General features: G+C 35.6%; 8 protein-coding genes and 1 non-coding gene across 12 annotated transcripts; 5 read left to right on the forward strand and 4 right to left on the reverse strand.

Moving 5' to 3' along the window:
* Window positions 1-2,987: 2,987 nt before the first annotated feature.
* Window positions 2,988-12,193, forward strand: LOC125218860 (protein ROS1A-like). Its single transcript, XM_048120640.1, has 19 exons — window positions 2,988-3,602; window positions 4,255-5,940; window positions 6,026-6,427; window positions 7,072-7,162; window positions 7,247-8,636; window positions 8,747-8,826; window positions 8,952-9,203; window positions 9,288-9,356; window positions 9,449-9,485; window positions 9,579-9,661; window positions 9,875-9,960; window positions 10,079-10,454; window positions 10,666-10,702; window positions 10,782-10,839; window positions 11,003-11,142; window positions 11,319-11,384; window positions 11,477-11,591; window positions 11,681-11,719; window positions 11,853-12,193. Exons 1-19 carry the CDS (start codon window positions 3,038-3,040, stop codon window positions 11,969-11,971), a joined length of 5,691 nt encoding a protein of 1,896 aa, XP_047976597.1. The 5' UTR covers window positions 2,988-3,037; the 3' UTR covers window positions 11,972-12,193.
* Window positions 11,587-13,903, reverse strand: LOC125218859. 2 transcript variants are annotated; one of them, XR_007176038.1, is made up of 3 exons: window positions 13,639-13,903; window positions 13,345-13,428; window positions 11,587-11,770 (listed from the first exon to the last, which is right to left on the reverse strand). XR_007176038.1 is itself a non-coding variant. In XM_048120639.1 (2 exons), the coding sequence occupies exons 1-2, from the start codon at window positions 13,856-13,858 to the stop codon at window positions 11,658-11,660; spliced, it is 333 nt and encodes a 110-aa protein (XP_047976596.1). In that variant the 5' UTR covers window positions 13,859-13,903; the 3' UTR covers window positions 11,587-11,657. The 2 variants fall into 2 exon arrangements, 1 of the variants encoding a protein (XP_047976596.1); XM_048120639.1 differs by lacking the exon at window positions 13,345-13,428.
* Window positions 13,904-14,958: 1,055 nt separating this feature from the next.
* On the reverse strand, window positions 14,959-15,411 carry LOC125221010. Its single transcript, XM_048123135.1, has one exon. The coding sequence runs from the start codon at window positions 15,409-15,411 to the stop codon at window positions 14,959-14,961; it is 453 nt and encodes a 150-aa protein (XP_047979092.1).
* Window positions 15,412-21,188: 5,777 nt separating this feature from the next.
* Window positions 21,189-30,218, forward strand: LOC125219910 (serine/threonine-protein kinase CTR1-like). Of its 3 annotated transcripts, XM_048122001.1 has the most exons (17): window positions 21,189-21,751; window positions 22,309-22,610; window positions 22,688-22,832; window positions 23,638-23,741; window positions 24,181-24,386; window positions 26,145-26,528; window positions 26,681-26,721; window positions 27,248-27,316; window positions 27,391-27,491; window positions 27,580-27,664; window positions 27,756-27,854; window positions 28,513-28,581; window positions 28,675-28,806; window positions 29,149-29,243; window positions 29,642-29,724; window positions 29,810-29,836; window positions 30,031-30,218. In XM_048122001.1, exons 1-16 carry the CDS (start codon window positions 21,341-21,343, stop codon window positions 29,833-29,835), a joined length of 2,352 nt encoding a protein of 783 aa, XP_047977958.1. In that variant the 5' UTR covers window positions 21,189-21,340; the 3' UTR covers window position 29,836; window positions 30,031-30,218. The 3 variants fall into 3 exon arrangements, 1 of the variants encoding a protein (XP_047977958.1); XR_007176241.1 differs by having other exon boundaries at window positions 21,190-21,751; window positions 26,148-26,528; window positions 29,642-29,836; XR_007176240.1 differs by having other exon boundaries at window positions 21,191-21,751; window positions 29,642-29,836.
* Window positions 30,219-30,786: 568 nt separating this feature from the next.
* LOC125219912 (ribosome production factor 2 homolog) lies at window positions 30,787-33,225 on the reverse strand. Its single transcript, XM_048122002.1, has 6 exons — window positions 33,043-33,225; window positions 32,752-32,955; window positions 32,079-32,324; window positions 31,753-31,995; window positions 31,599-31,664; window positions 30,787-31,118 (listed from the first exon to the last, which is right to left on the reverse strand). The coding sequence occupies exons 1-6, from the start codon at window positions 33,109-33,111 to the stop codon at window positions 30,990-30,992; spliced, it is 957 nt and encodes a 318-aa protein (XP_047977959.1). The 5' UTR covers window positions 33,112-33,225; the 3' UTR covers window positions 30,787-30,989.
* Window positions 33,226-35,444: 2,219 nt separating this feature from the next.
* On the forward strand, window positions 35,445-35,525 carry TRNAL-AAG. The gene has a single exon. It is a non-coding gene; the product is annotated as a tRNA-Leu (tRNA).
* A 3,041-nt stretch (window positions 35,526-38,566) lies between these two features.
* LOC125223520 (PAN domain-containing protein At5g03700) lies at window positions 38,567-40,343 on the forward strand. Its single transcript, XM_048126698.1, has one exon. It carries the CDS (start codon window positions 38,796-38,798, stop codon window positions 40,230-40,232), a length of 1,437 nt encoding a protein of 478 aa, XP_047982655.1. The 5' UTR covers window positions 38,567-38,795; the 3' UTR covers window positions 40,233-40,343.
* A 10,265-nt stretch (window positions 40,344-50,608) lies between these two features.
* On the forward strand, window positions 50,609-53,167 carry LOC125221716 (fructose-bisphosphate aldolase 6, cytosolic-like). Its single transcript, XM_048123929.1, has 3 exons — window positions 50,609-50,766; window positions 51,720-51,947; window positions 52,061-53,167. The coding sequence occupies exons 1-3, from the start codon at window positions 50,739-50,741 to the stop codon at window positions 52,879-52,881; spliced, it is 1,077 nt and encodes a 358-aa protein (XP_047979886.1). The 5' UTR covers window positions 50,609-50,738; the 3' UTR covers window positions 52,882-53,167.
* A 5,324-nt stretch (window positions 53,168-58,491) lies between these two features.
* LOC125220098 (trihelix transcription factor PTL-like) lies at window positions 58,492-60,650 on the reverse strand. The gene is made up of 2 exons (XM_048122233.1): window positions 60,217-60,650; window positions 58,492-59,645 (listed from the first exon to the last, which is right to left on the reverse strand). The coding sequence occupies exons 1-2, from the start codon at window positions 60,519-60,521 to the stop codon at window positions 58,748-58,750; spliced, it is 1,203 nt and encodes a 400-aa protein (XP_047978190.1). The 5' UTR covers window positions 60,522-60,650; the 3' UTR covers window positions 58,492-58,747.
* Window positions 60,651-70,671: the final 10,021 nt, after the last annotated feature.

A 70,671-nucleotide genomic window follows, 5' to 3' on the forward strand; every position in this document is an offset into this window, starting at 1 on the left:
GGACAAACTAAAAAGGAAAGTGTGACATCTTTTGTGGGACGGAGGGAGTAAAAGATACTACATCTGACCCATAAAAATATAGGCATTTGAAATGACACAGGGAATTAATGCTCAATTCGTAAAGTAAGAGAGAGAGGGGGAGAATGGTAATTAAATTAGTGTTAGTGGATAATGGGACTCATATTATTATTAGTGTTTAATGAGTTGTGATGGTGAGCCGTAGTGGTATAAGTTGTGAATAAATTGATGTGTATAGGTAATGAGTTAGGGACAACTTTCCATAAATGAAAATGCTCATATTTTTATAGGACGGATGGAAATGAAGTCAAAATACTAACACGGGATGAGGCTTCTATAGGGAAATTATATCTTGCGCTTTGTGACCAAGGAATTGAAAATCTCTGTCACCCTAATATCATTGATACACTCCAGCCTCGCATCGTCTGCGCGCATTTCGACATCATCATGGCATTAGCGCTGTTATTTTTTGGTTTGATTGGGCTAGAGGAGTGTGACCTTACATGTTTCAAACCCCCCATCACTTTTTTAGTGGGGGCATTCGTAATCGAGCCGCAATCTGCCTGCCCAAAAAAAAAAGAAACAACGACATGCAATAAGACCACAAAAATTGTAACGACCCGCCCTTCTAGGTATAATAAATACGGCGATCGCTACCTAGGCGGACTTAAATGCAACATGGACCATAGGCTAGGGTTTCATCTAAAGGGATTTTACCAAAGTATTTAATGAAAAATTAAGTAAGAGAAGAATAGTGCCTTAGCAATGAAATTCAATGAAAAAGGGGCTATCACAATTAACATTCCAAAATGACAAGGTTTCAAAATAATCCAATCAATATCACGTCTCAATATTCTAACGAAATGAAATAGTTCAAACTCAACCAAATAATAATAAGTTTCATGTTTCAGCGGAAGCAACCAAGAGAAGGGTGAAGCTATGTATGAAGACACAACTACACTCGGAGTTTCAAAATGATCATATTATTCAAAGTACTTGCTCAACACCGCCAACCGCTCGTCGCCGCTCAACCTGCACATCGGAAAACACATGCAGGGCTGATTACTATAAACATATTCAGTGGACTCATGCCTTAACAGTTTTATCAAACATAGTAATTATCATGCCATTTTCAAGTGTCCATCGGGGTTTTATCTTTAGAAATGCCCGAGGCACCAAAATATATCCTTTATCATAATCACGGTCGCGCAACCATTTTACTCATCGACGTTTACCATACCCTCATTCTACATGACTATCTTTAATTAAATAAATTAAAGATTTGAGAAGATTTGGGGAGGGAGTTGGCGTGAATTAGGGGAGAAATAAGGGGGAATTCGAATTCTAGGCTATTTAATTAGCCTATGATTTTATTTGGATATTTTACGGAGTAGAATAAAATATCACGGAGCAGAATAAAATAATAAATCCTCCCAAATAATTATGGAGTAGGCGATTTTTTTGACTAGGATTTAAATTCAAATCCTAATTTAAATAGGATATGGCAAGATCTTCTTAGATATGGTAAGATTATATTTATTCAAATAATATAATAAATAATTCCTTCTTCTCTTAATAAAGGGATTTTTGAAAATCTCCATATAATAAACATGGGGGTCGAAAATTCCATTGACTTTTCTGCCCTCTTTAGTAATATTAATTAAAGCTGATTATTAATTATAACTATATTAATTTAAGTTGATTATAATTATTAATTTAAGGTGGTTATAATAAAAAAAAAGTGTGAGTAATTTTTTGTTGAAACCAATATATAATTTTATTTAAAGTTTTGGGACAAGCAACAACTTCAAATTAAGCCCGTCTCTAAGAACATGTGATTATATTGTAAAGATTCAATAAGTTTATCTCTAGTAAAAAAAAGGTATATACATATCTTTTGTTAGCATTATCTTAGAATATGTGTATAATATTTTTAACTTAATCTTAGTTAAATTAAATTAGAAATCAAATTTGTTATTAATTAGTATGTTATTTAATCAATAAAAATATGATATAAAAAACTTTTGATATATAATTTTGAGCTTGATTTGAAATATTTATTTTAATAAAAAATTAATTTTTATTTTGTAGATATTTAATTTAAATTTTTAATATTTTTCCTGATTGTTACAAAATGATTAATATTTAATTTATAATTATTTATCCTCATTAGGAGTCACATTTCTTTTGATGCGAATTTATTGTATATTGCTTTATGAAATATATGACGTGGGACATGTTACCATTTAGTTTCTCTTTGGGGACTTCAAGTTCCACACGTCAGAGCACTTTTTCCAGTTAGGATACTTAGTACAGAGGTATGCCAATATTTTCATGTTTGACTATAATAAATAAAATATTAATTATATAATTTTAATATAGATGAGTTATCTATCTTATCGCGCTGCATGCATGGCTTGACTCCATGCTTGTGCGTCTGATGTTAGATCGAAGCATCACTTACAAATTGATTACCGAGAAAAAAAAGATTTATCGGTTTCAGAGGTTTTCGCTTTCTAACACCTGAATAAAAAGCTTTGATCTCTCTCTCTACGAATTTGCCGTGCTCTCAGTTTCTCTTTTGCAGTTCGGTGTCTCGACAATTGGTTTGCAAGAACTTCACCAGAAATCGAATTTTAGGTAAATCCTACGCGATGACTTTCCAATTCAAAGAAAGAATTGCTAAGAATAGTATTTTCGAATTAACAGCAGATTATCCCCTTCCTAGAATTTATTCCTTGAAAATAATTTAATTTGCCTTAATCTTGCTAAAATTATAGCCTTAATCATGTTTATGTAACTTATCAATTTATCAAGTTAAGCTATTGTTATCTATATTACACAAATCTAGATAATTTCTTTTCAATCAAACAACAATGAAAAAAATTTATCTACGCAAGTCCACCTTTCTTATCTTGGTTTAGATATTTTTTTATATCTCATCTTTCTTATCAAACGGGTCCTAATTTGTAGCTGAAGGAGCGGAGATAGGAATTTAGCACAGTCCTGGTGTAGTGGGATGTCAGTTAGACGAAAAAATACAGTTTCAGAACAGAGCGAGATCAAGATCGGTTCTTCATGGATTCCGGAAACCTCGGCTAAAGCCACTTCGACGAACAAGGGAGAAAATCAGACGGCTCGAGCAAGTCTATCCGGATCAGAAGAATTTGTGCAACAGACACAATGCCAAAGGGAACCTGCATGTTATGCTTCAATGAGTGTAAATAATGCAAGTAGAGTCGCTGTTGCCATGGCCACCAATTCCCGTGTTTATGAGGAGAATCTGATTGGTTTTGAGAGTTGGGTGGCCAGAGAGGCTGCCAATTCCCACATGTTTGGAAAAGGTTCGATGAATGGCCCAGACCAGTGGTCAAATGTCTCATTTAGGAGTCTCTTGAATGTAATTGGATCAACAGGAGAAACGGGGAATGCCCTCACGCAAAGTAATTTTGCCACGAGCAGCAGTCCACAAGTTGAGGGAAGACAGTTTACTACAAGCTCTGGAAGTACCTCCCTGCAAGATCAACACACCATGCTTGGAGCAAATTTTGATGCTCAAGGGAGAATACTAAACACTGACACTGGTAAGTTCACTATTTGATTAACACAGAAAAATGCATGTCTACATGTTTTCTTTAACAATGACATTGACTTGTATCTGTTCTGCTATCTACAAGTGAAGAACCTTGATTTGGGTAACTTGCTCAAGAGCTGCCATAACTCAGTTCCCAACACATTAAATAGAACTTGAAGCTTCCCATTTGAAAAGTTGTAGAAGCCCAGTGTATAAAATATGATAAGAAAATGTCACTTTACAATCAAGCAAAAAAGTAGTGCAAGGATTTACTAGGTTCAATATTCACTTGACACTAGACAGCAATAATGTTTGCATTAATGCATCATGTAAACTGTGTGACAGTCAAACTGGGGGAAGCTTTCCTTGGTATAGAAAACCAATGTGTCACACAGCAAAAGAGAAGTAGGTGAAGGCACGCATCTTGAAGATGCTCTCTATAACTATACTCCATTGTCCCAAGTTAGATGTCACATTTTTCTTTTTAGTTTGTCGAACAAAAGATGTCACATTTTTAGTTTAGTTCAATTACCTTTTTCCTCTTCATTAATACATTCAACTACTTTTTCACACTTTGTTTAACACATGAAACAACATTTCTACTTATGCATGCTATGTTTTATCTCCTCTATTGAATATGGATCTACTCTTGTGTCTAACAGATAGTTCACTCGCCTCTGGGCACTTACTCAATCTCAATTCACCACCCAGAATGATTACCGATGCAGCTTTGAGGACAAGTACTCCGTGTCAGTGTGAACCTAAAACACCAGAGAAGACAAACAGAGGTGGCCAGCAGGAGCCTGCAATGAAACATTCAACAATAGATGAAGCACGTACGAGAGAAAAGAACAACAATATGAGTGATGGAGTGATGCGGCTGCATGAGAAAGAAAAGTCCCCTCTGGTGAACGATCAATTTAGTGAGGTCACTTCAACAGAGTTGCAGGAGAATCACAAGCTTGGCAAGGGAGACACGGAAGAAGCTGATTTGCTCAAAACCCCTCAGCAGAAGACTAGGAGGAAAAAGCACAGGCCAAAGGTCATAGTTGAGGGTAAAAAGAAAAGAGCTCCTAAATCAAGTGCACAGAAAACTAGTGTTCCTCAGGACACCACGAGAGTCAAGAGGAAGTATGTTCGGAAAAATGGTGTTAACAGCCCCTTGGGAGGGGGATTAGGAACCAATGGAGCTGAGCCAGATAATAAAACTCCTAGTTCTAATGAAACTTCTTTAAGAAAGAGAAAGCACAGAAGAAGAAAAGGAATCAGCAACTCTGAAGATGACACTGATAAGGAAACCACTAAAACAACAGAAATACAGGGGGGGCAGCGTACTCGAAGATCTCTGAATTTCAACTCAGACGACCCAGTAAGAGATGGAAACTCCCCAGATTCCAATTCAAATTGCGAAAGGGAATTGCAAGCTAGTAACTTCAGACCAAAAGATCGGCCAGAAACAGAACAGCATCCCCAGAGCCCCTTGCTAAACACACTAAAGGAAAACCACATGCCAACAGATCAAAGTGTGTCTTCCATAGGGAAATGCCAAATAGTATTCTCAGACGTTACACGTGATAAAGAGGCTAATACTATTCAAGTGGGCATGAATCCTGATGGCCAATTGACACCAAAAAGCCCTAGTGACTCCATCAACAGCAGCACATGTTTAAAAAGACATAACATGGATAAAAATGTGGAAGCAGCACTTTGCAACAGAAACGAATCAGGAACATCATATAATTCTCTGCAGGCGTACCTTTCTACTTTAACACAGAAAGCAGATGCTGGCACACCTGGATTACATTTTCCAGCTATCTATAAGAAAAAGAGGACAGAGAAGATATACAGTACAGTAACATACAGCATGCAGATTGCAGAGTACTCAAACATTGGTGGGAAACTTGCAAGACAAACTCTCAGAGATTCTTGCAACAAAACGTTTATTCCATCATCTAATCAGGGATCTTATGGTTCCCAAAGTCAGGTTATTAATCTGCAAACAGCTAAATATGCAACTGATGGTAGGCAAATTTATGAAGATCTGTTAGCTTTGGAACCCACGCAAAGGATTAAGAGAAGAAGATCAAAAGCCCCTACTTGTCAGAGGAATGTAGCTTCACCAATGGAAAACTGTAAACAGTGGCTAAATTTTTCAAGCAAAGCAGCAACAGTTTCTAGAACTCCACAAAATATTGAAAGTCTCAACGAACCATTTACATGCATTGAAGCCCTTGTGGCCAACAACCGATCAACAATGGCAACCAAGAAGCGGTCAAAGAAAAGCATCCTTATCAATTCAACAGTGCAAAATTTGTATAATCACCAAAACTCCGCTGGCACTTCAATGGGTACTGATAAAGCTCGTCATGCTAATATCAATAAAACAACCTTACAGTATTTATATACTTGACTGACTTTCAACTTATGATGCAGGACCACCACCGGCTCTAACATGGAAAAACATGTCTCTAGTTGATTCACTCGCTGATAAACTCAGCCAAGTAGACCTAAATGTTGAAAGCAGCATAACAGCAGAAAAGTATAATGCATTTTTCAGAAAATATTATAAAGAGCATTATGCTCTTGTTCCATATCAAAATTCTGGAGCTGTTGTCCCTTTTGATGCTTCATTTGATCAAGTGAGAAGAAGAAAACCACGGGCTAAAGTTGACCTTGATGATGAGACAACAAGAGTGTGGAAACTTTTGTTAGAAAATATAAACAGTGAAGGCATCAATGGGACCAATGAAGAAAATACAAAATGGTGGGAGGAAGAACGAAGAGTATTCATTGGAAGAGCAGATTCATTCATTGCACGCATGCATCTTGTACAAGGTAACCCAAAGTCATATGCTAACCCTATAATGGGGCTGATAAAGGCCCTTCTTTGACTCACTAACAGTAACTAAGATAGAATCAGGTAAGAAATAAGGAAAATGAGTATTGTTGATAATATTATTCATTTATATGCTTTAATATTCTTAGAGCTAAGATGTGAAAATAGTCAATAAGTTGAGCACTCAAGAGAACTGGAAGAAATGGAATCTCTTTTGCTCTATCCCTCAGTATTTCAACTAGATGCTGAAAGCTTAAGTAAATAATGGAAAAATCTTTTATTCTCTACACCATCTCTCCTTTTAACTTTATAGTTATAAAATCTCTAACAACAAAATAGAAACATGAGTTCTTCCTGGAAATACAGACAGAATCTAGAGGTAAGTATTAGGAGACTGATCAATACAACTATACATACAATACATTTAACATGCACAATACAAGATACTAACTGCCAATCTCGGTTTGGTTTTCCATTGAAGTGGAGAATGAACAAATTAACTTATCAATTTAATAAACTAAAAAGTTTTAGTTGTCATAAAAAAGGTTCAGTCTGCTGCTGCATTTGGAACTTTTCCCCCTAACATCTACTTCCGTATCATTGAAATCTTTAAACCTAAACATTTTGTGATTTTCTTCCACAGGAGACAGGCGCTTTTCTCCATGGAAGGGATCAGTTGTTGACTCAGTAGTTGGTGTTTTCCTAACTCAGAATGTTTCAGATCATCTTTCCAGGTTAGTTTAACATCAACTACCTATGTACTTATGCCTAGGTTCTGACCTGCAGATATAAAATCACGATGCACTTGACCCTTGCAGCTCCGCCTTTATGTCACTTGCTGCTACATTCCCTGCTAGGCCAAGCATCCACTCAGCAGAACTACGTAATGATAGATCAGATGGCGCAACCAATGAGACTGAGGTCTGTGCACTTGAATCTGAAGGGAACATCGTGTTGACCAAAGAGATCTTAAATAAGACAGTCTGCAGTGATGATACTAAAACACTTCAAGATTTTGAAGAAAGCAGTATTAGGGAAGCGAACAGTGTGATACCCTCTCTAAATGCGTCAGGCAATGACAGTTCTGTACAGGGTAACTTCCGAGGGCAAGCAGCAAATACTTCTCTTGCTCCAGTTATTTCCTGTGAAAAAATTATAGTAAACAGATCTGTCTGTTTGAACAAGGATGGTAGAGACACAGAAGACACCCTTTTCTCTCAGACGCTGGAGATTTCTTCTCATAACTCCGCAGTTTCCCCAATAGCAGCACAAACCACAGGAAAAAGTGATTCTTGCTTATTTAGCACCTCAGAAGAAGAGCCGGCAGCTAGGGTTAAACCAAATTGTCTGACTAGCCCAACATCTTTCACAAAGCTTCTAGAGATTGCGGAAAATGTATTACAGGGGATTCATGGAGAAGGCAGTGAAAAAAGAAATCCCAATGGAAGATGCTATATACCATCAGAAAGCTTGCCTTGCAGCTTGCAGAATGAAGATTATTTAGGAAACTCTACTGTACCTGCTAAAACTATTGCATCGTGTAATAAGACGTCTTTGTATCATGTTCCAGTTTTGGGAGCACAATCACCAGGCTTTGACTTGTATCAGAAAAACAGTAAGTTCTCAGATAGTTCCAGCGAGAAAGAACTTTGTACAGGTGAAATAAGTGAACAGTCTTCAGAATCAGCATCAGGAACATCTCGGAAGTCAACAACTATTGAATTTGGGGTTCCAAATCTTCCCAGTTCAATTGCTCACTCAAGCAGCAACCAGCAAATTGAGATAAATCAAATGAAAGTTGACAAACAAAGAGGCCAAGCACTAGCACAGAAGAAGATGCAGGAGGGTTCAGAAAAAAACACCCATCAAAATCTGATGGATGCTACAGCTAGTAGTACCAACATTGACAGTGTAAAACACTCAGAGCATAAGGAAGTAAGCTCAAATAAGAATGGCCTCAATAGCCATCCTGAGCAAACGATTAATGGACCCAATTCAATAGGTGAAAGAATCAGTAAAGAAAAGGAGATCAAAGTTGATTGGGATCAATTAAGAAAGCAGGCACTCTTTGGTGGACGAAAAAGAGAAAGAACAGACTGTACCTTGGACTCGGTGGATTGGGATGCCATTCGATGTGCAGATGTTAACGAGATCGCTCAAACTATTAAAGAAAGGGGAATGAACAATATGCTGGCAGAAAGAATCAAGGTATCCAACAGATAGTTGTGTCATATTTAATTTAATCTCATTACTATTTATTGCAAAGGTAGCTAGAAAGCTCCCATTTATAGCTGACCATCTGTTGAACAACTGTGCAGGATTTCCTCAACCGCCTAGTTAGAGACCATGGAAGTATTGATCTGGAATGGCTTAGGGATGTTCCACCAGATAAAGCAAAGTAAGTATGCATTAACATTTTCTCAGAACAAAAAAAAAGAAGAAAAATAAAAGTTTGTTTTCTTATTAGCTATGTCCATAGATCCAAAATAGCATAAGCACCTAATTGTTGCCTTCAATTTTCAGAGAGTACCTATTGAGCGTAAGAGGTTTGGGTTTGAAGAGTGTGGAGTGTGTACGGCTTTTGACCCTTCATCACCTTGCCTTTCCAGTAAGTCTTACCTCATTTACAATGCCTTGCTCAAAGAAAAAAATATTATTAACTGTATCTGCAACAATTGAAAAGGTCGACACCAATGTTGGCCGTATAGCAGTACGATTAGGGTGGGTTCCTCTTCGACCATTGCCTGAGTCACTTCAGCTACATCTACTAGAACTGTGAGTATTTTTCGTAGCTATCATATTTCCCCATAACAATGTAGAACCAGACAGATAACTGACTTGACCTGATTTTTTGTAAAGGTACCCTATATTGGAGTCAATTCAGAAATATCTGTGGCCCAGGCTCTGCAAGCTTGATCAAAAAACACTGTAATTAATATTTCCTTCTTCAGATGGATGCTTAATGTTGAAATAACAGTACAAGTTATCTTCATTGACTTGTCATCTCTCTCTCATTACAGATATGAACTACATTATCAAATGATCACTTTTGGAAAGGTATGACATGGTTATCTGAGAATCTTTTGTATATTCCAAGACACCCTGTAATTTTTTCATAAAATAATAAGTACAAAAGCATCACTGTCTCAGGTATTTTGCACAAAGAACAGGCCAAATTGCAATGCATGTCCAATGAGGGGAGAATGCAGGCACTTTGCAAGTGCATATGCAAGGTTTATATTATGAACTACTGAACTCGTTTTCAAAATTCTGGAAGTATTTCTGTTACCTCTCATTATTAAGAAAAGGACGGAAAATGCATTTGTGAAGCCACACCAGCAATACATAAAACCTTTTAGATCAGTAATCAATTGATTCCCTTGAGTCAATGACATGAGCGAACTGCGAACCACACTATTAATGGAATCTTATAAATGTGCATGTAGTGCAAGACTTGCTCTCCCAGCACCACAGGACAAAAGCATCGTGTGTACAGCTGAAGATAAGAAAGCTGATCAAAATCCAGTCAGAAGTATGGATACCTTGCAGTTGTCATCTCCTCAAACTGAAGAAATGGATCATAAATCTAGAGTTAGGCAACTTGCAGTTGACATCTCCTCAAACTGAAGAAATGGATCCTAAATCTAGAGTAGGAAACTTGCAGTTGACATCTCCTCAAACTGAAGAAATGGATCCTAGATCTAGAGTAAGCAACTCTATGCCCATCATTGAAGAACCACAAACACCAGAGCCTATTGTCGAAGTTCCCACCACACCAGAACCAGATGATATGCAAGATCCAGAATGTGATATTGAGAGTGCTTTTGGTGAAGATCCTGATGAGATCCCCACCATCCAACTGAACATGGAAGAGTTCACTCACAACTTGCAGACAATCATGCAGCAAAATACAGAACTGCAGGAAGGAGAGATGTCAAAGGCCTTAGTAGCTTTAACTTCAGAAGCTGCTTCAATACCAGTGCCAAAGCTTAAAAATGTTAGCCGGCTCCGAACAGAGCATCAAGTGTAAGTAGACAATCCTAACATCTTAAGTTTGGGAAGTCACACAACTAATGCAGTTGTTAAACAGCAAATATTGAGCATGACAATGCTCCTAATAGAAGTAAGCTAGCTCAAAGGATTCCATATAATTCAAACTAAGAATGAAGTTTAGGTAGTCTAGACATGACATGTTTGATAATCTGGAGCATCTTATGACCATTTTCTCTTTGTACAGCTATGAGCTTCCAGATTCGCATCCACTGCTAGAAGGGGTTAGTGATTCTATCTTACAACAAACATGCATAATGGCATAAGGTGTTTTTCAGACTCCAACAAATTTTTAAAATGCAGATGGATAAACGGGAACCTGACGATCCTTGTCCCTACCTTCTTGCTATATGGACCCCAGGTATGAAAACACATACCCTAAAAATACCTAAAACAATGAAGTAAACTACCCATTGCTCGAAACAGTGAAAACTGTATCAAAAGATCTTAAAGACAGAAAATGGAATCACCATTTGACTCAGTTATTTTAAGAATATCCAGCTCTGATAAATGCTCTGTGCCAGGTGAAACAATGGATTCTATTGAACCACCCGAGAGAAGATGCAGCTCCCAAGAACTCGAGAAGCTCTGCACAGATGAAACCTGTGCATCATGCAATTGCACACGAGAAGCAAATTCTCAAACTGTTAGGGGAACTCTTCTGGTATAGATACTATCATAGTAGCAATGAAATTGTGTTTAAGGAGCAATACTAATACACATCTTCCCTGATCCTATTTGCGTTCTGTTTAAATTAGACTTTTATGGTTATGCTGCTGATCGCAGTACCAGTAGACTTGATTTCTCAGCTAACAAATCTAACAATCAACAACATCACAGATACCATGCAGAACAGCCATGCGAGGAAGCTTTCCACTAAATGGAACATATTTTCAAGTAAATGAGGTCAGTAGGACAAATTCTTTCATTCAAATTAATATTTTGCGCACTAAAGATACTATTGCACTGCTTTTATATACATGATTCGACACTTGTAGGTATTTTCTGACCATGAAAGCAGCCTATCCCCAATGGATATACCAAGAAAGTGGTTATGGAACTTGCCAAGGCGAACAGTGTACTTTGGAACATCAATACCGACTATTTTTAAAGGTAACAGAGGAAGATACAGTTTAATAACTAGACATGGAGGTTTGGTTTCAGAAAGTTTAACAATACCTAGTATTGTTTTTGTTCATCAGGTCTGTCCACGGAGGGAATCCAGTACTGCTTCTGGAGAGGTATGTCTGGATATTGAATGATGTTCTCATCTAAGCTCCATGCACTAGAACCTTGTAGAAAAAACATAAGACAGCATAAGAGCAACCATTTTACAACCTGTATGTCATAATTAGCTGATGTTTCTTGTTTCAGGGTTTGTCTGTGTTAGGGGCTTTGACAGGAAAACTAGAGCTCCTCGTCCCCTGATTGCCAGATTGCACTTCCCTGCCAGCAAGCTAGCCAAAGGGAAAGGGAAGACAGATGAGAGCTAGGCATAGACAGCAGTTAGTTAGGCCATGGTTGAACAGTGAGCAGCTAAGAGCAAATAGCATGGTGGATTTTCCTGTATCATATAAATGAATATCTAGGTTGTACACATTGCAAATTATCTCATTTTATTACCAACTACTGAATCTTGGCATCTTGTAGGGATCTAGGAACTGCCATTTCATTTCATTTGTTGCTTGAAATAAGATTAATTGCGATTTGAACAATAGTTGTATAACTTTGATAAGATGCACTGTATTGTCATTATCAATGATTAAGGTAGATCTTGCTACAGACAAAATGATATTTATGAGATGAGATCCTTCTGGATGGCTGAGAGAATCACTAGGGACATTTTTAAATATAGAGAGAATTGATTATATAGCACTTCAACACTTGGTAAAGGGAATAGAAAATTGATTATATATCACTTCAATCCTTGGTAAATGGAAGAAAGTATTGTTTTCAATCAAGTGAAGTCAACCTGTATAAAGTATAAACAGTATAATCTCTATGACATAGTTACATTAGAAGGGCATAGTTTTACCATATACCATTCAAGGGCACAGTTACATTAGAAAAACATATGTGCAAAATACAAATATCATAAACTGTCCATGATCTACACTCTGTCCAATTTATCAAGAAAACCATGATTTTACATAAGAGTGGAATTAAAGACACATTTTCCAGGCATAAACATAACACTTCATTGAAACGATCCAGAATTAGTTAAACTTTTATTACTATATCTAGAGAATAAAAGGAGACTTAAAAGAAATTAGGGCATTATTAGACATATAGACAGCAAGTGCCTTGACAAACCCAAGGACGTTAGAGAAAGTACCATCTTCCACGGAGAAGCAGCGTGTAGCATTACTTCTCTTACACCATATCCCAGAGATTAGTTATGCACAACATCATTACTCAATGTTCACAAGTAAAACGATGTGCATACATGCTCGAGTATCGCATGCATTTCTTATTGTACCAGATGTTCATTTCCAAACAAATCTTTCAGCATTTTCAAAAAGGATGGGGAAAATAAGATGTGTTCAAAAGTGCTTCATTCCTATCATGATCTTCAGGCTAGAGGACAACTCAATTCCCTAATCCCAATTGCAACACCAGGCTAGTAATTGGAAAAGTGATTCAACTAGTAATGCGAAAATTCGAATGAATCCGCCTGAATGCATAGATATCAGAGCGATCTTTTGCAATCTTCTAATTTTAATGCAAATAAACCTCTTATCAAAATATTTTGCTGATTACTACTTAGAATCTCTCGTTGTGTTATAAGAGGCCATATTGCAAATACTCTAAAGCAGAGCTCAACATGAAGATGCGGAAACACACATTTTAACACCGCAGCCGATACCTGTGACAACGGAACTGCGTTTGTATAGTTGTACTCTCTGGAACTACTACTTCGCATGCGCAAACTAATCTCAACAAAAAAAACCTACAAAGTAGAAAACGCAAGGGGGAGAACTTTAAATTTACAGGCAGAAAACGTTATCGTCATTCAAATAAGGTTTGTGAGAAAAACTCATCACTCTGCTTTTTCGAGATTAAGATCGAATCAACCAACTATGAGTCTATGACCATATCACACCAATAGAGTTCGTAAATGCGTATGTAACCGACGGAGAAAGTTAATATTTGTGCGTACCGTTTGACAGCACGGAATCCAGCCTGAGGTCTCCCGGCGATGAATCGGAAGCAGACGGTAGATTAGAAGCGACTGCCTCTTCCGATAATACTTCCGCGCAACGTCTGTAGTCCTTGACTCTTGGAGAGAGAGAGAGGTGTTTGTGGTTAAGTTTTGCCGCCTTGCAGATTATGGAGTTCCCTCCTTTTTTTCGTTTCGGCGTTTGAGATTTGAATCGCATTGTTGAAGAGTTGATGGTTAGGGATACTTGGTTCGCCGATGTAGATCTAAAGCCCAACTATTGTTAGCAACTAATTTATGACCCAAAGCACCATTTTCTATATATGCAATGAAAGATCTAAATAAAGTTCTTTTTAAGGAATAATTAATAATTAAAAGTTTGATTAAACAACTTTATCAATAAATAACTACGATAACGAAACCATTACTTTTAATAGAGACAGTTACGAAACGCTTCTATATCGATTGATTTATGAATTAATTATTTACATGTGAGTACAGGTAAATTAATTATTTACATGTGAGTACAACCAATAAAGAGTTTCCCCAATAATATTTTATCTCGATTGAACTGATGTCCTGATCATCGAACCGTCATAAAGTGATACCTTTTGTTAACATAAGATAAATTCGTCGCGGGTTTGTTAAAAACGTGATTGAAAAATGTACTACGATGTTCAATTTCTTAGATAAAATATATTCTCTTTGTCCCTCATAGAAATAAACGTTTTAGGATTGGTATGGATTTTAATGTATAATTAGTAAAGTAAAAGAGAAGGTGAAAAAGTAGTTGAAATTGTGAAGTAGGTGGTGGACCATAAATAATAAAGTAAAAGAGAAGAAGAAAAAAAAAGTTACCATAAATGGATATGGACTATTTCTATGGGACGGACGAAAAAAGAAAATATGATCTATTTTTATGGTAAATTATAATCTATGATTAACCTGCGAGATAATTTTGGTTGAAAGGGTTAGCTATAAATAGTTATCACATGATTATCTATTAAAATTAATTTATGGGATTTAATCTCATAAATTAAACACTACACATTTAATCATAAGATATAATCTTGCAAGCCTAAGGGCATCCTTAACCCCATCCCGGATTTGGGTCGCAAGTCCCCTCCACGTCATCATTCCCCCAAATTTGGGGTTCCAGGCCATAACTCCATTAACCCCGCAAGCCACAACTCGGACCACAACTATTCATTTGCACTATTCACAACTACAACATATTTTAATCGTAAAATAGAATACGTTGAACAATTAAAATCGGGAAAATTCATTGTTCAATCGAAAAATAGAAAATTACAACATAAGTCAATTGCGGTTCCAAATTTCTTCAATTAGATCCGCTTGGAGGCGTGTGTGTAGTTCTTCTTGGCGCATCGCCGCTGAACAGGCCATGACATTGCGCACGTCGGGAGGAACACCTTGCACGGGCGGGTCGGTGACAATGTAGCTACTGCTGGTGCTGGCGAGCGGATTGTCGCTCCAGAAAGTGACGTTTTCTTCCTCGTACTCAACGATCATGTTATGCATTATGATATATGCATACATGATGTCGACGATTATTGGACAATGCCAACCACGGGCCGCACCCTTCACTATAGCCCAACGTGATTGGAGGACTCTGAATGCGCGCTCCATATCTTTCCGAGCCGCCTCTTGCTTTTTGGCAAACAACTTCCTCATGTTCGTTGTCGGACATGTGATGGTCTTCACGAACACGGGCCATCGAGGGTAGATCTCGTCTGCCAGATAGTACCCCATAGTGTACCGACGGTGGTTGGTCGTGAACTCTACGGTAGGCGCTCGCCCGGCACACAAGTCGTAGAACAATGGAGACTCGTTCAACACATTGAGGTCGTTGTTCGACCCAGCGACTCCAAAGTAGGCATGCCAGATCCACAACCATTGGTCGGCAATGGCCTCCAACACAATCGTTGGATGTGTGCCCTTGTGCCCGCTAGTGTGACATTCTTAATCACAAATATTTTCAACTTTTTTTCTCATTCCTGGTAGAGTTGCCCAAGATAAATTGAATCAGCTGCTAGCCATCGGCTCTGAGTTGGAATTAAGTTGAATCATTTCCTTTTTTGACAAAATATAAAATATCTAATTATTTTTACTTTATTTCATCATTTACTTTACTCTCTCTTTATCTTTCTTCCTTTTCAACACAATTCTTAATCTCCATGCCCAAAAGTTGTAACTCAACTTAGTTGGGACGGAGGGAATAGTTAAAATGGAGAGAGAGTAAAGTAAGAGATATTTACTTTACTCTTCATTTAACATTATTATCTCTCTTACTTACTCTCTCCCTGCTTTAACTATTTACTATCTCCGTCCCATAAAAGTTGAGACAAAACTTTTGGGTACGGAGGTTAAGAATTTATATTAAATAAATATGAGAGATGAAAAAAAGTAGGAAAGATAAGAGAGAGTAAAGTAAATGATGGAATAGAAAAAGAGTGATTAGATGTTTTGTCTTTTGTTAAAAAAGGAAATGACTCGACTTTGTTGGGACGGACTAAAAAGGTATATGACTCAACTTTTTTAGAGCGGATGGAGTATTATTTTTCAAAATGAGTGCTCAAGACGTAGGACGGAGGAGCACAAAAGGTTTATTAATGTTTTAAATTAATAGTACTACATTGTATCCTAATTTCTTAGTCTTCATTTTAGCCATTTAATATCACTAGTTTTAGCCCACGCGCTATGCGCGACATAAAATATTTTTGTTTTATTAATTAGACATTGTGAATAAGTAACATAAAATAAAAAATAACATCATTACATAAGATTAAAAAATAAAATGTAATACATTATAATCACAATATGGATTAACGATATAAAATTAAATAAGTTTAAATTAAATCAACATGAAATATTTATTAATTACAACACTTATATAGGTCTTTACAACAAAGAAAATTACCATCCTTAATACAACATACTTTAATATTAAATTACTAATAATATTCAATTGGTATAATTATTTAATATACCACTACAAAATATAATTAAGACAATAATATCGCCATAAAAAAATAAATAATGAATAACAAAACAAACAAAAAACACAAACCACATCTATCACGACTCTTCTTCAGCCTTATTTTTCTCCTTAATCTCTAAATTGATGATTTATGCGTATGTGCAAATGCAAATGTGATATTTATGATTTTTGTCTTCTTTGCTTCCTTTAGCCATTTCGTTGTTAGGTATTTTTCTTTGCATGAAAATTATGGAAGTGACGAAGTTGGCGACGAATGTGTAAAGCTGTAGCTTCAAAATATTATAGATAGTCAACAACTTATGTGATTTCTTTATTTGTAAAAAACAAAATACTGTAGCCTAGACGAAAAAATTAAAAAAAATTAACATGAAGAAAATACTTAGATATGAAATAATATCACTAAAATAGAATGATCTTCAAAAAGGATTTAAAAGTGCTCTTTGCCTTTTACCATCTTTTGCACAACTCTCTCTCCACTATCTCCGACTCACGTCTTTTGTTCTTCGTCTTTCACTCTCTCATATGACACCTGCTCCACCTCATTTACGGTTTCCACAATGATAGAACATGTATTTATAGACAAAGATCACCAACAATTTCTAAAACCTTTCAAATGCAACTATACATCACAAAAAATGAAAGAACATTTATCTACCTAATAAATAGTAATTAAAACATATTACTTTATGATATAAATAAAAAGCATTAGAAATCATGTATAATCATATTCAATCCATAATCTTAATTGATTATTATTAGCTAAACCCTAAACCCTAGTATCAACCCGGTGTGTTGCACGACTCATTAATTTTTCTTTATATTAACTTCGTATTTTGTGATAAGTATTATGACATGAAATATAAAATCATAAATATATATAACTTGGGAGTATGAATAAAGTGTGATATTAAAACTTTTAATTAAATTTATTTATTTGAAAGTTGAGGTGTGCAAACATATTTTAGTTAGGTATGGAAATTTAGAAAACATGTTATAGGTTACATATATTTACTTAATGCAAAGAGAAAAGAGAAAAATCCAATTAGAAAAATTTACACAAATTTTTAGAAATTCTCTATCCTTGTTTCTCCCTCGTGCCAATTTTAACCATTTACACCATTTACATCCTTGTTTCTTGAAGATTTCTTGCTAGTAGTTGCCGCTATCAGCTCGCTGTCAACGTCAATATCTTCCATTTTAGCCTTACTCACTCTTTATTGTAGTCACAACACCCCATGTCCTTCGTCTTTCACGGGTCTTTTAATGACTCAGAAGTATTGTTAGGATGTAGATCATCGAGAAAGGTAAATCCCAAAATTTCATTTTTTGCTGATAAGATCACATATTAGGAACATAATAATTGCACAAAAATAGTGCTTAAAATAGATAAATAATCACAATTTTTTTATAGAAAAAATTCAGTGATGCAACATGTATAGAGAATGCGATGAGGAAAGGAATTACTCCATAAGCTAGAAATGATACCATACCTTTGGATACATGAAATTTTGCCAAATTTTGGGGAAGTTGATTACCGTGGGAGGAAGTATAATGTATGATGTGTGAATATTTGGAGTTGTGAGATAATATAGGGCATATATATAGAGGCTTTTCTTAATAGTATTCATATTGAAATTTATTATGTGTAACTCACATTTGATTGGTGGCAGTTTCATTTTTTAATTACTGTAACTGAAAATTTATCTTTAGTGTAATTCACATTAATTGAAATTATGACTGTAGTAGCCAAATATCAACTGTGATTAAATTACGTAATCCAATGTATTCAACATGTCCAATGTGTTGTTGTATAGTGTAAAAATGATAAATTTCAATAGAAGAATAAACGGCTCAATTAATTATTTCATAATTATAAAGAATATTGTATTACGAATGAAATGAATTAAAAGCAATTAATGGAAATAATCATTATAACTGCTAGTACATTAAAGTATTTTCACAGCTAAATTTATTTAATCAAAATTTACTTTTGCAGTTTTTATTTATTGCATTTACATCCCTTGCACAAAATAGTTATTCAAAACCTTTCAAAACTCGCATTTTATATATGTATAGATTATTTATGTAATCTTGAAACTTTTGTTATAATTTAAAACATTGATTAAAGATTTTGTATGAGTTTGAAATATTGATGAAACTTTTGTACTTACTCTTGTTCTGTTTTTTCTTTTTCCTTTTAAAAGCCAAGCCATCCAATCTAAATTCTTCAAAAACTGAAAAATGAAATTTGAGTTGAAATTATTTTATTAAAATAAACTAAATTTAATATTTCAATTGGTTAAGTTCGATTGTCCGAATATCAATATTTTTATTACTAGTCTTCAATCATATTTAATTTTGCATTAGAAATAGTCATAATCAAAATTCTATGTCTATAACAATAACAAAACATCCAATAATCTAAATAACAACTAAAAAAGTACTAATTGATAGCAATCTGCAATAATGACAATCTATATATATTAAGAATTAACAACAATTAATTGATAAAATAAAATATAGACAAAAATAATTATTATTCCCATGTAAAATATGATAGTTAAAAAGTAGGGTTACTAGGTATAAATATGTGTGTAGTTGAAACAACTACATAGAAGCAAACCACCCTCCCTCTCATTCAACTGTCCACTTTTTCTTATTTTTTTTTTCCAATTAAGATGACCATTTTTTTAATTTTAGAAATACCTTCTCTCTCATCTCTCTTTATTAAAATATTCAACTATCTTTTTTTTATCTCTACTTTATTTCATCTAACAACTCATTCTAAAATCTCATGCCACTCAAGAACGTGGTCATCTTGAATGGGATGGAGGAAGTACTTATTTCAATTCTTTTAGATCATTTCATTTTTCAATTATTTCTATTCGCTTTTTTCTTCTTTTGTTACTTATCTCTCCACAACCTCAAGCTTCACCTCCTGCACCACAGCCTTTTACTCACACCCGTTCCTGCCAATACCCATCGTGCTTCCCAACCTTCTTCTCGTCCTGCCGGCTATGGAGTTGTGACAGAGGAGCGGGGAAGCTAGAGTGTGGCGGCGAGTCATTAATCATACTTTTTTTTATTTCATCTAAAAGATTCGAGGCAAACAAAATTCTTTTTATTCTTCTTTTCTAGATTTACATAAATCTGTAGAGGGTTGATTAACATCATTTCTTGACATGCTATCTTCGTCAAATAATAAATATTTTTATATTATTTAAAAAAATAGATGGATATTCAATCACGACTGACAATTTTCTACCCTAACACTAACACCAACAATAAATGAATTTTGGTCGAGTTTTATTGGAATTGTGTCGTTATTGAATTGACATGTTATGAGTCCAATAATTTTGGTTTAGGTTCAGGTAACATGACAAAATATAATAACTAACTTGATTATTTCTATTATTTTTAATAAAAATATACTTTAATTTTAACCTCTAGGTTCATGTAAATCACGTTTGAATCAATTTTTTATCGTGTAAGTTATATTAAAAATTAGGTCCAATCATGTAAATTGGGTTTAATCGCGGTATAGTATCATATACTCCCTCCGTCCCACTTTAAGAGTCCCGATTGAGTTCGGCACGGATTTTAAGAAATGTAAAGAAAAGTTGGTGAAAAAAGATAGTGGAATGTGGATCCTACTTTTTTATATTATTTTTATAATAAAATGTGAGTGGAAAAATGTTAGTAGAATGTGGGACCTAATACCATTTATAGAATATTCCAACCGGGACTCCTAAAGTGGGACATCCAAAAATGATAATCGGGACTCCTAAAGTGGGACGGAGAGAGTATTAATTATGTAAACCGGGTTTGTGTCATGTCAACCCGTAACTTAGTGTGCTGTCGGGCATAGGCGGACACACATAGGATGGTCTAGGGGCTTAAGCTCCTAAAAACATAAACTAATTTTTTTTTTAGTTTTTTAAAATCTATATAAATTTTATGTAAATTTTTACATAATATCCCTTATTAGTGATGATTTCTACGTCTGCCCTTGCTGTTGGGTGTGAGCTATGTTCGAATTTGAAGGTAGCATGTCGGTTCATGTTCAGATTGAGAATTTTCTTAATAAATTGGATTTCGGTTGGGCCTTGTTAGGTTGAGTCGTTATCGGATCAACCCAATCCTTAATACATTAGGATCAAGTTAAGATTGGATTGTTCTCCCTTCTCATGTTGATCCGATAACAACACATCCGTACGATTACATAATTCATTGTTAGGAAAAGTGTAGAATACTTTTCAATTTGATTTTCATGTAAGCTAAATATAGATTTATCAAATACTGCTAGTACTATTAAACAATACTGATTGATTCTTAATTTTTCAAAAACAACCAATAATTTTAAACCCAGACACTAAAACCAGAAAAACGCCCATGGTTTGTTTTTCCTCTCGAAGCACTACTAAATGCATTTATTTCCTTTTTCGGAATAGTGCCGACCAACCAAACATTAATAATATTGTGATAGTATGCAGAAAGTCGTTAACTTGGCAACTTAGCCACTCGTAACAGCTAAAATATCATGAGAATTCGATGATAAAATATACTCCTAAAACATTCCCTCTTTCCACGATTTGAGCTAATATTATAAGGAAGAGAAACGTGACGAAATACAGAGGGAAATAATTGAAGTCCTCCGACAATGGTGGCGCGTCGGGTTTTATGAATTGCAATTCTGCATACAATTCGATGGAAATGCCTGGAAGGCGATCTAATTACGCTCTATTAAGTCAGAATCCCGACGAACCAGTGGCTCAACGGCCTCTTTACTCCGGCGAGAAGACTAATTTGAAGTTTGATCGAATTAATCAGGCGCAGAGTGGGAGTAGCTTCGGTGAGAGCTCGCTCGATATTAGTAGTAATTTGAGTGAATTCTGCGGCTGGTCGTCTTCGAAAAGCTGGGCTCAGCAGACGGAGGAGAGCTACCAGCTGCAGTTGGCTTTGGCTATTCGACTCTCCTCGGAGGCTACATGTGCTGACGATCCTAATTTTTTGGATCCCGTGCCTGACCAAGCGGCGTCCATTGCTTCTTCCTCACCTGCCTCTGCGGAGGCCATTTCTCATCGATATTGGGTAACACTCTCTTTAGACAACAATTACAACGCCTTGACCTATCTATCTTAAACAGAATACCAACACTATGCAATCTAAATAAAATGATCTATATGCCTCTTTGCATCATCACTCTTTCTCTTCAGCTGAAAATTAAATTAGATTAGTACTTGTTGAGAGGCAATACTGGCAGTGACTTATTCCCACCTTTTGCCGAGGTTAAGATTATTATCAGCTACTCCTTGGAAATCAATTTATTGAGTGCCTGTTAGATGATGAATAGTGATCTTCACATAATCAGTTCTGCTTCTTATTTGGGGTCTCCGTCTCTCTTCAGTAGCCAAGTATGAAAAACTGAAATATATCTGCTCAGACTCTGTAGGGCAGTCAATCGTGTTATATGATACAGAAGAGCAAGTAAACCATATTTATGTTGAAACTGATTGATGAGATATCAACATAATATCTTGGCACTTTCGTATACCAAGATGTATGAATTATATAGGTTTCTTATCTTTTGTTAATTTGTAATTAGAAAGTTCTCCATCTTATTGAATGCATTCATTGGTTTCTCTCAGAGAAATGGTTGCTTGTCATATTTTGACCGAATACCTGATGGATTTTACATGATTCATGGAATGAATCCATATGTTTGGACTGTGTGCTCTGATCACCGGGAAAGTGGCCTCATTCCTTCCCTTGAATCGTTAAGGACCGTTGATCCTGCCTTTGTTTCTTCAGTTGAAGTTATTTCAGTAGATCGACGAGGTGATCCTAGCTTGAAAGAACTGCAGAATCGAACTAACAACTTGTCTTCTAGTTGCATCACCACAAAGGAAGTTGTTGAACAGCTAGCAAAGCTAGTTTGTAATCATATGGGGTGAGCCTAGAAGCTCCTTCTCCAGCATTTGCGTGACATTTTGTCTAATCTAATCTTATTCTTTTGCCTTTCTGTAGGAATGCAGCGTGTAATGGGGAAGATAACTTGGTCACCCCTTGGAAAGAGTGCAGTTATGAGTTAGAAGATTGCCTGGGTTCAGTAGTTCTCCCGATCGGCAGTCTGACGATTGGCCTTTGCCGACACCGCACACTGCTATTCAAAGTATGTGTTTATTCCTTTTATTTGAAATTATTTGGTAGATTGCGTTCATACACACTGTGATGAAGTTCTGAATCATTATGGAGGTTGCATAAAGCGAATCCGAGCAGTTCTTGCTACAATATAGAGTTGGACATCTCTCTCTAGGTGGGGTATGGTCTCCTTGGCTGCCGATCTTCTAATGGTAGGAGGATAGAAAATCCCAGCAAACCCACACTGACATGTGATATCCAGCCATTGGTGAGGCAATAAAATCATTCATACACCATTTTTTATCCTCACCCTTCCAGCTCGGGAAAAAAAGAACATTAAACTTGTTCTGAGGGCCAAACTTGTCCCAATCAAACGATTCAGTGAAGACTTAAATGAATCTGGTGGCTCTAATTATCAGGAATATCCTGATGTGTTCACTGGCTGTGGTAATAGATCACATACAAAAATAGATGAACAAGGAAAGCTGAGAATACTCTTTATACTGCGTGTACCTGTAAGGAATCCTTAATTATGGAACAGTTGCAGCTTCTTTTGCTCTTCAAGCGTTGGAAATGTTAGAATTTAGAAAGCAACTCGTCTTTCCTTGATCCTTCTAGTCTCTTCCCCAATAAAATAGAGAACGTGAGAAGAGAAACATCTTAGTTTCAGACGCCCCACCTTTGAATCTAATCCTTTTCTGTTTGGTACACTTTCAACTTAAGCAAAAAGCAGCCTTTTGAATGTACTCTCTCATGGCATTGTTCTCTTTTGCTTAAGGGTGCACTTTAGAAAAAGTTTGTTTCCTGATGTAGAATTAAGATGCTTTGTTTGCCAGGTTCTAGCTGATGATATTGGCTTACCATGTCGAATTGCAAGGGGGTGTAAATATTGTACCAGAGAAAATGCTTCGTCGTGCCTTGTTCGCTTTGGGTTTGACAGGTATATGTTATGTAGGTTTCCATCACTCACACATTGTCCGTACACTAATTCCATTATTCAACATGTGTAAAATCAAGATAATGAAAACATATTATTGTTAATTGATCTGAATCAATTGAAACTACCATCAATTGAAGATTAGTAAAAATATAATCTAGTATAGGACCTATAGCCTATAGGTAATATAATATCTTAATCTTAAATTGCAGTAGTTTATCCTTCTATTCTGATTCTAGGATAGAAGAAGATGACATTCTATAGTCTACATAGATTGATTTTTAGATGTAAATTATTTTGAGTTTGGTTGGAGTCCCTCATAGCCCTTTTGGCCTTACATTGTTCTTTATTTCCAGGAACAAATAGAAAATATGGTCAATACTGTACTTATTACATTTTATACATGGCTATGCTAACCATCAATTTTGGTTCCAATGCACAGGGAGTATCTTGTCGATTTGATTGAGAAACCAGGATGCTTATATGAGCCAGATTCCTTACTGAATGGTCCTTCTACTATCTCAATTTCATCACCTTTACGCTTTCCACGGGCGCAGGTGGAACCTCCAACTGATTTTAGGCTGCTGGCCAAACAGTTCATCTCGGAGATTCAGTCTCTTAATTCTGAGTTTGGTGGTTTGTTAGCAGGTGATTATCCGTAAAATTGAGATTTCTCCAGTTTTGGTGCATGTTCATTTCCTCCTGTCAATTACCTGTCTTTCACTAGTTGAGTGGGTAGGTCATTCAGAGCAGGATCATATATCAGAACCATATCAGATCCAAATATTGTTGTATAACCAAATTACTCAAGGTTTTTCATGTGATTCTAAATGTTGGCATGATTGCCAAAGACTATTTTTTGAATAATTTGTGCTCGAAATGTTAAAGTACTACTCCCTCCGTTCCATAGTAATAGAGTCATTTTGCCATTTTGGTATGTTCCATAGTAATAGAGTCATTTCCTTTTTTAGTAAAAGTCAACACATTTTTCCACATCTACTTTACTCTCTCTTACTTTTTTCTCTCTTCATCTCTCTACCTTTTTTCATTTTTCACTTTATTCTCCCTTTACTTAACTCACTTAACACAATTTTTCTTAATCTCCGTGCCGAAAAGTTTTGCCTCCATTACTATGGAACGGAGGGAGTACTATTTTATTGTCATGCCCAGAATGATCCAGTTATGGTTTTTGGATTAACTAGGAAACAAATATGACCTACATAGATATGTTCACGTATATGCTGTTTCCTGATTTCTCAGGTTTTCCTTACTACTTATCTTTTTTTTTTCCAAACATGGTGCAGAACTAATTCATGCACCCTTTCCCTTTTTGTAGCTTTCTTTGGTTCAAAGCCTGTGGAGACACTCCTTTTCACTTATCGATCACTATTTCTTTGTAGCTTAAATGTTACTCCCTCCATCCCACCATAAGCGAGTCACGTTCCTTTTTGGGGTGTCCCACCATAAGTGAGTCATTTCCCTTTTTAGCAAAAATAATACTATATTTCTTCTCTCTTACTTTATTCTTTCACCTACTCTATTCTCCCTTCACTACTCTACTTTATTCTCTCTCATACTTTACCCTCTCTCCACTTAACTCTTTAAATATCACTTTCTTAAATTACGTGCTCAAAAGAAGCGTCTTGCTTATGGTCAGAGGCGGACATACGTTATAGGATGGGGGATCCTTGGGACCCCCAACTATTTGCATTTCGAGTATATATTATATATGCGTATGATCCATTACATATTATTTGCTTGCTCAGTTGGTCATGGAAGTGGACTGGGAACCATGAGTACATGGGATCGAATCCCTCTTGCCCTAGATTCTGGGTTTTTCTTAGTATAACAGATTTTCATATCTAGTTCATATTCTGGGTTTTTTTTAGTATAACAGATTTTCGTATCTAGTTCATTATCTAATACTACTTACTTCATAAAATGAGACTATTTTGGTTGACGGATGAAAATGGAAAGATGAGACTATTTTTTATGGATGGAAAAGATAAGACGAAGTAGTAATTGGACCCCAGATTATGGGTTTTTAGTATAACATAACTTCATATCTAGTTCATTATCTAATACTTACTTCATAAGATGTGACTATTTTGGTGGACGGTAGTTCATTATCTAATACTTATTTCATAAGATGAGACTATTTTGGTGGATGGATGAAAATGAAAAGATGAGACTATTTTTATGGACGGAAAAGATAAGACTGAGTAGTAATTTGGACCCCCCAATGTCAAAATCCTTCGTCCGTCACTGCTTATGGTGGGGCGGAGGGAGTTTTACTCTTTGGTTTCATTGACTTGAAACTTCTAAGTAAAAAAATTGTTTTATTTTTTGATAGCCATAATTGTTAATAAGGAGGTACTGACAACTCCATGCATCCTAAACAATCAGAAGGGAACCACATGGATAGAACCAGCTGCCTGCCCAGTTCAAGTAACCGGGAGAAAATTTCTATCACACCACAATATGCTTCAAATTCTTGGATCAAAGTTCACGGTCAAGAACATCTGCTTTCCAGACCATCTGACTTTCAGAATATTATGGGCTCCTCATATACATTCGAACACTCGATCCCTTTGAAGCTTCTTCCTCATATGGGGCATGAAACTGCTCAATTTGTTCCCTTCACGAATCCAAGAATAGAAAGAAGTAAAAATGCGAGGTTTGGTGAAGGAGGTCAATTAGTCCCATGTGAATCAAGTGAATATACCTTCTATGTGGATGATTTAAACATTCCATGGAGTGACCTTGTTTTAAAGGAGATAATTGGGGCAGGTAGAGTTTTTTTTTTTTTTTTTTTTTTTTTTTTTTTCATACTGGTTACGATACTCTAATGTTTAATAGTCGTGTTTTTGAGTAACTAGCAACTTGGATCTTCAAATAATGTGCATGAGCATGACAATCTGTATACCTGATGTTCTTTACAGGTTCATTTGGAACAGTTCATCGTGCTGAGTGGAATGGATGTGTAAGTGACCTATCTTTTTATTTTTTCTGATATGTTACAGGTCTCTGGTCAGCTTGACCTTGAATGAGCCATTGTCCACCTCAATTAGACATAAATTATCTTTCCGACCAGACTATTTTCTCGGGAAGACTAGGATTTGCAAATGGTTTCATAGAAATCCATTAGATGGGAAGTAGCCAAGACCATAAATGGAAGGACTACGTCAGTCCCCCTTCATTAACATGAGGAGAAATATTGATTCTCGAATCTTGAGACAAGTTGACTGAAATACATGTCTAGGGGCTCGAGACACTTCCCTGAGACTGAGGTATCTTGCGACCTGGCCTCTCATGCAAGAAGTCTGCCTTAAGAAAGAAAAGCATCTTGAGACAGTTCTCTTGAGTTTTAGATGATGAAGACTGGATGTTATAGACTTTTTAATATAAAAAAGTTCAGAAGCCTCCTCTTACCACATATCAATGTAGTATAAATATTTTGAGTTACCTTATATTGTAATCTTACAAGAGTAGATGCAATGCGTTTTCAGGATGTTGCTGTAAAAATTCTCATGGAACAAGACTTTCACGCAGAGCGATTCAAAGAGTTTATACGAGAGGTAAGTTTTCCTCTGCGATCATCCTTTGGCTTATACTGCATTACTTATTTTAGATATCTTATTGCTTCTGTTAGGTGGCAATTATGAAACGACTGAGGCATCCAAATATCGTGCTTTTTATGGGTGCTGTAACAGAACCACCTAACTTGTCTATAGTTACGGAATATCTATCAAGGTATACTTTCTAACACCCCTTAACATTTATCATAGACTCATAGTCACCCTGCAATATATAACTGTCTATTTTCACCTTTTTCTTCCAGAGGTAGTCTGTACAGACTTTTGCATAAACCTGGTGCAGGAGAGGTACTAGATGAAAAACGCCGTCTGAGCATGGCTTATGATGTGGTATTTACCCAAGCCCTACGCAGAGCTATTTTTGGGGCCAATTATGTAGTACTATTAACATGCTGATTTCTTGAATCACCCTCCTGTACAGGCGAAAGGGATGAACTATCTTCACAAACACAATCCACCAGTTGTTCATCGAGACCTGAAATCTCCCAATCTTTTAGTTGATAGAAAATATACTGTGAAGGTAAGAGGAAATCTTCAGCATTTATATGCACCTTGTCTGGTCTATGAGGTAGATATTCATCTTATGAAGCTATTGTTATTTTGGTGGTACAGTTTCCTGACAAGTAAGCTAAAATTTCTCTAGTTCTGGAAAAGAGTAATTTATTTTCCATTGCATGATGTAGGAAAATCTTATTTTTGTGGTTGATAGAGATTAATATTAGCAGATCCCACATTATGCAGCTGTCTGAATACATTTCTCTGTAATAATGACAAAAGAAAAGCCATGATCCGGTATCATTCATCAATGGCAAAACCAAGCATCTTTGCATAAATAAAAGTGCTTGCAATTATTTTTGTTCCCTCAAGAGCTGTTGCATTTCTGTGATCATAACTTGTCATCTGTTTAAGCTGTCTGAGTATATTTCTCTGTAAAAATGACAAAAGAAATCTGTGATCTTGACTAATTCATCATTAACAAAACAAGCATCTTTGCATGAACGAACAGAACATGAAACTATTTTTTGTTCCTCTCTAGAGCTGTTGCATTTCTGGATTATATCTGGTTGTATTCAAATTGTATATGACCTTGCTTATATTTAGCTGACTATATTAGATGGCCTTCTTTATTTTCTATAGTTCCTTTTTTTAGCTCCTTGATCCTGCATTGTCTTAATCAGGTCTGTGATTTTGGTCTTTCCCGTTTAAAAGCAAACACATTTCTTTCATCCAAGTCTGCTGCTGGAACTGTAAGTTTAGTTGCTCTCATATAATCTTCAGATACCTTTTTCACCATTTTGATCTCATTGTCTAACAAGAAACTTCTTTTATGTCACTTGTAGCCTGAGTGGATGGCACCTGAAGTGCTCCGTGATGAACCGTCAAATGAAAAATCAGATGTGTACAGTTTTGGTGTTATTTTGTGGGAGCTGGCAACATTGCAGCAACCTTGGGGTAACCTGAATCCTGCACAGGTTGGTCAACTTGGTTTGTATTCAGGGATAGAGAATCACATGATAAACAATACATCCACATAAGCAATATCCAAAAAATAGTTCCACATTCTGTTTTGTACTTTTTCCCAAATTGGACATCACACATACTGCCGATACTGCCTAAATTGTTCTCCTGATGAATTTTTCTTCTTGGGGATTGCTTGTGTATCAACTTGTTTTACGGTTCTGATCCTTTTTGAATAAAACCTTGTTTTGCAGTTCTAACACCTAATGCAACTGTCGTATGGTTTATTGTTGCTATTATTTATGTGAGCTTTTAAAACACTATAGGCTGATATCTTTGCTTTTTAAACACTACAGGTTGTGGCAGCTGTTGGTTTTAAAGGAAAAAAGTTGGAAATTCCTCGAGATGTGAATCCTGAGATAGCAGCCATTATCGAGGCCTGCTTGGCCAAGTGAGTTTTTACCCAGTTGAAGTATATTGGTTGGGAATGTTTTCGGGTTTATATAGAGGCATGCGGATTTAGCGTGTCTGAGATTATTCCGGTATCCCAACTCATTATCCAAATAAGTTAATGAATTTAGGCTAGACATGTTCCATTCACTGGTTTCTAGTTTGCAATCTATATTCCACTCTTTCAGACTTCAATGTTCAAATTCATTTTCACTACTTGTATGCACATTTTATTCACTTCAAAGTGCTATGAGCTTTTGTTAAAAATGTATATGCATTCTCATACACGAGAGTTTTTGACCAATAATTACTTTTTTAGTGTTGACACAAGTAGATCATTCCTAGAATTGAACAGAATAATGTTTACTCACTTTAATATTTAATTATCTAAATATGCAGGGAATCCTGGAAAAGGCCCTCCTTTTCCAGTATCATGGAATCATTGAGACCATTGATTAAGAATTCACCACCAACTCAACCAGGTTCTGCTGAAATGCCTTGGCTCACGTGAAATTGTGTGAATCAAGGAAGAGTGGCGCTTTTATTTCTCATTCTGTTTGATTTCAGATTGGAAGAGTGGCCATATTAAGTAAGGTTAGTCTATCTACAACCTCTTGGTTTATTCAAAGGCTGTGAACCCTTTCTAAAGCATTTTAGTGTTGAGTGTTTTCATCAAAGATAGCATAACACTCCCACACCAACCAAAAATATAAAGAAGAAAAAGAAAACAGTATAGAACCACTAAAGTTTTCTCAGGTGACCTGATAATAATTTGGTTTATTTTGCAGGTCAGGCCTCCCTGTAAATATCACGAATCTGAAAATATGAGAATCCGCATCAGGTTTTGCAAGTCATTTATATTTTCTTTTTCGGCTGTGCAATGCCACATTGGAAAATGTATGTGTTTATAAATCAAGGAAATATGTGTGTGTAATTGGAAAAACATTAGTTATAAGAAATCATATGTTGCTATCAATCGATTAATATGTACAAAAAAGTATCATCATATCAACAAACAAGGATATCAATTGGACCGGAAATGCTATACTTTGCAGGCACCTGTGCAAGGAAAAACATGAAGGTCGTTTAGCCACTCTCGTTTCATATGGGTTACAAGGAGCAATAGATGAATCGAAATATATGTGAAAAGTTGGGATTATTTGGTCAACTAATTTTTTATACTAGCATCGACATGATGCAGCCCCTTATTCCTTCAAGCTGCATCAAACCAAATCCTAAATCCTGTGCATCATCTGCAGATGACAGTGGTGAATCAATAGCAGTTAGCACCATCTTGTTCAATAAACATCACCCTTCTCTACGAAGATGATGGGTTAGAGTCTGGTGTCTTGTAGAGCTCCTGGTGTTTCACAAACACATACTTCTGCTACCTCACCTCGCTCCTGATTTAGTGCATGCATTTTTCATGAAATTCACGATGTTTGTTTCTCCAATTTTTTGGTTGGGAGTATCCATATAATTCAAAAGAATCGATAACATTGCGTACAAAAGTCACAAAAGCTAACAATATCAAGTAACACAACTGCAACAAAAACATATTTTGTCATCAGAACATAACCCTCTACATAGTACAAAAAAGTCATGGAACATCCCACAATAAAGTTAACTAAGAACCTGATATTATATGAAATCATATCTGGCTCAAAAATGATTCCACACGCAAATCATACAAGATACAACCCATTCATCAGAACTGTAGCATGCTTGGTAAAAGAATAAAACAAAATTATTCTGAATCCTCTTTCTTTTGCTTCTTCGGTGTAGTAGGTTTGTCCCTGTCACCCTTCGCCGCCTTAGCTTCCCGTCGCTCCCTCTTCACTCCCTTTGATTTGTCAGCAAGTGGCACACTCCCAACCTACAACAACAAGAGAAATATAAGGATTGCCAAAACATTAGTGGAAGTCTCAACAAGTAATCTCACTAGTTAGAACAATAGGCACACTAATTTGGGCCTGTCAAATGATAAAATGATATACCAACAGAAGTCGAGATATGGATTACCTGCTCACCATGCACGTATTAAAGATACAGTTCTGACAACAGCAATACATTTTCTCCCAGGAGAAAGTTTAGAAACACAAGTCTTAATGCTTAGAACTGTTGAAACAGCACTACAAGTTTGGGATTTTTAATTTTTTAAAGATTTTTTCTTCTTTTTCAATTCTCCAATATTATTATGACAAACCCTAAAATCCCATACAGCACATGAGAAATGAAAACCCCTCACTAACAATCCTAGTTATTGGGATTAACATTTGGTCACTCAGAAAGATGGTCACTTGACAGAGCTAGTTTCTTTGAAGATTAAAAAGGAAAATGAAAATGTTTTTTATACCTTCTGGTCTGGAATATAAATCTTTCCGAGTTTCCCTAGTATATCATCCTTGACAACGTTCTTCTCCTGAAAGCAATAATCAAGAGTAAGAAATGATTTATTCATATAGCATAGAGATTATGAGATAGCAAAGATAGGTTTGAGCTAGTGAAACCTTTTTCTTTGTCGAATCAGGTGCCATTTTCATTGCTTCTTTTCTGAGGCTGTCATCAGGTTGACGGTGCCTACGAACAACCATGTCCATAGAGGGGCCAACCTCAACAAGCTCCATCCTTGGAACTTTGGTGCCAGATTTTTTAAGGCGTAAAGCAAAATGAGAGAAAAATATTCTGTTTGATGACAAAGCTGTGCACACATAAACACGATCTAGTCCAGCCAGGTTCAAGTTTGTGATTACCTAGGTGAGCAAAGCACAGAAACGGTAAATATAACAGCATAGGACAATTATTAAAACTAGCAGAACTAATGATTAAGACATACTTCTCCACGAAATAGATCAAGCAAGACTTCTTTAAGGTGTTTGAGCTCATCGACACTCTCAAAAGCTTCTCCGATGAAAGCAAAAAAGGGCTTAGACCCCAATTGTGGAGCCAACTTCTTATCATACGAAAAAGACCCCATGCTTCTGAAATTCTCAATGCCAACCTCTACAAGATCATATATATGGTGGTCATAGAATCGTCCAAGTACGAGATTGTTTGGTCGCTTCTTAGTGTGAGAAGCAAACTGCAGAAGAGAAGCAACATGATTAAAACAAACAACCAGATATATGGCCCTATGGGTATGGCGAAAGTCGGTATGACCATTACAAAAGGATAGGAGACAAATGTCCACAGTCAAATTCATCCAAAACAAAAGTCACAGTAACCAACAGAAAATGAACAAAGGAAGCAAATTATAAACATAATTTACTCATACGCAAAATAATTAGTTTAACCAAAGGGGAAAGAATGACATCTGAGTATTAGAGAGAGCAGACTAGAAAGGGACTAATATTCCAACACTAAACTGTCACATTTAGATATTAGCTAGTTGCTATGGACAAGACGACCAAGTTATATCAAATAATTAAATATCATTGAACAAAACTTGAGAACATAAAATCGAATTTAATCTAATCTATATGAGGGTGAAAAAAAATATAAGAGCATACCAAAAAGAGGCTGCAATCTGTCTTTTGAGAGAAGAACTCGAGAGAAGTTTCGCCGCCACTCTCAAAAGGTCTAATTTTGTCATTCCTTCTCGAGTACTTGATGGAATTATCCTTCTTCAAATGATGAATTTCTGTTAACACTGAATTCAAAACACTGCTCGTTTTAGTTCCGTGAAGTATAAGCGTCTTCTTCCCCGTTTCCACCTGCAACGATCCAATTTGATTCAGCAAAGCAAAAGTTACAATTACATCAAACAGAGCTTCATATGAAGAGGAAATTCAAAGACTAACGAGTTTGGGGGCGCGTTTTTCAAGCTCCCTCTTGATTCTGCCATTTTTCGGGGTTTTTATTCTCATCATTGCTCTTGTAATTTGGAGAGCAATGCAACAAATTCTTCAGAGTGATTGCGTTTCGGATCCAACACTGAGATTTCAGGTCTGAGAATTGTGAGGAGGCCGCTCAAGGTTTTAGGGTTCAAGAATTAAATACTCCATTATACAATCGACAGAATTTAGATTTAAATTTTTTTAAAAAAATCTAGCGTTAATGATTGGGCCCTTTTTAAAAGAAGATGCTTCAAGCTCAAATTTCTGGCCCATATCCAGTTAATTTGGGTTTAACTTCTAATGAATATATTAGAGCATTAACAATACTGACCTATCTTCAGAGCCTATCTCAGGGCCTATCTTTATTTTTTCTTGTGACATCAGCAGGTCCATCTCAGAATCTATCTCAGAGCTCATCTTATTTTCACATCATTACTATTTTTATATATTTCACTTGTAATTATTTATGTAAATTTAAGACAACATAATATACGACAAAAAATAAATTTATTAAAAATAAAATAAAACAAAACGTAATACATTATAAAAACAAAAGAGAAGAAGATAAAGATAGAAAATATAATAAAAAACAACGGAAGCATAGGCTCAGAAGCACTTAGGTTTCGGTTCGTCCTCACACGACCCATTAACCCTATGAATTTGGGGCAATCCTTCAGTTGCAGATATATTTCTCAGTACTTGAACCCTCTCGCGTTGCCATCGTAGAAATCGTGAAATTTAGCACACTCATACACCAGACGTTTCCAATGCTTGCGTAGATCGTCGAGCTGGTCTGTCGGGGCCCCTGCGGGCTTTACTTGTTCGTATCTTTTCGTGATATGCCCCCAAAAACTGCCCTCGCAATTGTTGGCTACAATCGGGTCCTCAGAAATCTCTGTCCAACAATGAACAAGAGCAATTGACTCCTCTATGGAGTATGTGCTCATCGTCCGCCCAGCTTTAGACGCCTCCCCGACTGTCTTCTTCTTCTTCCCCTCCATGTCGGGCACCTTAATTGCTGAAGTTCATATCACCGTGGAGAATAATAATAAAATTGAAATTGAGTTTGGAAAAGGATGAATGTGAATTGATGGAGAATGGGGTATATATAATAGATTAAAAATTGAATTAAATTTAAAAAATATATAAAAAAAAAGTGGATATCGACTCCATCATTGGCCCGAGCCCCCGCAATGGAGGCCCATCATAGGCCGATGCGGAGCTGATATGCCATCTGCTGGGTGATCACTTGCAAGGGTAGGGGGCGTTGGGGGTGGAGATGGGCTCCCTCCCCACAGTGGTGACCTATCCGAGCCGATAGAGGGGCCGATCGATCGGCCCCCATTGCTGGTGCTGTTATAATAGTGGAGTACTTGATTATTTATGCATATATACACAAAAAAATACAATCAATATTATTATCGTCATCAATTAATTATTAATTAATTATTAATTAATTATTTAATTATGTATGTCCACATAAATTACCCTATAGTGTATACATTGATTTTTATATGCAATATGATAAAGAATATCAAGCACATTCCCTGTTATATAATTAATTAAATAATTATTATTCCAAAAAGGGGCAATTGGGATGTCGATCACTTCATCATTAAAAATGATTGACTACATACATTCATAATCGGCCTCACCTTATTTGGGCCCACCAAAATATTAGCACAATCTGCACTACTATTTGTTTTCTCACTGTTTCACAGTTCACAATTTTTTGTGGTATAATATTTGCAATTTGCAACAGACCTCATTGTGTCGTCTCATTTTACATACACCTTCTCATATTTGTGCCTTTATATTTAATATACCTTGTCTTCTAATTTTATCAAATATTTGCATATGAGTTGTGAATTTTCAGTTGATGGGATTGGAGAAATATAGTGATAGAGATGAAGAATGTTGTTGAAACTCACTTGGATTGAATCTATACACACCACCAACACCCATGATTTTACAGTTTCATCAAAACACCACACACATTTTAGTAGTACTACTATTTAAAAAAAAAATTGCGTTTATTACTTCCAATCCACATGTAATATAATCTATAGTTAGATTTTCAGACATTAGGTGATGGAGCTACAGTCTTGTTACCTCTGTAAAATTAAACTTTTCGCATAATTAATTTCTTCAAATCTTTATTCGCTCCATGCCAACGTTTGTTACTGCTTAAATAGATGTTGGGATTTTGTTAAAAATACTGCTATAAATTAATTCGTACTAAAAAAATATACTAGCCTACTAATTAAGTAACTACAGAACATAATTAATCCAGGACTTGAAGATGTCAGATGTGCTTAGTTGAATTTCTTGGTCTTGTAAATAACTTAGCAGCTTGAATATGTCGTGTTGAGATGGCCGAGTTGGTCTAAGGCGCCAGATTAAGGTTCTGGTCCGAAAGGGCGTGGGTTCAAATCCCACTCTCAACATAAATTTTTCTAAAATTTTCGACATTTTATTTTCAACTCAAATTTATTAAATAGTTGTATGTAAGGATTTAGGCTTGCAATGAGTTGCAACTTGCAGGTCAGCCCAATTACGTTATATTTTCGGCCCATAATATATTTTGTTCACAATGGAATATTGAATAGTCTGAAAATTACTTAAGCTCTTCCATATTTTGTTACAAGAATTATACTACTACTCTATATTTATGTAAATTGAGAGTATTTAGAGTCCGGAATTTAAACCCTTTCTTTCATTTCACACTAGAGTCCAGAATTTAAATCCTTTCTTTCATTTCACACCACATGATGAAAAGGTACAATTTGAAATTATGTTTCTAAAACGAGTGCACTTTTTACGTAAAAAATAATGATAATTTACATTACTACTCCCTTCGTACCTAAATAATATGCATTTTGAATTCAAGACGAGTTTTAATGTAAAATTGGTAAAGTGATGTACCGATGAAGTATTATATTCCACGTACTTGTAATGCATGATATAAATATAAAGAGTTGGTTAGATGGAGCTTTCAGATGTGGCATGTTTCTTTCGGTTTTGACTAATCATGTTATGCCCTATACTTTCCTTAATTGTAGATGAATTCAAAAAGTGATAAGACTATAAATTTATATGTGACCACTATCATATAAATAGTCAACTCACGTGTCCCACCGTTGGATCTAGATGACACATCTAACTCCATTTACTTTATTAACATAGTTCAAACTAACAAAGCGAGTCTAGTAGAAATAGCAAATAGAAAAACTTGGAGAGGTCAGATTTGACTAGCTATAATTGAGTTTGAATGTTTAATGATTTTTCATCAAAATAGTCCTTTAGATTCTAAGATGAGCACCGTAGATCGATACTTAAAAAATAAGAGTACTTAATTTTTTGAAGTAATGTCAAACTAAATATAGCAGACTAATCAGTAATAGCAGGTAAGAGCAAAACCTAATGGAGTATGAGTTTTTTTCATAAAAGGGAAATGATCAATAGAGAGGTCATAGGAGATTTCCCAGAGTTCGTCACCTAATAATTAATACTCTACATCTAGTATATCTGCAACTTGTGATGTACAATTTCATAACCACTTGTAACTGAATGAGCACATACAGATGGAGTTTTCAACCATAATTAATTTTGTAGTAGCTATTCATACAAGCAGTTGGGAAACTTAAAGAGTTGACATTTTGTTACCCTACTATTAATAGAGAGGAGATGAGATGAAAGTCAGAAAACATCATAATATCGAATTAAATGTTGTAGTAGTAAATTTTGTTCGACATCAAGGTTGACTTTCGACTACATATAGTATAAACAACGTCTAGCCCCTACCCCCACTAGGTCTTACAAACTATACTAAAATAATACTTCCACCGTACTACAAGAGCATGCACTCCTTCCTTTTTGAGTTAGATCTACAAAAGTATGCAATTTATAAATTTGGAAACTCTCTTATACTCCCTCCGTCCCGGCTAAAATGACACATTGCTTAGCTGGCACAGGATTTTAGGAGTTATTGGTTAAAGTGTTTAATTGGAGAGAGAATGTGAGTGTAAGTATTAAAGTAGAGAGATAAAGAAATATGGATATTTTAATAGGAGTGAGAAAAAATGGTTGAGTGTATTAATTGGAGAGAGAAAGTTACCAAAAAAGGAAATGTGTCATCTTAGTTGGGACAAACTAAAAAGGAAAACGTGTCATCTTAAGCGGGACGGAGGGAGTATTTAATAAGCCGCGACGCATTCTCTACTAACAATACTTTAATTATTTTTTCTTTTTACATCTCTCTTATTTTATCAATTATGCATTAAAACATGTGCTCAACCAAAAGTGCATACTCTTATAGGACGGAGGGAGTATTACCTTCAGTGACAAAATATATGTCACACTTTCCTTTTCAATTTATCCCATAAAAATATCATAATATTACCCACCGTTATTCTCAAAGTAGATGTTATGTTTTCCTTTTAGTATGTACTACAAAAGATGTCATTATTTTTCTAAAGAATTTTCTCATATTAATATGTTAAATTATATTTTTCTCTCCACATAACATATAAAACTATATTCCCTAAAATCCTTTGTCATCATCCAAGTATAACCTCTATTATGAGAAGTAAGGATAGTACATATTTCATCTTTACTTTGTTATTTGTCCACCAAAATACTCCATCCGTTCCATGTTAATAGAGCCGTATTGCATTTTGAGACGTTCCAACATAATATAATCATTTCTATATTGGGAGAAAAGCACTATACACTCTCTCTCATAATGTTTCATACTATCTCTTACTCCCTCCATCCCAAGATATTAAACTCATATTACTATTTTGGGATGTCCCAACATACTTGAGCCATTTCTATTTATGATAAAAATTTACTTTATTATCAACTCCATTTAGCCTACTAAATAACATCTCATAAATTCTTGTGCCCAAAAGAAAGGGGTCTAATATATTGGGACGGAAGGAGTACTTTATTCTCTTTTCGTATTTCTTACTTTATTATCTCTATATACTTAAATATCTATCTTAATATGTGCCGAAAATAAATGTCTCTATTAATATAGAACAGAGGGAGTTCTACATAGTTTCATCCTTCCATTTTTATTCGTTATCCAAAACTAGTCTCGTATTAAAAAAAAATAATAAAAATATTTTAATTTATTACTTAAATACTTTTATATTTCTTTCTCCTAGTTTATTCATATTTTTTTTCTTTTCATTTTCCACCTATACTGCCTAGTTTTGAACAAAGTTGTGGTACAATAGGAAATGTGCTCTTAATACCATCCTTTCATGAAAAATAAGTGCACATTCTAATGCATTGGTAAGTTGGAGATAATTAAAATGCGGCATATTGGAGTAATAAAATATAGGAGCAGATTTAAGGAGAAACTGGTAGAAATTATAGTTGCATTTGCAGATTTACGTTGATTCAATAAAACTATCCATTTTTAGGTGGATCTGCCAATCCTCCAACATTTAACATTTAATATAATTATATAAGTATTATCTGCTCTGTAATATGCCATCGCCATGCAATAAAAAAACAATGCATCTTTAATTGTATTCTGCCTAATACAATAATAATATGATTTTAATATCTTATCAAAGTAGTGCGCTACTGCTAAGATAAGAGCTATATATAAAACTCACCACGTCTCCATTGCTTCTCTACATACTCCATTTTTGTGTAGGAAATACACCACCAGTCCAAAACTATATATCCATGATCAGTTTGACATGGAACTACAAATTGAATCAGCGATTGAGCTTCTCCTCGTGGCCATTTTGACATCTCTGGCGTGGACCTCACGTGCCGCCGATGCGCCACCGCTTGGGCTTGGCCTCAATTTCAAAGCCTCTCCCAATCCGGACGTCTCCTATTTCCAGCCTCTGCTCAACGATTCATCCGCCACCTACTCACTGGGTTTCCTCCGAGTCAACCAGGGCGAGCTCAGCCTCTCGATCCTCCACGTGGCGTCCTCCGTCCCCCTCTGGTCGGCCGCCCCGACCCGATCGCCCAGATGGGCCAACCCGACCCACCTCCTCTTCAACGGCAGCCTCGTTCTCTCCGATCCCCACACAGGGGTATATTGGTCAACACACACCTCCGGCAACCGCGTCTGGCTCTCAAACACGTCCAATCTCGTAATCGACGACGCATCAGCGGTGCTGTGGCAGAGCTTCGACTTCCCCTCCGACACACTCGTCGAGAATCAGAATTTCACCACCGCCATGGCGCTCATCTCTTCGAATGGGCTCTACTCCATGCGATTGGGCCCCGATTACATGGGCCTATTCGCCAAATTCTCCGATTCGGATCAGATTTACTTGAAACACACCGCGCTGCAGGCCAAAGCGGATGTCGTCCCGGGTCGACCCATTTACATGGTGCTCGAATCCGACGGCTATTTGGGCATGTACCAAAACGGGTCACTACCGCCCGTCGATGTGCAGTCCTTCAACACATTTCAGCAGAATGTGTCGGGTATCCGCCGGGTCAGGATCGAACCGGATGGGAACCTCAAAGGCTACTACTGGACCGGGTCGGGTTGGGTACTGGATTACCAAGCAATATCCGAACCGTGCGACCTACCCAGCGCTTGCGGGTCATACGGTTTATGCGAACCGGGCAAGGACTGCTCCTGCCTCGACAATCGGACGATTCACGGCTCCGGCGGCTGCGTGTCGCCGCATATTAAGAAATCCGGCGACTTCTGCGGCGGGTATGAGAATAACCGGTTCGGGGTGTTGAGAAGAACCGGGGTGGAATTGCCGTATAAAGAACTCATGGGTTACAAGAGAACGGCGTCGTTTGAGGAGTGCGAGGGGTCGTGTGAAGGGAACTGCACGTGCTGGGGAGTGGTGTACAGTAACTCGTCTGGATTCTGCTACATGCTAGATTATCCCATTGAGACGCTGGTGGCGGTGAGGGATGAGGGAAAGCTGGGGTATTTTAAGGTGCGGGAGGGTGCAGGGAAGAAGAAGGTGGGGGCGTGGGTGGGGCTGCTTGTTGGGGCAGTTTTGGCATTAGCGGGAGTTGTGGGGCTGTGGTGGTATAAGTTGAGAAATAGAGGGGTGAAAGGATATGGAGAGGATGAAGGTGGGGTGGGGGTGGGGCCCTACAAAGATTTGGGGGCAGCAAGTTTTAGGTCAATTCAATTATGTGAGAGATGATGACGTAAGGGATGACGACACGACTAACATTATTTGTTTTAGTGGTTGTTTGGATAAATATCCACTTGATTTTCCATTATTCACTTTGTATAAAATCAAGATTTTGGCGCATCTCCTATTATCCATATTTGAATATTTAACACTCCGATTGTTTGTTGATGGATTTTAATTACATGGTGCTAGCGTGGAATAAACTGAATAGAGACACTATAAAACATAGTCAATATATAAAGCTCCTTTCACTCTAGCACAGTTGGTTTTTCAAATCGGGAGAAAACAGCGTCACGTTGTGGTTCAAACTCCACTAACTAAAGTTTACTTAATTTTGGAAATAAAGTAATTGGCGTATGACACAAGTTTTAATGTAGAATTGATGAAGTAAGAGAGAGGAGGGGAGTGATCAATTGCTAACTCATCCCCTAATTGCTAATTACAACTAATTTAAGATCATAAGCATAGAAATCTTGTGGTCTACAATTTGCCATGAAATACATCAAATTTAGGGTTTAGAAATTTAGGGTTTAATACAATGCCAATACAGTGTATGAAATACATCAATACAAAGATATAATAATGTCAACACATTTTCATATTTACATTTTACAAGCATAATATTGACATATTATGTCAGGCGTATTGACATAAATCTGTTCGTAAAAAATACAAAAATTCAAAAAAAAATTCAAATTATTTTCAAATTTTGGCGTCGGAACATATGCATGTAGTATATCGTTGGAATACTTATAAAATTATCTTTAATTTGATATATGTTATATAAATTTAAAGTTTTGAGATTTCTTTTAAAAGTTAGCTATAACTAACTTGACATTAATACCCCTATTGATTTTTATTGGAATTAATCATATAGCCTTATTGACGTTTTTTGTTGATCGTATTGATATTTTGTGGTTGATGATCTAGGCCTTTAATTTGAATATCTAATGGCTATTATTGAGTTGTAGTTAACAATTAATCTTTGAGTTAGCAATATAACACTCCCCAAAGAGAAAAAAAGTAAGAGAGAAGGAAAAAAGTAAGTGAAAACGGGTGTTAATTGAATTATGTGTAAAATTATTATTTGTTGAAATTTTTTTATAAATAAATATGTTTTATTTTTTGTGAACGGCCAAAAATGATAAACGTACTCAATTTTTATGGGCGGATGGATTATTCTATAATAGCAAGATTTTTGTTCTCAAATTTTGGGTACGCGTGCCTGACTTTACAGAAATGTTGGTGAAGTTTCATAAGATCTTTTTAACCACCCAACCTATAAAAAGTAAAGTACAATCAAATAATCAAAATGTCGATGTAAACTAGAAACGAAGTCAAATTATACTAAAATACTACTCCATATATATGTATTAATTTAATTCTATACTTTATAACGAATTAGGATCATGATCAATTGATTGCTGCCCAACTCTATAGCTAGGTTCTACCCTCTGTTTCATAGCAGTGGAAGCATTTTTTTTCAGTACTGGAATTAAAAAGTTGTGTTAAGTGAATTAAGTAAAAGAATAATAAAATAGGAAATGAAAAATGTAGAGAGGTGAAGAGAGAATAAAGTAAAATAAAGGGGGATATATTTTAATAAACTTATCATATACTCATAGTGTTTATAAATATTTTTCCTATATATTTTTGACGAATTTTCTAGATATAATTTGACCTTCAATATTATCACTTAATTTTGTGACATGCAAGTAAAGTTCCTTCTTCAATGTTTTATAATTAAAGAATTTGAAAATAATTTTGATGTATGAATACTCATAAAAATTAATGTCGCAGTCAATAGACAATACTTGAATATTGATATACGGTAATACCTCAAAAATATTTTAAAATTCTTTAATAATAAAAAATTAAATAAGGAACTTTTCTTGCATGTCACAAAATTAAGTGATAATATAGAAGGTAAAATTATATTAAGAAAATTCATCAAAAATATATAGTAAAAATATTTATAAAAAATATTAGTATATGATAAGATTATTAAAAATACATACCCTTCAAGATATTGAGGGTATTTTCGTCTAGAAAAACTTGGAAATAGTAAAAAAATACTTCGATTGATATTAACTCATTATTGGCGGACTTCAAATGATATTTTCAAAATTCATGGATCTAAAATGATACTTTGACAAAGTTAATGGACTAAAAAAGACGTTCTCTCTTATTAATATAAAGTGATTTTTGTCTGAAATATTTTAGAAATGCCATTGGAGCTGTTTTTGGAGGGAAATGTTATTTTATGTACGGAGTCTCTTATGTTAACTTTTTAAACTACAAATTGTAGTTTCCATTATCCAAAGCTGACTGTAATACACTAATACTCCTCCCTCCTTAATTAGGTCCTTTATATGAAAATAAAGTTCACAATTAGTTATAAATAAATAAGTTAAACTTGCAAATACATAAATTTAAATTGATATTTCATTGGAGTAAATTTAATGGAATCTTATATTACTACTCATTCTAATAAAAAACAGTAATGTTCTCTAAATTTTAATCTTTGTTGAATAATATTACTTGCGCCTTTAAGGAAAATATATATAATCTTTTTTTTTTTGAGCAAGAAAATATATATAATCTTTAGTTCACAAAGTTGTAGTTTCCATTTTCCCAAGCTGACTGTTTTAGTCCTCCCTTGTTCCTAAGCACCTATCTGAAAATAAAGTTTACAATAAGTTATAAATAAGTTAAACTTGCATATACATAACTTTGTATTAATATTTCATTGGAGTAAATTTAATGAATGAAGATTCTGTCACGTCTCGACTTTTTTTCTATATGTTTAATTGCACTCGAAAGGACCTTGTTTGTTCGAGACGAATTTCACGTTTGTTTTCTTTTGTTAAAGAAAAAATTATACTTTTATGGACGATCAAGAGAATTTTGTTTTGTGGAAATAAACGATGTTTGAAAAATTATCATTCAACCATGTCTAGTTATGAGTTGAGGATTTTCAAATTTTTCGTGTTAGTATCTTTTGTTGATCGAGCAAAAAGAATTTGAACTATAATTTAGTACTTGGAATATCACCAAGTTAATATGGGACAAATTTATACAATATATAAAGGTGGAGTTTTGGGAGGTTTTGAATAATCATTTTATGCTAAGGGATGTAAATGTAATTAATATAAAATTCAGAAATTAATTCTAATAAATATACAATCCTACTTAGTTGGTTTCCCACGTTTCTTCTTATTAGTGGAGATTAGTTTCCCATGTTTCATATATACGTGAGTGAGTGGAAAGTTAGCATGATCCCATAGAAACACCTACTTCTGGCGCCTAATTATTTCCTCCCTACTTTTGCGACATGATGCATTGGATGGTTCTGCAGTTCGCAAAATAAGAGGCAACAAGCAAAGAAAACCAATCTCCCGGCAAGTACAAGATTAAATCCAATTGATGACAACAACACTAATACAAGCAGCAGGCACAAAGGCGCTTTAATTTGATAGTATACAATTACTACTATATTTACATTTGAGTTTGGTGAAATTAACTGCTAGTATGCCTTGAATCTGTATAAATTATGTTTCTTAATTGGGATAGGATTATGTTTCCTAATTAGGATAAGATCTCTTGTGTGCATATTTATATGGGAGTAGGACACATAATAATCCTGCTAATCTGTAATCTATATCCACAATCTATAGCCATGGTCTGAATACACTCTGAATAAAATATGTTCTCCGTTTCTGCCCGTGGACGTAGCCAACGCAATGTTGGTGAACCACGTAAATTTCGTGTCTCTTTACATTTCTGTTTGTCTCGATTACACAATTGCTCTATTCTGTCACAACAAACTGGTATCATAGCCTGGTTTTCGAACTAGGGTTTCTGAATTCCGCATCTGTTAGGGTTTTTGTGTTAATCGACCAAGATGCCTGCTCTGAACATGAAGGTCGAAAAATTCACTGGGAGATCGTTTGTTCGTCTGGCATTGTAATGATGCATCTGCGAGAGAGAATTCAAGTCAAGGTGGAGATTTGTTAGTATGCCTTGAATCTATATAGATTATGTTTCATAATTGGGATAAGATTATGTTTCCTAATTATGATAGGATCTCTTGTGTGCCTATTTAATGGGAGTAGGGCATTTAATATTCATGCTAATCTGTAATCTATAGCCACAATCTGTAGCCATAGTCTGAATACACTCTGAATAAAATTTGTTCTCAGTTTCTGCCCGTGGACGTAGCCTGTTAGAGTTTGTATACTAGAAATCACGTTTCGAGTGATTGAATACTGTAAAACTCTTATTTTATTTTCCAAGGAATAAAACAGATTATTTTTTGTCATAATGTTGTTATGTTTTACATTTAATGGATGTTAATTGCATGTTTAAATGTATAAGTTAACTTAACAAGGTCCAAGTCTTTGTTTTAGTAGACCGGTTGTGGGCGGCGTCCACTTTAAGGTAACACGGTCAGTCCTAAACAAAGAAAAAGAAGAATTTCACAACCTAGATGGAATTAGACTATCCATCGAGAAAGGTTGCAATGTCAGTCCGCATATTTCTAAGCCTTACTGAAATAAGATGACATTGGTGTGGTATAACACTGAACGGATCTAACAGCAAGACTTGTCCTTAGGCTATCTACTGAAAGGCGAGGTCTTGATAAATATTTGTTTCTTAATCAATGTAGGTTAGCATTGAGCATACGGTATTGAGTATGCATTACTTTGACTTATCAAATGGTGCGGGTTTTTCGTAACCCAATAAGCCTGATATATTGGGTAGTGGTGATTAATATCTAGCGGTGTTAGGATTGCTATTATATTGAGTCGTGCGCGAGGAGAGTCTCATTTGATAATGTCCTCAAGAGGAGCGCGAAACAAGGTTTTATTATTCGTAACCTAGCTAGTTGAAGTTTGATTATTCTATGAATAATAAATAAGCGTTTCATGCTAAGTCCACTCTTGGAATTAATAAGAAGTTAATTAATTAAGTCCATAGTAGACATTAATTAATTAATGAACATTTTTATCTTAAGCGCGGGAAATGAAAGTTAAAACGGAAATCCGAATTACTTATAATTTCGGATTTGGATGGGGAGAGTTCAATATTCCTTCTGTAGTGGTTGCTCGTAATATTCCAATTAAGCTTATATTAAATTGTGGGTTCAATTTATTTAGTAAAAAGTAAATTGGATGAGCCCAAATCCAAAACCTTCCATAGATCCCTGTCTGGGCCCAAAAGGAACTTAAGGGATTAGCTCACACTGATATCGGAGTACAGTTCGGGAACCAGAGAGAAGATCTGTGGTATAGTATTCAAAGCGTCACGTGGAGAAGCTGCTAGCCATCTTCAATTCTTTGGAGAATTAATTAGGTATTATTTCTGCTCCGTAGAAAAGCATGTTTTAGGTTTCAATATTCTTAAAGTATGATTTATTCAAGTTCGAGCATGATACATGTGAGAATTACGCGAATAGATTTTGTCTAAATAATCCGCTAAATAGATCTGATTATTATGTGATTTATTTGTGCGATCAATAATTGTTAAATTATGTTAATCCGTCGCACCGCTTCCGCTGCCAGTTCCTTCAATTGGTATCAGAGCCAGTCTTTGGCTCTGATTATTTGGATTTAAATTTCGCGAATTTCATGTATGATTGTGTTATTTGATTACGAAGCATGTTATTGTGTTTTATTGTTTATTTTTATGCATGTTGGACTCAAGAACATTCGAATCAATAGAACTTGAATTATTCGATCATACGAGACGTGCGATTCGTCGGCGCTTGCGCCGAAGCGAATCGCGCAACGTACGGTCGGAATAGGGTGTCGAATCGAGTGGGAGCCGAGGGGTAGCGATCACGCGGCGACGCGCTGACGAGCATGGGCTCGTGCACGCCGCCGGTCGAGACCGCATGCCCTAGCCGGAACCTGCTGTGTCGCGGGGAGGAGACGAGGCACGGTGGCTTGTCCGAGAGTTGCCGAGACGCCGAGACTCCACCGAAAACCCTAACCCTAGACCCTAAACACTAATCACCCCAGCCCTGACGTCGCCAACCGAGAGCAGCCACGCCGTTCGCGGCGGCTGCTGGTTCGCGCGAAGACCGTCAGAGCAGTGGGAGCTCGCTGGAGCTGCGCGGCCGTGACTGCGTGGTCGACGGTGATGGAGGGTTCTTCTCGGCGGTTTTCCGCCGGGAAAGAAGGGAAGAGGAAGTGGCGCGCAGAGCGCGCGGTCCGCCGGGAAAGCTGGACGGCGAAATCGCCGTTCTGACGAGCTTCTCGCCGAAGAATTCTGGTCGTTCGTTGTGCGTGCATACCTCGCACGATGAGATAATGATAAACGAATATTTTAATGATTATTTAATTCCTAAATTAAAAAATATTATTAAAAATAATATTATTTAATGAAATAAAATATTTTAAAAAGATTTTCCTAGATTTTAGACCTAAGAATAAAATAGATTTAAGAACAAAGGTTTTCAGCCCAATGACTTTACTCCTATTCAGCTCTGCGTAAACCAAAACGTTTTGACCTCTGCTTAATGACTAATCGGACATAAATAAATCAGGTTGGGCCGAGGAGTTTTGTTGGGCCTTTCGATTTTATTTTGTGGAGTGTTGGGCCATATTGATTTCAATCTTTTGGGTCAAGTAAATTAAATGGTTGGACTAATGGTTATAACATGTCTTGGACCCAAATTAATTTCTTTTTTTTTTTTTGGGATTGCGTTTTATTAGGAGTATTAGGTTCAATCTTTTGGGTCAAGTAAATTAAATGGTTGGACTAATGGTTATAACATGTCTTGGACCCAAATTAATTTCTTTTTTTTTTTTGGGATTGCGTTTTATTAGGAGTATTAGGTTCAATCTTTTGGGTCAAGTAAATTAAATGGTTGGACTAATGGTTATAACATGTCTTGGACCCAAATTTTTTTTTTTTTTTTTTGGGATTGCGTTTTATTAGGAGTATTTCTCCAGACAGTGTTTATACGCCAAAATGTTGGAATTAATTAGTTTAATTCCTGAATTAATTTATTTAATTCTCGAACGCATTCCGAAGAAAAAAGAAAAACAAAGAAGCTGATGATACGAGTTTCCAAAGACACGAGTGGCCGGCCGGCGCCGCCAGCGAATAATCCAACTCAACAAAGCCCAAGAAAGGACCACGATTAATTAAATCTATTGATATAATTAAATTACGAGTTCTTAAATTCTAAAGAGAGAACGCAAACATAAGTGAACCGTAGGACGCATGAATTCTATATTAATTGTTTCTTGAGATTAATGTGTATGTTAGTTGTTTTTTCAAAATGATTGCCTTTCACGCTGTTTAATGATTTGATCGAGACGTTTGATTAAGAGAAAGACTAAACTGTTGAGTCAGGCTTTTCTATTCTACACTACTATTGTGGGATTTCTTTTAAAATTTTCGCAATACTTTTCAAGTGTGAATGATGTACTCCATCCGCTCCACAGTAGTGGAGGCGTTTCTTTTCGGCACGCGATTTAAGAAAAAATGTGCTAAGTGAGTTAAGTAAACGAAGAATAAAGTAGGAAATAAAAAAGGTAAAGGGATGAAGAGAATAGAGTAAGAGAATAAAGTAAGAGAAAGTAAAGTAAATGAAAAGAAATGTGTTGACTTTTTAAAAAGGAAAATGACTCAACTATTATGGAATGTACCAAAATGGCAAAATGATTCTACTACTATAGAATGGGTGGAGTACCTAATTTGCAAATATGTTGTGTCATGCCGTATTTTATTTTGATGAGCTTCCTATGTGATCGTCTAGTGGGGAGTGAATCCCTACTAAATTTACTTAGGCTAGTTTACACGAATATGGATCATGCATCTTCTTTCGAGTCGATCGGTCTAGTGATCTAGTGAAATAAAACGTCTCTACTACAAAGGGACGAGTGCAATAAACACGGAGAACACCTGTAAATATACTATATCACCAATAACTACTCAGCATTTGACTTACAAGTTGAGCATGCTTTTTTAAATTTATTAATAATTTATACGCTTCGTGAGTATGGATTCTGATGTTCAAGATTACGGCATATATCATGTTTCCCCATTAAATATTAGAGCTAGCAGGCCGATAAGTAAACGCTGTTTATAACTTTAAGCCCAATAATGCGTATATTATATCAAACCGGCGGTTACTTATTGGAAATAACTGAATAAATTTATCACTAAAAAATATAGATTTGAGATCTCGAATATATTCTAAATGGAGCCATTGAACATGGCTTGGGAGTTAGGAAATGTATTAATGCGCTAAAATATTAGAGAACTATGTCCCAATTGCTGACGCTCAATTATATTAGTAATTCTTGAAAGGTTTATTAAGAAAAATAAGAAAAAATATTTTAAAATGAAATATTTTTCCTTTTCATGATAAGTTATAGTCATACTGGTTACGATTTTATCTCCACATACTAATTCATTAAGGAATAGTAGTATTTTTTAATGCATCGCTAAGAAATCCTGCAATATCACTTCACTGATTTTTCGATGTGAAATAGTGTGGCTATTGGTGCGTATAAAGGGGGTTGCGCTGTTTGATTAGACCATCTCTAACCGTACTCCATAAATGAGTTTTGGTGTAGAAATCTTCTAATCATACACCAAACTCAAACCCATTTTTGATGTTTTTTGTGAAACAAAACCAAATATGGTGTTACTGCAAAAATTTTGTGAGACAAAAACCTAAAAATGGTGTAAATTTTAAATTTGCTGTAAATGATTGGAATAAAACTACTTTTTGGTGTGACGTATATACTCAAAAATGAGTTTGAGTTTGGTGTAAATTGTTGGAGATGGTCCTCCACACCCCGTTTTCAAGAGTGGCACTTGGTTTAAAATTTCTTCTCTTCTCTTTAGCTAGTGGTTTAATAATTAGATAAATTACTAGTACCTTTTTCGACAAAAAGTTTGCAAAAAAAATAAAAATGAAATGAATAAAAGTAGATACTCAAGTTTAGCTATTGCTTTGTGTTTATAATTAAATATACCTTATTTTATTTTATTAATTTTGATAAATAAATTATATTTATGTGATTATTTTATTCACATTTTATTATAAAATTAATGTAAATAGGTAGGACTAATTTTTTTACTATTTTTTCCAACTGTTTTTCTTTATATTTTATAATTTTGTGTCTAAGCAAAATGAATCATTTATCCCACTATGAATAATTAGAATTTTAAGTAATTTATTTACTTTATTATTCTTGAATCACTTTAGTTGAGCAATTAAATTGTTTATTTATTTTGAAAAACTATGATTATTCTGGAATCACTCTAATTTGTGGTAAAATTTTGTCATCCCAAAACATAAATGAAGTACGATCATATTATCATACAATATGTGAAATTGTTATTACAAACTACAAAGGTCGAAAAGAATTGCATAATTGTCAGTATTATAATTGTGTTTGGATGAGCTTCTTGCAGCAGATTAGTAGGTGGATCTAGCAAAATTAAAACCTCCTCGTGAGGTTAGCCCACCTTTTTCACCAACCTCTGCCTTTATGCAATCATAATCTACCCATCATTTTAATATTTAATTACATAAATGACCACGAATCACAGAATTGGGTCAGTTGTAAAGTGGCAATTTTCAATTTTACTGTTATTTATGCCAATTTGATTAGGAAAGCTAATCTTCATTATCACATTTTGTGCCAATTGTTTAAGATAGAGCATGAGAATAACTCCACACCGTCCAAAATAAGGACGCAATATCTTGTTTTTGTGAAAAAAGAGTGATCTGCATTTGATACAAATTGATTGAGAGTTTGAGATGTCCTCCTGCTTTTGTAAGTACAATTTTTTACGGAGATAATACTTCTTCTATTATAATTAGAGGAGTTTCTTTTAGGCATAATATTTATTTCTAATTTTTTATATAGATAATACTTCCTCTGTGATTCCGTCCCACCTTCAAATTAACTTTTTGGCTTTGTTTATTTGGCCATTATTATTATGTAAAGTAATTTTAAATTTTAATTATTAAATTTATGTGTTTAATTATAAAAACTAATCAAATTTCTTAATATATAAAAAATTACTCATCTCTTAATTCTTGTAGTAATTGTAGAATAATGATATATACTTAGTATTTATATTTAGCTTAATAGTAATAATTGACGAAGTTAATTTTAAAAAGTGATTATATTTATTAGATATGATAATTTTAGATGTTATATTGTATATAGTCGTGTATTTGAATCAAAAACAAAATTATAACATTTTTCCAAACAAAAGAATTATATTTACAAGAATAGTACAATCAGAATCCATGAACGGTAGGGTCAAAATAGTAAAAGACGAAAACAAAAGAGTTTTCTTGAAGGAGGGGCTGAACACAGGGCGAAAATATCGATGATTCAACCCCCAAAACCCCACCCTTGCTATAAAAACCATACTCGCCACCATTTCTACACATCTTCTACCAAAGTCTCATTTCTCTGTCTGGAACTCTCCGTCACTCTCTTTTTCTTCTCCTAATATATTGAAGCTGCAACCATGACTGCCTACCGCGGAAAGTACGCTGGTAAGATTTACGCCATCTTCGGATTCTTTTTTATCTTTTTTAAACCGTAGTTTTAGTTGTTATTTGATTTTTATTAGTGGATCTATGGGAATTACGCTAATTTGATTTGTTTTGTTGCTTGATTCATCAGATCTGATATGATGCGCTTCATTTAGCCTGTTTTCTGAGTTTAAATCTGTAAATCTGATAGTATATTGCTCTGTTTAATAGGATGTAGTGTTTAGTTGTAGTTAATCATGTGTTGTTTATGGCGTGTTTGATGCGAAGTGGATTAAACCGTATATCGATTGCATCCGAGTCTAATTGGTTAAAATATTGTCTTGATCTTTTCATTGGTGATTGATGGTTTTTAGTTGCTATACTGTGCTTTGTACCAAGTGATTTTTGACGATCCAAAGCTTTGATGATAAACCAAAGTTGTCAGATAATTTTTATTATTTGTTCTTTAGTTAAAGTTGCTTTTGATCTCATATTCGTTGCTGTGTACTTGTTCCATTCTTCATTCCTAAGTTTGTGCTGATGTAAATGGAGGCTGCTATCCTGGTTATGTTTTTTTGAGATGCTTTCCAGATGATTTTTGCTTGCTTTATAATTGTTAATTAGTTCTAACAAACAATCTGTTATGTGATTGTCTCTTCATCTGTTTGTTGGCTCGTTTTATGTTAAGCGATTCCTGAGATGAAAACATTTGGTGACACTCCTAGGCCTGATGTGTTCTCTTTGAAGTAATTCTGCTAAATTTTGCTATGCCCATTTTGGTTGCTACTAGTTCAGTTGCATGCTTATAATTTTTTTCATTGTGTATATATTTTGGATCTGATCCGGAGATCTAGGCTTGAATAGGAATATCTTATTCAGTTGTGAGTTTATGTTTGCTACTTATTACTTCATGTTATTGACTTACTATCATATATTCATATACTGCGTTGTTTAAATGTATCCTTGATATGCAGATGAACTAATTGCCAATGCTGCATACATTGGTACTCCTGGAAAGGGTATTCTTGCTGCTGATGAATCAACTGGAACAATTGGAAAGCGTTTATCGAGCATCAACGTTGAGAATGTTGAGTCAAACAGAAGGGCTCTTCGTGAACTTCTCTTCTGTGCCCCTGGTGCTCTTCAGTACCTGAGTGGTGTGATCCTTTTTGAGGAAACTCTGTACCAGAAAACTGCTGCAGGTACTGGCTTTATTGCCTAATAATCAATAATCATATTCTAATTCTAACTAGTATTTTTCTGTTACAATATAATTTTATAAATGATCTTACATTTGTTTTCTCTGTGCTTGTAGGCAAGCCTTTTGTCGATGTGTTGAATGAGGGAGGTGTTCTTCCTGGTATCAAGGTCGACAAGGGTACCGTTGAGCTTGCTGGAACCAACGGTGAAACCACTACTCAAGGTCTTGATGGCCTTGCCCAACGTTGCCAACAATACTATGCTGCTGGTGCTCGTTTTGCTAAATGGAGAGCCGTACTTAAGATTGGTCCCAACGAGCCATCGCAGCTGGCCATCAATGACAATGCCAACGGTCTGGCCCGTTATGCCATCATCTGCCAGGAGAATGGCTTGGTACCAATTGTTGAGCCAGAGATCCTTGTTGATGGATCCCACGACATCAACAAGTGCGCTGAGGTGACAGAGCGTGTTCTGGCTGCTTGCTACAAGGCCCTCAACGACCACCACGTCTTGTTGGAGGGTACCTTGTTGAAGCCCAACATGGTTACACCCGGCTCTGATGCTCCCAAGGTTGCCCCTGAGGTGGTTGCTGAGTACACTGTCCGTGCTTTGCAACGAACAATGCCTTGTGCTGTTCCTGCTGTTGTCTTTTTGTCTGGTGGACAGAGTGAGGAAGAGGCCACCCGGAACTTAAATGCCATGAACAAGCTCAAGACAAAGAAGCCATGGACCCTCTCTTTCTCGTTCGGACGTGCACTCCAGCAGAGCACCCTGAAGGCGTGGGCCGGCAAAGAGGAGAATGTTGGAAAGGCTCAGGCTGCATTGCTTACAAGGTGCAAGGCCAACTCAGAAGCCACTCTTGGAACCTACCAGGGTGACAGCAATGTGAGCCAGGATGCATCCGAGAGCCTCCACGTCAAGGACTACAAGTACTAGATTCAGTATGACTTCCCTTCGATTTTCTCGGTTGAAAGGAGAGCATAACTAGTTTGTTGACTTTATGCATTTTTATACTCATTTTCATGGTTTCTACACTCCTTTAATAAGGTTTCGAGGAGCATGGACGATTGTTGTTTGCTTCTTTTGTACTTTTATCAGCTGCTGCTTCTTTTGTATTTTTATCAGCTGCTTCTTTGCGTTTAAACTGTTTTGCCAATGTTTGGCAAAGCTTAATTTGCTCATTATTGCGGTTAATAGAGGAATTTGTGGAGTGTTTTTGAAATACTTTGATGCCAAACCAGTGTCGTTATGATTTGATTCCGAATTTATTGTTTTGGTTTTGATTCCTAAAATATCGGGTAGAAATGGGCAATATGCATGTGGCCCATTTGATGTTCTACTGTAGGCCCATTACAATGTTGATTCAACATTTTAGTTAGCCCAACACTGCAGTCTTGGTCCAGCCATACCCTAACCTTTGCCAGCTGAGCTCTAACTTCTTGGTGCATTTTATATCTAATATTGGTGGACAATTCACACGCATTCTGCCCATTCAAAAGTAAAAAAGAAAAGTTGACATGTTTGCGATAATTCCTATAACTCTGTTCTGGTCATGTATCTTGTTTCCCCCCTTTTTAAAATGTCAATCTGGATGTGCCAAAATAATACTACTACCATCTAGATTCTAGGCCGAGGATTCCACTCTAATGCACCAATTAGTACTTTCTCCGTGCCACCACCGAAGATAACTCACTTTCCTTTTTAGTTTGTTACATCCAAGATGATCCATTATTAAAATAGAAACCTCTTTATCTCTATTTTATTCCTCTCTTATTTTATTCACTCCACCTAAAACACAAAATAAAATTGCATAAAATCTCGTGGCGGCCAAGGATTCCTTGGGACGGAGGCAGTACAATTGTTCAAAATCCATACATAACATAATAGAAGGAAACTTTGGGTCTTGAAGCTTATGTTTGTTGTGCCCATATCATTTTATAGAGTACTACCTTGAAAGCTTATAAAGACTAGAATTCTATTTTTTGTCTCTATCTATCAGCTTATATATATACACTACTAAAAGTTGCGACCCATCCATGTCCTGTGCATTCCAGTATGGGCTCCCAATCGACAATTATGCACGGCCTTATTTGTTTCATATAATTAACTATGACTATGCCAAAGATGTTTCATGTGAATTGATTCAGAAAACATATGCAGTAACTAATTGTTATGGTGTAGATTGAATAAAATCGGAATGGCTTAGGTCACACGAAAGCAAAACCGGCTTTAAAATCATATGTCATGGTCCAATCTATTCCACAGTCGTTTCGTGCAGATTCGTTTCCCTAAACATGTACAAGAGGAGAGGCTGGATTGCAACCACTCCATGCAAATGTTACTAAATCAAAATAAAAAAAAATAAACCAAGACTGCTAAATTGGGAATTTGAGAAGAGTGAGTTCTAGGAATGGCAAGACAGTTTTTCAGATATGTCAGTAGCTAGTCAAATCAAATTGGAATCACACTAAAAAATAAAAAATAATGTTATATAGTTGTAATAATGATGGGAGATTAACACACCTACAAACTCATTTGACTGTCTATGCCTAAACTGTCTGGTCTGCTTTGGTATGTAGTAATTCCATTGGGTGTATCACTGAAAATAATATTCACGAAAATGGATTACCGAAATTTACTGTCTGGATTTGGAGATGAGTATAGCAGTGGGCAAACCCCTTTGCACAGAAGGTTAGGATTTATTATATGTGAAATTTTGGAGATTGGAGTCATACAAAATTAAATTGTTGCCGTACACTTTTTGCTGCTGCGATTTTTTAAAAAAAATTTCTTTCCCAACTGACTCATCTTCAGTTTTTCCATTTATGACACTGGTATTTGTCTATCAACCCTCCATTATTATTTGGACTCATTTGAAAGCAACAAAATGTGATGGGACCTTCAATATTGTTTATTTGCAATTCTTTTCTAGGGTTACATTACAAATTATAAACATTGATATATACGAAAATACAATCTTTCAAAATTTGTGAACAACAGTACTATTTTACTAATTATTTTCTTATAAATTTTTTTTATCAAGTGAAAGAAGCACTGCTTTGGTGTTCGACTATTCATTTTGAGAAACTCAATCACTGAAGTACTACTAGTATTAATTATGAGAAGTTTAGTAAATGATGATTTTGTATGTATAATTTGCTTTGTAGTTAGTGAGATGTGACCGACAGAAAGTGCAATAATGCTGCAATATATACACGACAGTTTGTTTGTGAATTTGCTTTATATTTAGAAACTTTAGGAGTATGAGAATACTTACTATTTTTTCAAGAACAAACACGTTTTTTCATTTATGGGTAAGGAAACCGAATAAAACAACCTAAAATCAACATAGGTGTAGATTTATGTAGTACTAACATAATCTGGGAAAATATTTTTTTCATAAAAGATTAGTAATATGACAATGGAAATATATACTGGTGTACGTCTTATATAATTTCTTTTTTACCGATAAAACTTCAAATTAGATGTACAAAAATTGAAATAGTAGTCAGTCTGAGTTTTACAAACATGTGGAAAATCAAGAAAGCGTTTTCTTTATTTATAATTGAAGATAATATATGAAGTTATTCCTGAAAGTTCAAAAATTGGAATAAAAGAAAAAGCAAAACTGTTATTCTCATGAAAATGAAATGGAACAGTCATTTCTGCCATGAGAATTTAGTAAGGATATTAAAAAGGACACAGTAATTAGCTTATTAAATCTGTTCAAATTGTTCATAAAAAAGGATCTGATTTCTCAGTATCTTTTTTTGAAGGGAATAATATTGGACAAAATACCAATTTTTGGGATGAAAAGACAACCCTAGTACAGAAGAAAGTACACTAGATATATTATAAATTCATGTTGCCAAGAACTAACTATATTGTTCATGTAATTAATTAGTAGTAAGTACTAATTAAACCTATTAATTAGCGATAAGGATTAAGATTCTCGCGTGCTTGTGAAATTTAACTGTAGAACATTGGTCAAATAGATGATGAGTCACAAGATTCGATAATCATGTAACGCTAATTAAATCTCTAATGTATTTGAATTTGAAATTTTACTTACATTTTATATGGTGTGCTGGTATAAATGAATATATGCTGCAGCTATGAAAGCCGACTGAAAAATCAAAATTAATTCATATTGATATAAATATTCCATTAGAATCAATTTTTTTAATTGGAGAAACACAATATCTGGAAAAGGTTGATGAAATCCAACCTTTTTCCCTGATTTAAATTTATGTTCTTATCAACGATGCCAAATGTGGTGTCATTTCAATCAAACTCAATTCGTAGCCTCCCATCACACGCACAAACACACATTTATGCGTGTGCAACAAAGTATATATGTATAATACATTTATTTCAGACCATATTAAATGAAAGAAAAACGAGGAAGCAAGATTATCAGAGGTGCATGTTGTACACCAGAAACTGATCTTTTCTCTCTCTAAAGTCTAAACTGTTCATCTGAATGAGCTGGTGAAGTACTAAAACATCAGAAGAAAAAGTCAGCACTGATCAGCAACTGCATTCTTTAAATGAAACTTCTGTTTTGGAGATATTATATACTCTTACTTACAAAAAAAAAAATTGAAATGGAAGTTCCCATAAGATTGAATTAGCATAAGAACATGTCCATTTAAAGTGTCACATGACCGAGAAAGAGTCAGACTATACAGCACGATAATAATTTATCCTATTCAAATAATGAATATAGTTGTATATATATGAATAATTTCGAGTATCAGTATTTATGTTTAGGCATGAAATTACTGGAATAAGATTTGTGCCATTAATCTCGTTTGAAGAATATTGTGAAATGTACTTATACATACTCCAGTTATACATGAAAAACCAAGTAGGTTTGATGAAGCACTACAACAACAAAAAACCCGTTAAGGACATTTTTTAATTCAATCAAGGACGCTAATTTGTGTTTCTAAATATATCACCAACGCTTCAAAAAACGTCCTTATTGTTGGTGTCCCAATTAAAATTAGAGAACGCAAATGGAAGAGTCCTAAAAATAAAAGATTAAGTTAATTTGTGGAGTACTTAATTTAGCTTTCTTTTATGTCCTAAATTGTTGTTATTTTTTAATACATTCCAACACAAGTGATTGCGTCTCAACTTTTGTGCAGTCAAGTATGCATTTTCGATATCTTGATGTGTGGTGTAGGAATTCCTGATTATTAGCTATGTCAGTTTAAATGCAATATGCCAATATATATGATCAAATTCAGTAGAATGCCCATCAAAGCACACAGGATACATCATACACGTACACTTGTCCCAAGTTATGACTTAACTAGTGTGCTGTATTTCATGGTATTGGATTTTAAGAGAAACTAGTCTTATGAGTTCAGAGAGAATTTAGTTAAGGCTAGCTGCTAGTAATTAGTAATTGTTTACGATGGACAAACAAATTAATCCATATACTCCATGAGAAATAGGAGTAGTTTTTAAAATAATTTTGGGCCTTTTTCACCTGTATTAAATTGTTTTTATTTTGGGTACTTTTGAGAAACTATCAAATTTGGGTACACTAGTTAGATTAGACATCTTTGTACCTTTTTACTCATAAAAGACTGTATTTACTATTTCTTGTGAATTCTTGAAAACATTGTAGCAATCTCCCTTTATCAGTTTCACTTATTAAATCCAGTGTTAGATTCTTAGTACAAACAATGGGATGGAGAGCGCAAATCCATTCCATGAAATAAGTCGCATTGTACGTAGAAGCCTTTTAAAGTACATATATTGTTTCAGATTACATGAATGATATAAACATACAGTTGCAATACATTTGAGAAAAATCTTCCTCTACTAAAGTACACTTAATTTGCATGTAATATGCGAACTATTTTGAAACCCAAACCACTATATTTTGATCACAAGTTCACAACATTTTCTTTAGTATATCTACCATCAAATGATATATTTTTGAAGCAAAATCAATTAATATATATGGCGCGTTTGGTTATACAGATTAAATTGATCCAAAATTATAAACTCTTTGTAATAGACGGTGACTCATAATCTAGGATTAATTCTACATGACACGGTTCCAAAATAAAATACCGTGCCTATTAGTAGTACTCAATTTTCTTTATTCCTTGATATGAATGCCTCCAGCATAAGGACACTTTGAAGTCGAAAAATATGTATGTTATTTAGTTGATTGCATGCCATAAGATCAGGAAGATGAATTAAATAACTCAATACTTAAACATTTTACGCATCGTGCTCAAAAATAAAAATTTTTGTACGGCTAGTTCTTCTAAAAAGTATAGTACAATAGTAATTAATTTCTTAGAACTTGGAACAAAACATAATAACAATATAATGAAACAAAATATTAGTAAAAGCTTGATTTCTTAAAAATTCTTTTCCAAGTTTAACATTAATTTTATATAATACTATGAACACCCCATCACTCAATTTGTATAGGACTCAGCTTTTAATGTAACCGAAAGTTAGAAAAAAGAAAAAAGAAAAAAGATTAATGTTTTCATGCATCCCATCCACCGTACATAAACAGAAATAAATCCTAAAATTCATCTTAATATGCAGCTGTCACACAGTGAAAACATAATAAAATAAAACTTAAAATTAGTTCCTCGCAATAGTTATTCAACCATTCATCCTCCCCCCCCAAAAAACACATAATCAAAAGCCTTAAATCATTATTGCTACAAATTAAGTGATGAACAAACAAGCAGCAGCAATTAGGTCTTCAAACTAACCTTATGTAGCTAGATCGGTTCGTCTACTGCTAGAAGCGCATCAATCAATAAGCATCTCCCATGAAGTACCTAAAGCAGCTCTCGCTGATGCCCGTCGTCGCGGCCGCGGACGAGCTTCCATGATCATTGTTCAAGCCTTGCTCACAGTAAATTTGGCTTTGATAATTGTTATCTTTTCTCTTCTTGCTCACATAATTATGGATGCTTTCCCATTTGTCCTTGCAAGCCGCGGCGCTCCTCTCATGCCCAAAACACCCCATCTTCGCCGCGATTTCCTCCCAAACCATCTCCTCATCGAATTTCCCCTCCATCGCCGCCGTCAGCTGGATCAGCTTGTTGATTTCGCACTCCGGCCAGTCTTCGCTGTGGCTCTCTTTCGCGGTGAGCTTATGCAATGCGTTCATCAAGGCGGCGTCGCGGGCTTCGATCCAGGCGCGCTCGGTGGCCCAGAACCTGTGCTCTCGCTCGATCCTGGCGGCGTCGTGCTTCCGCCACTCCTCCTCTCTCATCGCCCTCTCCCTCTCCTTCTCCTCGATCGTCCTCATCATCTTCTCCATCCACGCCTCCTGCTTCTCCATCAGCTTCTTCATCTGCGCGTCGATGAAATCCCTAATTTTGACCTTCCACCCGCTCTTCTTCATGTCGTCGCTCTCGTCCGAAGAGCTCGTGTCCGCGTCCGAGTAATTGGAGAGGCTGAGGCTCGTGTCGGTTGCCGCCGTCTTGTTGGGGAAAGTGTGATGACCTTCCGATATTGAAACTGAACTATTGTTAGCTTCGGTGCCGCCGTAGAGAGCTTCGAGCTGCCGGAAAAATCTGTAGTGCTTGCCGTCTTGTCTCCCAGCCTTGCCTTCTTTAGTCTTCTTGTAATATTTGTACAAATTCTCAAATTTCTCTCTGCATTTCTTGCTGCTCCTCTGGTAGCCATGCTCCTCACACATTATCCTGATTTTTTTTTATTAATTTAAAAGAAATTATGAATTATTGAGAGAATCAAAAAATGGAGATCTGGCAGTAAAGTGAACCCTAGTTTAGGTGAAAAATCTTCATGTGATATTGATGTATGCTGAGGATTGATAAACTCATGTGTTTTTGCGGATTCAGTGGTGTGGAGTAACCCAATTGGGAAGAATGCGACTATTCATACATAAAATAAAAAAGGGTTTACTAGAAACGCCCAAAAGACCAATCTCTGTTGCAGCCGGAAAGTGGGAAAATATGTTGCCTCAAATAAAATTGCAGAGACACTCACTAAGTTTAATTTTGCTGAAACCTTCAACTGCACTTGGATTTCAATTTTGCTAATCGAAATTACTAGTTTGGGAAAAGGGAAAGTGGAGAGGTGGTAAGTATAGCCTGAGAAAACAAGAGAGAAAGGAAAGGAAGCAAGCATATTTCAAGGTCATTAATGATTAAATTAAGATAGGAGTAGAATAATGAATTATTTTGGAAAACCTAGAAAAAAAATTAGGTTAAGCAGAAATTGATGGAGTAGGAGTATTTATAAACAAGTTACCTTGAGACTTCATCCCACAAGGGGCCCTTCTGGTTGGCCTCCTTGAATTTGGGATCCAGTCTCGATCTGATCTCCAGAAGATTCAGCGTCTCCTGCCGCGGCCATCTCCCCGCGCCGCCGCTTTCAAAGGCGTTCCCTACGGCGCCAGAGTTGTTGTTGTTGTTGTTGTTGTTGGCGGAGGTGAAGATGAGCATGTCGTAAGGGTGGGTGGAGAGCAAGTCCGGCGGAGGAGACTGGATTTGGGGGAATAAAGGGCGGCCGGCGATGTAGTGGCGCAGATCGGCCATGCCGTATTGATCTTCCATGTTTTTTACACAGAGAGAGTAGAAGAAGAAGAAGAAGAAGAAGAAGAGAGAGGAGCGGCAGAGGCGGATCGTGTCTTTACAGAAAAAGGTTTTGAATCCATTTAGAGGACAATGGACCCATTTCTACTGCGTCCATCTCTCTCTCTATCTACATTCTTGTAGGGTTTGGATTCGATACGATACGTACGATCATACAATACATACATACATACATACATATACGCAATTAAGGGCGAATAGAGTGACGACATGTGTCAAAATATGGCGAGTGGTTGTGATGCTCCCCTTTTTGACTCATTCTTCTCTCTCTCAATTTAATTCCTTAAACAGTCTCAACTTCATCTTCCTCTGTCTCTCTAGTCTCTACAGATGGCGATAGTGTTGTGCTGTGTTGTCGATTCGAATCAGAGCTTCTTTAATTTCATTTATATGCACACTAGTAGTTTGTTTGGATTAAATTAACTGCTTCACCTTCTTATTCCTTTTGTTCCTACCTAATTATAAATACTACTACATCTAAATTAGAAATGGATTATCTAATTTAAACACTATTTACACTGTTTTGTTTATGGAACTACGCTAAACTTATCCATCCTTTTCCCACCCTGTCGGGGCTCGAGGCTACCCAACTCAACTCACCTAATTTGGTAATCTAATTTTCTATTATTATATTTCATCTCAAGGTTGCTGCTTATCCTTATATGGAATTCTGGGAAATTTTTATATTATATGTTTAATTTTGTTGATGGAGAATGTGGGTATTGTTGGACAATTTGCTCCTGTTTCAGGGTTCATGGAATGGAGACTTGAATTTATCTCTTTTTCCAACAAGGAACTTGTTGACCGTCATATTACAATTGAATCTTTATGGTTACTGGAAAAAATTAAAAGTTGTAGAAGATATCCATACTACGCACTTTGCATATTTAAGTGCACATTGTAGTGTTAATAGTACTCTCCTCTCATCCTTTAAAAATAAAAATTATTTTATTCTTATCTATCTCTTATTAGTACATTATTTATTTATTTTTTCTTTCAATCTTTTTTACTTTACTAATCTCTTGAGTTTGAATCCTCTGCTATGACTGATAAGCACAGCAAGGGATGTGGAACGGCACACCCAATTATTTTATGAAAAAAAGAAATTAAAATTTTAATGTTATAATTTAAAAATAAATAATTGATTGTGTGTAACAACATAGATGATCCGAATTCTTCTTTATTTATTTTATCAATTATGCATTAAAACACGTATTATTCTAAAAGTTTCAAATCTTCAAAGGGAGAGGTAGTATACTAAAATACTCCTAATGTTTCCTAATGTTTTGAGTGTGCATAATGCTTGCAAAGAGATTCAGATGAATGTATAAAAAAATCCTAGATCAACTTCTCAACCAAAGATGATAATTAACATTATCATGATTGGTATGTTTTATAATTATATTCCTTTTATTCCCTAAAAATATAAATATTGGAATGATACTAGTTTTAGTGCAAAATTGATAAAGTAAAAGAGAGGATGAAAAACAATGGGTAAAGTAAAAAAGGGAAAGAGAAAAATTAGTGGAATGATTATGGGGTTCATTTCCTAAAATGGAAAGTTTCTATTTTAAGGATATAGACAAAAAATAAAGAGTTTCTCTATTTAGGAAACGGAGAGATTACTATTATATAAAAATATATACTCCATCCCCCCTCCCCAGTAATTGTCCACTGATTGATGTTGTGTTGACATATTCTTTTGACATCAAATCTTGAAATCTAACGGTCCATGAGACAGAGATGATATTAGGTTGGTTTAATGACGTTTAATTTGTGGTAAAATTATGTGTATACTTGGATGACCGGTTTGTATTGTTTGGACTAGAAATTTTTAGTTTTCAATTTATTATTAATCAAAATTCTTAATTATAAGTAGATTTAATTTATATGAATATAGTATCAGAGTGTGCATGCCTCGTAATATAACTATATTAGGAATGTTTATAATACTACTAAAGTTGACAAATCATTACATTTGAGGAGTGGATTGCCTCCTTCAATAACTTAATCATTATACTTAAGAAAGCTAAATAAACTTTTTAAAATTTTCTATGTTTAAATTGCAATCCAAAGGAAGTGGGGAGTTTGCTCTCTTTATTTTTTAGAAAAAGTGCTAATATACCTGTGTACAATAAATTCTAGCAAAGGTAAGAAACACCTACCTAATCTATCATAAGTCGCCAATAATTAATTCTATTGGGGATTTTTTTTGGAATGTATTTATACAACAAATTTTGAATTGTAACAGCTCCAATATGTCAAACGCTAGAATTATTATGCAGGAATTTATTCTCTTCTATAGCAATAGTAAAAGGCGGCCCAACCACCGCCTAGCCACTGGCATGCGGTTCGGTGGTTGGCTGGGCACCTATTGCATGAGCCCAGACGAGAAGAGTAGAGAGAAAAGCCCGAGAGCTCGGGCTTGGGCGAGTGGAGCTGGGCGGTGGCTAGGCATCTATTGCGCGCCGAGCACCGCCTGAGTTGAATATTTTTTAATTATTATTTTCTCTATATGTATGGCTCGTTTCCCGTTATTTATTTTATTGAAGTATGTTCGAACTTTCTTCGTTTTTTGTCCAATTTTTTAATTTATTTGTTATTTGATAAATGGGAGGATTAGGCTGGGCTGTGGCTGAGCTACGATTATGTGGCATGAGATATTTTAGGCTGTGGCTAAGCTATGATTATGTTGCTAGAGATATCTTAGGCTGGGCTATAACTGGGCTTTTCTTGTTTCTCTAATATACTTTAAACTTGTGTGAGACACAATTTTGTAACCATCAAACAAACGAGTGGTTGCATAATTTTGTTGTGTATATTAGTATAGTATATATTTGTATAGGGGTGTTATGAATTGCTAACTCATCACTTAATTGTTAATTATAATTAATTTAATTTTATAGAATTTTCAGAGATCTAGTGGTCTGTAAATTGTCATGTGTAATTTTTTTTATTATTATTTAAATTTAAATAGATTAGAAGAATGACCAAGTTTAGAGTTTTGGAATAAATGTCAATATAATATATAAAAATATCGACTTGATTCCTTGAATATGTCAACACAAGTTTGCATTGACATTGTATATATATTACATTGACATAATTTAATACCTACATTTACATTTAAATGATACGTAAAAAATACGAAAATTCAAAAAAAAAAAAAAAATTCAAATTTTGATATCGTAACATATGCAAGTGAGATCTTGTTAGAATGTTTATAAAATTATCTTTAATTTGATATATTTTGTGTAAAAAAATAATATAAATTGTGATAGTTATAATTATTTAAAGTTTTGGGATATTTTTTAAAAGTTGATTATAACTAACTTTTTGTTAATTGACATTAATACCCCTAATTGATATTTTTATGCATCTTATTGATATTCGGGAATGAATGATCTTGTACTTTAATTTAATGATCTAATGCCTATCATTTAGTTGTAGTTAACAATTTAAGAGAGAGTTAACAATATAACACACCTCTATTTGTATATTTATATATACGGGGAGTGATCAATTGCTAACTCAATCTTTAATTACTAACTACAAATAATTTAAAACAATAAGATTTGTAGAAATCTAGTAGTCTATAAATTGCCATGTGTAATTTTATTTTATTATTATTTAAATTTAAAAAGATAAGCAAACTACTAAAATTAGGGTTTCAGATCAAATTGTCAATATAGTGTATTAAATATTTCAATACAATTCATTGAATATGTCAACACAATTTAGCATTGACATTTTATATGTATTCTATTGATATATTATCATAGGTATGTTGACATTAACCTACTATAACAAAAATACGAAAATTCAATTTTTTTTTTAAATTTTGACATCGGAACATATGCAAGTGAGATCTCGTTAGTATGTGTTGTGTGAAAAAATAATATAAAATGAGATAGTTATATTCATTTAAAATTTTAAGATATTTTTTAAAAGTTAGTTATAACTAAATTTTTGTTAATTGATTTTTAGATGACATTGATATTCGTGGATGAATGACCTTGTACCTTGATTTAATGATCCTATGACTATCAATAAATTGTACCGTAGCTAGCAATTTAAGAGAGAGTTAGCAATATAATACACCTCATATACTTGGTTCAAGAACGAGTCAAATGTGTCATATATGTCTTATAGTATACTACTACAGTACTACTAGAGAAGGGAACTACAGTACTAAGTACTAAAGAAGGGTGGATTATATTTCTTTTTATTCTTGAAAATGTTCGTCATAAAATGTAGAGAACTGCCATTACATTAAATTCATGCAGTCTTTTCCAAAACGAAAGAATCATTCCCAAACAACAAATAAAAGCCCAAATAAGCCTATATAGGACTGCAAATCTTGATTGATAGCATACCATATGTTAATCTTAATTAACAAGGAATAAAAATTTTAGTTAGCGAACGAAACCCTAAGAGCATCCACAACGCATCGCGCTGCTGTCTCCATCTCGTCTCGAAAAGATGAGCCGGATAAGAGACGGCGATGCGGAGCGCATCTCGTCGCGTGTCTCGCTCGGAGGAGCCATCTCGGAGACAGCTCACTACGTGCCTTGGCGATGTGGCGAGCTGTGGTTTGTGCGTGACGCCCACTCGCCCGCGAGTGGGCATCGTTTATATCCGTTAAAATTGATTTTTTTTTTAAAAAAAAATTCAGAAATAATTCAAAAATTAAAAAAATTATATAAAAAAAATTTCAAAAATTATACTAGCAGTTTATAGCCGCTTTTTTCAAATTTATAATTTTTTTTTAAATTTTTTTAAAGCCTCCAATCACTTCTATAAATACCAAATCATTCCCACAAATTATCCACCATAAAAAAATTCTCTATTCTCACTCAAACACTCTACATTCTTCATCTCAAAACATTTTTCTTCTCCCAAATTGAATCAATTCATGGATCCATTTGAGCAAATGCGTCTAGTAATAGAACAATCGCTAGAAGAAGATCGACGTAGGGAGGAGGAGGAAGCCGCGACGCGTCAAAAGCGAACCCGGAAGAACATCCATCGTGACCGGGAGCAAGCCACCGCAAGGTTGGTACGCGATTACTTTTATTTAATGAAGTGTGTTTTTTATTAATTAAATTTTTTGAAAATAAAAATAAAAAATGAAATTGAATGAATAGTTAAGAGATGAGATGGTTAAGAGATGAAGGGATGCTATCTCTTAGTTAAGAGATGAAGTGAAAATTGCAGTGGGACCATGAATAGTGAAGAGATGAGGGGGTTAAGAGATGGATAAGAGAACAAATTCAAAGGAATTGAATCCAAAAAGACTCACTGTAAATGACTAAATGTGAAGAAAAGGATTATCACAAAATTTAAAGAGAGATAAAGGCTAAAACCAGGCAAGGAAAAAATAGGTATAAAGTTAGGGCATCGTCCGCCACTGCAGCATCACGGACGATGGGTTATTCATCGTCCGCGGACGATGAGCGGGGGATACCCATCGTCCGTCGCATCGTCCGCCACTGTGGACGACGCGGACGATGGGTCACGGACGATGCGACGCGTTTCCGTTTTTTTTTTATTTTATTAAATTTTCAAAACATATATATTCCTCTCATTTTCACTTCACTTTTCACTCACTTCACTCTCAAATTCATTACATTTTCTACATTTCAAGCACAATGGATTCCGGAGATTATCCGAATAGTCCGATGTTCGGTGGTGCACGATGGCTGGGTACAGAACCCGACGAATACCGGCCATTCGACACCAACGCCGAGTACGATCCCGACTTCAGCACCGACTAGTACGGCTCTCCGACATGGAGCCTTCTCCCCTTTGTTAGAGTTTGTATACTAGAAATCACGTTTCGAGTGATTGAATACTGTAAAACTCTTATTTTATTTTCCAATAAATAAAACAGATTATTTTTGTCATAATGTTGTTATGTTTTACATTTAATGGATGTTAATGCATGTTTAAATGTATAAGTTAACTTAACAAAGTCTAAGTCTTTGTTTTAGTAGACCGGTTGTGGGCGTCGTCCACTTTAAGGTAACACGGTCAGTTCTAAACAAAGAAAAAGATGAATTTCACAACCTAGATGGAATTTGACTACCCATCGAGAAAGGTTGCAATGTCAGTCCGCATATTTCTAAGCCTTACTGAAATAAGATGACATTGGTGTAGTATAGCACTGAACGGATCTAACAGCAAGACTTGCCTTAGGCTATCTACTGAAAGGCGAGGTCTTGATAAATATTTATTTCTTAATCAATGTAGGTTAGCATTGAGCATACGGTATTGATTATGCTTTGCTTTGACTTATCAAATGGTGCGGGTTTTTCGTAACCCAATTATCCTGATATATTGGGCAGTGGTGATCGATATCTAGCGGTGCTAGGATTGCTATTATATTGAATCGTGCGCGAGCTGAGTCTCGCTTGATAATGTCTTCAAGAGGAGCGCGAAACGAGGTTTTATTATTCGGAACCTAGCTAGTTGGAGTGTGATTACTCTATGAATAATAAATAAGCGTTTCATGCTAAGTCCACTCTTGGAATTAATAAGAAGTTAATTAATTAAGTCAATAGCAGACATTAATTAATTAATGGACATTTTAATCTTAAGCACGGGAAATGAAAGTTAAACGGAAACCCGGATTACTTGTAATTTCGGATTTGGATGGGGAGAGTTCAATATTACTTCTGTAGTGGCTGCTCGTAATATTCCAATTATAACTTATATTAAATTGTGGGTTCAATTTAATTAGTAAAAAGTAAATTGGATGAGCCCATATCCAAAACCTTCCATAGATCCCTGTCTGGGCCCAAAAGGAACTTAATATAAATAGGAGAATAAAGGAGACAGAAAACAACAATTTCTCATCATTGTAATTTTCGAAAATCCCTTCTCCAGCTGAGGAGATTTTCGAATTCCTCTCCTATTCCGAAAAGGATTTCTTCTGTCTTCTTTATTTAAGTCCTAGTATTCTAGTAAGATCAGCCCACACTGATATTGGGATACAGTTCGGGAACCAGAGAGAAGATTTGTGGTTTAGTACTCAAAGCATCACGTGGAGAAGAAGCTAGCCATCTTCAATTCTTTGGAGAATTAATTAGGTATTTTTCTGCTCCGTAGAAAAGCATGTTTTAGGTTTCAATATTCTTAAAGCATGATTGATTCAAGTTATGAGCATGATACATGTGATAATTACGCGAATAGCTTTTGTCTAAATAATCTGCTAAATAGATCTGATTATTATGTGATTGATTTATTCTCGTACGCTTCCGCTGCCAGCACCTTCACCCACCACCCCTCCGCCGCCGCCGCGTCTGGGTCCGCCACCAAGAAGAAGCGGACCAAGGCACGAGCCCAGAAGTTGCCTACAAGGAAGGTGTGTGAAGAGTTCGCCCCGGGAAGGACGAACAACTCCGACCCCGAATCCATCGTCTTGGCGAGATGTTGGATTGATGTTTCGGAGGATCCGGTGTACGCCAACAACCAGAAGGTGACTGCGTATTGGGAGCGCATCGCCGAGAAATACAACGCGGCCAAGTCGGCGTACGCGTACAAGCCCCACAGGGAGCAGCTCCGCAAGCACTGGGATCAAATAAAGAAGCAAGTAAATTTGTTCGCCGGGGAGTACGAGAAGTGCGAGAGGGAGCATGGCCAGTGGCGAGAGTCTCGCGGATGTGCGGGACAAAGCGATGCAGTCGTACATTTCATTGTACGGCGATTTCAAGCACTACCTGTAACAGCCCGGGTTTCTAGGGTATAATAAATACGGCGACTGCTACCAAGACAGACTTAAAAGTAATAAAAACATAGGCTAGGGTTTCATTTAAGTGATTTAACTAAGGTATTAAACGAACTATCAAAGCAATAAGTCAACAGTTTAACCTAGAAAATCAATGAAGAGTAGATACCATAAACTATGATAAAAATTCAAGGATTCGACATAAATTCAACAAAAACCACAACATGTCTCAATCTTCTAAACCAAAGGGAACAAGTTCAAAATAACCAAATAATACTACTAAGTTTCACAAATTCAGCGGAAACGACCAAGAGAAAGTGAAGCTATGTATGAAGACACAACTACACTCGAAGTTCAAAATATCCATCTTATTTAATTAATGTGCTCAACACCCGCCACCGCTCGTCGTCGTTCAACCTGCACATAAGGAAAACACATGCAGGGCTGAGTATTTTGAAATACCCAGTGAACTCGTTGCCAAAACATTTTAATAGTTATGCCACCCTTACCATAGTGAACTCGAGTTTTACAATTATCAAAATAAATATCATCGAGTATCACAAAAATATTTTCTTAGACTGGCCAGTCAAACAACTCCCCAATTTCCTCATCAATTTCCACAATCACAACATTTCCATGGTGTGACGAAAGTGTGGCCACACTTTTCGCCCACGAGACCGGCCGACTAGCAAGGACGGCTCCCCATCCCACCGTGTACACTAGCCTGGTAGGGTTTGCGGCCCTACTCGAACCCGAATTCGTTTATACATATCCATAGCCCTATAGCCCAATGGAGCGAACTCTCAAACTGGGCATCAGGCGCACAACATCATCACAAATAATCACAGGCATGTCATAACAGTTTAAACCACCCTTATCTCTCCACATTTATAAATTTGCAACATGAAAGAGTTTAAGAATAAAGCCCACCTCGACTGCTTAGATTTCAAGTACGCTTCTCTCTTTCGTTATCCGGCTTCGCAACCGAGGTTTCACCTTTTAATCACATAGGCACATATCACGAATCAGTTTCAACATCAACTCCTAAATCATGCATGTCTCATCGCTTCCCCTTTTTCCCACCGATCCGGTTTACATTTATCAATCAAAGCAAGACATATTCATCATATATGTTTATTCACTCATCAATCTTAGATCTAACATCAACTTATGCCACACAAGGATCATTCGCATGTCACACATACACACACGCGCACGCGCGCATACACACACACGCACACGCACACACACGCACACATATTTCCATATCCTATTTAACCCACTTTCACTCAATCTAGATGCATGGGGGGGTTCAAGAATACCGATTAATCGGTTAGATGAAGAGAGATTAATATGTAGGTACCTTTTCTTGTCAAAACGAACGGTAGAACAAAGTAGAGACTTGATTCTTCAAAAATCTTGAGGCTCAAACTCTAACTCTTCTCAAAAGATGAGAATTATAGAAGAAAATTGAGAGGGAGAGAAAAGAGAGAGAGGGGCGTGTGATATGGGGTGGGGGCGATTTTCTTTGGGGGCTAGGGTTAGGTTTCTCTCCTATTTATAGGGTTAGATAAAATCTTTAGGTAATTAAATAGAATATTTGGGAAGATTTGATTCTACACAATTAAATAAAACAAATATTGTGGAGTAGAGAGGAAGAATAAAAAGTGGCGTGAATTAGGGTAGGGAAATAAGGGATTTTCGAAAATTATGGCTTTTATTTAGCCAAGATTTTGTTTGGTATATTTTTCGGAGTAGAATAAAATATCACGGAGCAAAAATAAAAAATAAAAATCCTCCCGTTGGAATAAGGTAATAGGCGTGTATTATGGGGTTTCTCCCATAAGGAATAGATTTGAATATTAACTAAAATAAGATATGGCAAGATCTCCTTGAGGTATGGTAAGATTTTCTAAAATATTTAATTTTAGGTATGGAAGGAAATCAATAAGGGATCAATTAAACAATAAGATAATTACTCCTTCTCAAAAATAGGTGATTTTCGAAAATCACCTAGAATTAATAGGGTGTGATTTTTTTCTCATTAGGAAATAGAGAATAATTGGGGTTTGGATTTAATTTGGATAAATATCCCAAGAATTAAATTAAATCCGGAAAAATAGGATTTCTCTCCAAAAGGGCCAAAGGTTTCGAAAATCCCAAAAAAAATGGTTATGGAAAATATCCTAATAATCTCACTCACCCTTAAACAAATAATTCACCACATAATTCCTTTAATTCAAATATTCATATGCCACGTCATATATTCAACAAGTTTGACTTTTCAACCCAACCTCAACTCTAGACACAACTTGGTCATAAGAACTCATGCAATAAATTCATTCATCAAATAATTCACGTCTCCCACATCATCAATAAGAA

Source organism: Salvia hispanica, chromosome 4 (genome assembly GCF_023119035.1).
Source record: "Salvia hispanica cultivar TCC Black 2014 chromosome 4, UniMelb_Shisp_WGS_1.0, whole genome shotgun sequence".
Lineage (NCBI taxonomy): Eukaryota > Viridiplantae > Streptophyta > Magnoliopsida > Lamiales > Lamiaceae > Salvia > Salvia hispanica.

Coding starts and splice junctions, on each gene's coding strand:
- LOC125218860 (XM_048120640.1), top strand. CDS start 3,038: ATGTCAGTTAGACGAAAAAATACAGTTTCAGAACAGAGCGAGATCAAG. Junction 9,357..9,448: donor AAGCTTGATCAAAAAACACT/GTAATTAATATT, acceptor CTCTCATTACAG/ATATGAACTACATTATCAAA. Junction 10,840..11,002: donor TCTTGCTATATGGACCCCAG/GTATGAAAACAC, acceptor GCTCTGTGCCAG/GTGAAACAATGGATTCTATT.
- LOC125218859 (XM_048120639.1), bottom strand. CDS start 13,858: ATGCGATTCAAATCTCAAACGCCGAAACGAAAAAAAGGAGGGAACTCC. Junction 11,771..13,638: donor GGATTCCGTGCTGTCAAACG/GTACGCACAAAT, acceptor TTTTTCTACAAG/GTTCTAGTGCATGGAGCTTA.
- LOC125221010 (XM_048123135.1), bottom strand. CDS start 15,411: ATGGGGTACTATCTGGCAGACGAGATCTACCCTCGATGGCCCGTGTTC.
- LOC125219910 (XM_048122001.1), top strand. CDS start 21,341: ATGAATTGCAATTCTGCATACAATTCGATGGAAATGCCTGGAAGGCGA. Junction 22,833..23,637: donor ACCGCACACTGCTATTCAAA/GTATGTGTTTAT, acceptor TTTGTTTGCCAG/GTTCTAGCTGATGATATTGG. Junction 24,387..26,144: donor GTTTGGTGGTTTGTTAGCAG/GTGATTATCCGT, acceptor CTAAACAATCAG/AAGGGAACCACATGGATAGA.
- LOC125219912 (XM_048122002.1), bottom strand. CDS start 33,111: ATGATGAGAATAAAAACCCCGAAAAATGGCAGAATCAAGAGGGAGCTT. Junction 32,956..33,042: donor AAAAACGCGCCCCCAAACTC/GTTAGTCTTTGA, acceptor GGATCGTTGCAG/GTGGAAACGGGGAAGAAGAC. Junction 32,325..32,751: donor CAGATTGCAGCCTCTTTTTG/GTATGCTCTTAT, acceptor TCTCTTCTGCAG/TTTGCTTCTCACACTAAGAA.
- LOC125223520 (XM_048126698.1), top strand. CDS start 38,796: ATGGAACTACAAATTGAATCAGCGATTGAGCTTCTCCTCGTGGCCATT.
- LOC125221716 (XM_048123929.1), top strand. CDS start 50,739: ATGACTGCCTACCGCGGAAAGTACGCTG. Junction 50,767..51,719: donor CTACCGCGGAAAGTACGCTG/GTAAGATTTACG, acceptor CTTGATATGCAG/ATGAACTAATTGCCAATGCT. Junction 51,948..52,060: donor GTACCAGAAAACTGCTGCAG/GTACTGGCTTTA, acceptor CTGTGCTTGTAG/GCAAGCCTTTTGTCGATGTG.
- LOC125220098 (XM_048122233.1), bottom strand. CDS start 60,521: ATGGAAGATCAATACGGCATGGCCGATCTGCGCCACTACATCGCCGGC. Junction 59,646..60,216: donor TTGTGGGATGAAGTCTCAAG/GTAACTTGTTTA, acceptor AAAAAAAATCAG/GATAATGTGTGAGGAGCATG.